Source organism: Gymnoscopelus braueri (genome assembly GCF_963280865.1).
Source record: "Gymnoscopelus braueri genome assembly, chromosome: 23".
Lineage (NCBI taxonomy): Eukaryota > Metazoa > Chordata > Actinopteri > Myctophiformes > Myctophidae > Gymnoscopelus > Gymnoscopelus braueri.
In genome coordinates, this window is record NC_137625.1 from 16,253,063 (window position 1) to 16,325,151 (window position 72,089).

General features: G+C 43.3%; 2 protein-coding genes across 3 annotated transcripts in view; one reads left to right on the top strand and one right to left on the bottom strand.

Moving 5' to 3' along the window:
- The first annotated feature begins 18,860 nt into the window (after window positions 1–18,860).
- hgfa (hepatocyte growth factor a) lies at window positions 18,861–55,278 on the top strand. Of its 2 annotated transcripts, none has more exons than XM_080420745.1 (18): window positions 18,861–19,078; window positions 25,311–25,470; window positions 27,694–27,806; window positions 28,624–28,738; window positions 34,571–34,713; window positions 35,604–35,724; window positions 36,064–36,182; window positions 39,236–39,401; window positions 40,024–40,157; window positions 40,945–41,038; window positions 42,687–42,826; window positions 44,788–44,835; window positions 45,076–45,184; window positions 45,959–46,033; window positions 48,315–48,452; window positions 49,239–49,345; window positions 49,674–49,807; window positions 50,078–55,278. In XM_080420745.1, the coding sequence occupies exons 1-18, from the start codon at window positions 19,015–19,017 to the stop codon at window positions 50,240–50,242; spliced, it is 2,145 nt and encodes a 714-aa protein (XP_080276871.1). In that variant the 5' UTR covers window positions 18,861–19,014; the 3' UTR covers window positions 50,243–55,278. The 2 variants fall into 2 exon arrangements, with proteins under 2 accessions (XP_080276871.1, XP_080276872.1); XM_080420746.1 differs by having other exon boundaries at window positions 27,694–27,800.
- Window positions 55,279–61,423: 6,145 nt separating this feature from the next.
- pax4 (paired box 4) overlaps window positions 61,424–72,089 on the bottom strand; it is a gene marked incomplete at both ends in the record, with an annotated part of 11,163 nt that continues 497 nt past the window's right edge. The window contains 7 exons of the mRNA XM_080421119.1: window positions 61,424–61,674; window positions 63,635–63,698; window positions 63,782–63,864; window positions 65,659–65,796; window positions 66,456–66,546; window positions 66,650–66,865; window positions 68,444–68,574. Coding sequence (XP_080277245.1) covers window positions 61,424–61,674; window positions 63,635–63,698; window positions 63,782–63,864; window positions 65,659–65,796; window positions 66,456–66,546; window positions 66,650–66,865; window positions 68,444–68,574 — 974 coding nt within the window. The remainder of the gene's footprint in view (window positions 61,675–63,634; window positions 63,699–63,781; window positions 63,865–65,658; window positions 65,797–66,455; window positions 66,547–66,649; window positions 66,866–68,443; window positions 68,575–72,089) is intronic.

Genomic DNA, 72,089 nt, shown 5'->3' on the forward strand with positions numbered 1-72,089 from the left:
GGAAAGGAAAATAACTTACCACTGGGGACCACCTGGAACTGGGTAAACCCACTGGTTTAACACAAGAGATGCAGGTTAGTGAACTTTGTAATTGCTACAGATTGGAACTCGTCATTCACCTGGAAGGGGGACGTGACAGCTCTGGCCCCAATACTGTGACCCACCTGTGGAGGTATCTTTGGCCCAGGTCCCAAGAGGACCCACCAAATATTTAGTGCCATGAAAACCATCCAAAAGGTGAGATACAGAACATTTCTCCATGTATATTCTTAATCAATATAGCATTCCCCTTTTAACCATTAAAACCCTATATACTTAATTGACCCCAGAGTCTACAGAGTCTGTAGAGTCCCCCAGGGGTCTGTTTTACCAAAATCAGTTCGCTGAAAGTAGCCGATCTACAAGCTCACACCACATTGCGACGTGACATTGTGACACATTGGGAATTTGTTAGCTATTAATTGCAATAAGATTTTACATACAGTTTACAAACCTACTTGTAACCATGCATGCTAATTAGATTTAATTCCATTTACAAATACATTAGTAACCCTACATTCTAAACATAACTGGTGGTATAAATGGTAGGCCCCGTATTTGTGAAGGCAAATACAGGCAAACAGTATTTAACATCAAAACTTTGTGTGACGGTCATTGTCACATGACTCACTAGACCATTTGTGCCTAATTTGGTGGAAAACTAATCACGTGGCTGCAACAGTGACATTTTGTAGCATTTGTGGTGCCCACTATGGGTGGAAGTGAAATCGCTTTAGGCTCTGCGCTGTTCAGAGGCCCCTCAATGTGTGATTCAAATTTGGGGTGTAGAACGGACACTGCTTTCGTGATTTTATGGGCATGGGTGACCGAGCTGCACGCACGCACACACACGCACACACACACACACACACACACACACACACACACACACACACACACACACACACACACACACAGCAGTAGTGGCTCAGAGCCTCTGCCTGATGAGCAAAAGCCTAATATAATAATAATCTCCTGCCACCGGCGGAGATAAAACAGTGTTTTGTTATGCCCTGCAAACCTGCAGTTTGAAAACCCCCGGACACGGAGCCTCGTTCCCAGCCTTACTCATCTGCGAAGAGAAAAGCCTGGTCATGACCTAAAGCAGAGAGTGTTTATAGGGGCGAGACTTTCATCGTCGTATTTCCCCCCGAAACTATATATTTTCGACCAATCACAACACTCGTTTCGTTGTTGTCATTTCCTTGGGTGGTACTTCCGCCAAATTCCGGTATCCGTTTAGACACTCAACCGGCTAGGTCTTGCCCATCGTGCTGGACACCTCACCTCTGAAAGTCTAATAGCGCTGATCACAGCACCACGTCACGTGAAACTTGGTAACAAATTTATTTTGTGAACATTTCTTTTGTTTACATTTTGTGGTTATAAATGTAACCAAATGGACCCTTACAGGTCTGTAACTCGAGTGTACAAATGGAACCAGTGTACAAATGGAGCCCATGTATCCCTTACGGGTCCATTTGTTCCATAAGGCATGCCGACCTGTGGATTATTGAAATGGAAAAAAACGTTTGGGAACCACCGCATAGTGGATGAGGGTGATAATATGGTGTCTGCATTCTAACTACCACACACGAAACCTGTTAGTGGTCACACAGAATCCCCTTTGACTGCTAGCCCCCACCCCCCACCCCCCCCCCCCCCAAACCCCAACAAAAAAGACAAAGTTTTGTTTTTGCACAGATGTACAGCTTACTAATGACACAGTAGACACATGCTTGATGTGAAGAAAGAACAACTTAGTCGCCGGCGGTGGAGTCAAAACCGACGCTGTAGAACCTCAGCCGACAACAAAGACGGGAGGATCAGACCGCCGCGGCTTTGATGGGGTTTGGGCCTCTTTCAACAACTCGTGTCTTTTCTGCTCCTCGGTCGGTGTAAAATTTAACGGTCGTTACCGTCTCCTTTTGTGTTTGTCGGAGAACCCACCCTTACCCCGCCACCGTCTCCGTCTCTCCAGCGACCCCAACTTAAGGTTTCTCTACCCACTAATTTATATGCCTCACAAAAGACATACCTCCTCGCTTATTCACAAGAATCGCGACCCCCGATCGTAACTGCGGTGGCTGGCCGTCTTGTCATCGGTGGCGGAAGAAGATTTATTGCTTAAGTAAAAGTAGTAATACCACAATGTTGAAATACTCTGTGACAAGTAAAAGTCCTGTCTTTACAGTATATATTATGTAAATGTCTAAACCTTAAAAAAAAAATTGCAGATCTACAAGCTCACAACGTTTACACACTGTGAGCTTGTAGATCTGCACTTTTTGAATAACTGAATAATAAAACAAGGCTTTAGTGGTTAATGTATGTTTTGTAATACTAATCTAAATCTGCACGGTAACTAGAAATTCAAGTTTTCAAATCATTGTAGTGGAGTAAAGTAAACCTCTTCTTGTGATATTCAGATGGTTCCATTGGCGGGGAAGGCTGGGACTGATATTATTTAGCATCCATGGGTCTGTTTTTACTGTGCCTCTCTCATTTATACAGGCCGTGCCCCGAGGGTCAACGGAATGTATTAGAGATTAGATTAGTGCGGCGGGGAGATTACAGTAAAAGTATGATGTTGATGCATCGTGTATACAGAAGCTGTAAGCGGCTCCAGTCTGCGCTTGAGTTTTAAACACACATGGGGGACATCATATCTAAGCCATGGGAGCTGCCACTGATTATCGTGCAATTGATGGTGAAGTAGGAACATGGACTGGAACATCCGGACCTGTGCTTATCACGCATCTCAGCTTGACGTGCTGATATGCAACATGGAATCGGTTTCGTGTCATGGATCATCATAACTGAGATGATCGTGAGGAGGCCTGGCAGTGATGCTGGCTCTCTGTCTCAGCTCTTAGTTGCATAAACGTAGTGTATGTAGTCTTGGACTGATCTCCACTACATTCTTAGTCAACTGATAGTCGTAAGAAGTTTTTGACTTATCAGTGAGTTGATTTGTCGACGAATGGCGTAAGATAATGTTTGCTGCATACAATCAATGAAGCACAGCCCTCGTCACTGGACAATTTGAAGCTCCTTTTGTGCTGAAGGTGCTCTTTGGTAAGGAACCTAAAAGGTCAACAAAAGAAAGAAATCCAAGTCATTCTTCTGGATGAAAAGTTGAAAAATACTTAATTTCATAAAACAATGCATTGCATAATATAAAACTGGATTACAAGCCAGCACAACAGCCTTCTTCAGAGTGTGAGTCGCAGTCTTGTTCCATTAGGCAGGTGTAACGCATTGAGAACTCCCTGCTACAGTCCATAATCCTTCCCTGTCTTTGCACGACCAGCGATTCGCCCATCGTGACAACCTGGAATGTGTTATGATGCATGCCAGTGGCATAGCAGGCTCTACCTTCCCTTCTCTTTCTCTCTCGCTCGCTCTCTCTCTCTCTCTCTCTCTCTCTCTCTTTCTCTCTCTCTCTCTCTCTCTCTCTCTCTCTCTCTCTCTCTTTTGAATTCCAGAGTCCACCTGCTGCACCATGCAGCTCTGAACCACTTAAAGCTCAGTTGGGCGCTCGCTGACTTTGTGACTCATCGGCGACTGCCTTTGTTGTAATTGCTGCAGTCTGGTAGCACTGGCTTTTTTACGCTCCTTTCATGTTTCGACTACGGTGAAAGTGAAGCTAAATGGGGGCCCTGTCTGTATTGGGGGGGTGGGGGGGGCGGACAGAGAATTCCTGGTGCAGATGTGGACAAGCCCTTTCCCTCACCGGGCCACACAGTGACCAAAAGGACCAAAAGGCTTGATGTGGCTTCCGTCAGGGAGACACGAGTCACCCTTGCACGACTGGTGGTCTATCGCGCTGGTTCTCAAAGTGGGGTTCCGGCCAGGGACCCCCAGGTGGTGCTTGAGGGGGTTCCAGGGGGTCCCTGGCAAAATAGGGAACAGTTTAAATTTAAACACTTAAGCACTATTGTATTTTTCGGCTCAACAAGCTCCCGGTGTCTCACAATGTGACGCGCTGTGAGCTTATGGATCGGCCATTTCCGAAAAATGCTGATAAATTCTGACAAATCTTCTCTCATAGGGGTCCCTGGCAGCTTTTCAAATGGAGGCTCGTGGCCAAATAGATATCAATTTGGGGGTCCTTGACTTGAGAAATGATTTGAGAACCACTGTTCTTGACTTAATTGGACATGATGTAACTGCACTTTTGAAATGCACAGCAGCACTTTATTATACTGTGTTGGTAACTTTTTAAAGGATTGCACCATGGCACTTTATACTGTATACAGATGAATTGCATGTCATATATTGGGTTTTTTAAATGTTTGTCTTTAGTGGTTTTCAAACTTTTTCATGCCAAGGACCCCTAAATTGATATACATTTGGCCCGCGGACCTCCATCTGAAAATGTTTTGTGCCAGGGACCCCATAGAGAAGTGTGTGCAAAACTTCTTTCTACAAAATTCTTCAAATAATTTCAAGATTTTTCGAAAACAAATAGCAGATTTCAAAAAATAGCAGATGTACAAGCTCGTTAGCCTGGGACCAGACCAATCTGCCAGTGCAAAAAGAAAATTGCCCTCTGCGATTTGGGTCTGGCACCGTTCCGTGGTTAATCCATTTCCTGCTCCCAAAGTCTGGGGTGACCAACCAGGGCCCAGTATTCAAATATGGGAGACTGTAATTGGTAGTTGGTTGTAGGTCTAACCAATTGCATCCAGAGCCATTGTTTTGATCCCGCCCCTTGGGGAAAAAAAACGTCCTCATAGAAGCACCAGACTCATATCCAGGCAGTGATACAGTCTGGCTACGCGAGGCTACAAGCTCGTATATCTGATATTTTTGAATAGCCAACACAATATGGAAAAAGGGGTGAAAGTGTATGAACACCTTTTGCTGGGGACCGCCTGGAACCCCCTCAAGGACCACTGGTTGAGAACCACTGGTCTATGTTGTGGTTTCGATTTTGTCTGTTTATGACATTATTTAGATGGTTTGTTGTTTTATGTTGCACTAGAAGTGGCTGAGGGGGAACAGTGTTTCATATTCTTTATGTACGTACGTAGTACACAGGGAAGTTGACAAATAAAGCGATTCTGATTCTATCAACAACTCCCTTTCACTGGAGATGTTGGGCGGTAATTAGCAAGACCTTTACCCTAGGCAAAGGACAGGAGGAAAGGTGGGGTAGAATAAATAGTAAGGATAACAACAGAAGCTCAACGGGAGTAGGTCAGCGTGGTTTGTACAGTGACCTCCAGGAAGTGACCATTCCTCTGAGTAAATATGCTTTGTTGACACACCGTTGATGTAGCGTGAATCACAGAATGAAAATAACATCCAGTGATTTTAAATCCTGATGATGAAGGCTATTTCATTTTATGTTATTGTTAACGACAAGTTCTGAAGTGTATTACACACATAGAGCATAGAGAATATATCGTTGCTGTCGGTGCAGAAACCTCTTATCGCCATATTCTAACTTTTTGTGTTTCTTGGTAAATTAACGCCCTACTTGATCATACTACAGCGTCACACAAAAGCTCTGCAAGCTCGCAGATCTGCTGCTTTTGCTGTTTTTGAATATGAATCCTGAAAAGTGAACAGTTTTGGACGTATGACGTTTCCACCCGACAGAGACGATAACCAGTACTGGACGCGAACGGCCTTTTGGCGTGTAGTTGAAGCGCAAGGGGGCGGGTGGGGAGAGAGTCAGTGCACTGAAGTCAGGGCACAGACTACTGTGTTGTTGTTGATGAACGGATGCACGCTTATGAGAAACAACAAAAATAAAACCTGGCAAAACAGTTGCGTGCATTAGCGCAAGATGAGGATAAAGGAAACATTCAGTCTAAATGTCCAGTTTGCTAATTCACAACTACTGTACCAGATAATCACCAAGAGAGTAAAAAAAGAAAAAACGTTTCAGTCATTCAGTCCGACTTCACTGTAGCCTATAGTAGCCTTTTCATAAATTATATTTGTATTAGGCTGTCCTGAAAGTTTATAATATTTAGAGAAATTTAAAGTTTCAAATACAAAAGTAGTGGTAGTAGTTGCGAATTACTGGACATTTAGACTGAATGTTTCCTTTATCCTCATCTTGCGCTAATGCACGCAACTGTTTTGGCAGGTTTTATTTTTGTTGTTTCTCATAAGCGTGCAGCCGTTGTCCATCAACAACACAGTAGTCTGTGCCTTGACTTCAGTGCGCTGACTCTCTCCCCACCCGCCCCCGCCGCCGCCTTGCGCTTCAACTCGCGCCAAAAGGCCGTTCGCGTACTGGACATGACCAGAAGATATGAGACATGGAAAAGAAAAGAATGAGTGGGAATGCATCGGACGTCAGTCTATCTGATAAAGTGGTTGATGGTCATGGAAGTGGATCAGTATGTGCCTACGCAGACGATAGTGATTCAACACATGTACTCGGTCAAGCAGGTCAGTCCTATAATCACATAATCATGACACTGACTGACTGACTGTCAGTTTGACTGTCTGTCTGTCTGTCTGTCTGACTGACTGACTGACTGACCTCATTAACTGACAGACAGACAGACAGTACACAGTAGAGTCTTACAAGCAGTGACTAACAAGGTAAGCAGTGAGTTATATAACACAGACAGACAGACAGACAGACACCGTCTACACACAAACAAACATCTTTAAAATTGTAAACGTGTGAGTTAAAGTAATTATTCCTCTGCTGGAAGCTGCAGGTGTGTGAGAGACGGCTGTCCAGTCAGCATGTTTTGTGTATGTGTGCGTGTGTGTGTGTGTGTGTGTGTGTGTGTGTGTGTGTGCGTGTGCGTGATGAAGGTGGAAGCGTGTGTGATGAAGAATTGGGCTCTGGCACACACAGGAAGCTGATAAAGACCCTTAGACACGACAGGCCCTGTTTACCATGTCTGCCTGGGTGTGTGTGTGTGTGTGTGTGTACACACACTTTATCTACCCTCTGATCACTCTGCTGAGTCATTTACACCCCCCGGCCCCCAACCCCCCCAACACTGGCACGCATCAGTCCAGACCACTCACTCACTCACCCACCCACCCACACACACACACACACACCGGCAGCAGACGCATGCATACACGCATGCAAGGAAAAGTAGAAAATAAAAACACTTGCAAACAGACAAACAGAACACCCCAAAGTGTTGGCATGGTTTAAAAGACTTCTGCACACCCTGCTCTTTGTGTGTGTGTGTGTGTGTGTGTGTGTGTGTGTGTGTGTGTGTGTGTGTGTGTGTGTGTGTGTGTGTGTGTGTGTGTGTGTGTGTGTGTGTGTGTGTGTGTGTGTGTGTGTGTGTGTGTGTGTGTGTGTGTGTGGCATTGGCACAATTTGATTTTAAGCAACAAGCAATTTTAAGGAATGATTACTGGGAGTGGGTGTGTGTGTGTGTGAGGGCGTGTGTGCGTGAAAGCAGGAGAAGAGAAAGAAAGCGTGTGAAGAATGCATTTGACCAGTGAGTCGGTGTGTGTTCAGAGGGCAATATAGAACTACAAAGCTGTTAGACGGCGTGCGTGCATGCATGCCTGCGTACGTGTGTATGTATGTGTGTGTGCGTATGTGTGTGTGCGTGCTGGAATGTGTGTTGCAGCCCAGGCGTGTGTCTGGGGCATGTGTTGAAGGGAGGTCAAACCCCGGTCCGGGTAATTTGCCACAGATGAAACCCGACTCCGCTCCAGATGAAACCCGAACTCCATTCCAGGGGACTGGTGCGACCAAACGCTCCGAAGCTGCAGGAAATCCATTAGCACCTGGTGGGACTCCCCCCTCTGTAGTGTACGCTTTCTCTCTCTGTCTCTCTCTCTCTCTTTCTCTCTCTCCCCCCCTCTCTCTCTCTCTCGCCTCCCTCTGTCTCTCCATCGCACTCTCCTCCATCTCACCTCTCCCTGCCCCACCCATTAATAAAGCCACACAAGACCACCGCACTCCCGCTGTGCCACTAAAGCCTGGGGATTATCGTGTGTGTGTGTGTGTGTGTGTGTGAGTGTGAGTGTGTGCGTATGTGTGTGTGCGTATGTGTGTGTGTGTGTGTGTGTGTGTGTGTGTGTGTGTGTGTGTGTGTGTGAAGTGTGACTAATTTATCTGGACCTGGCTGTCTCCACACATGGACCGGGTTAGCGGAGTATGAGGTGCCAGACTCAACCCACCATGCAGAACACAGTAGGCGAAACGGTCACTCCTCCCTAAGCGCTGACCCTGGATCAGCTCCCATTAACCGCTGTAATGGCTGAGATGAGGTTAGTGTCTGGGTCACCTGGGCTCAGGTTTGTCGTGACGTGAAAGTGCTTCCATTTTACAACCCCCCAAAAAATGTTTTATTTATACAATATGTGAGCAACAAAATATATCGTCCACCTCTCTGCGTTCATACAACCAATCCTTTTTTGGGGTTTCAAATTCAAAAGTAGCTCAAAACTCAATGCGTTTTGAGCTTGCAGATCGGCTATTGTTGCTACTTTTGTGTGACACTGTAGTATGACATATGGAGATGAGAGGTTTCTCCTCGACAGCAACGACATAGCACCTCATTGTTTTATTTTTTAATAACCTGGCCTAAATTGGTCTTACGTAATGATGTGGGTTTTAAGCAGTGTTTTGTGGATAGAAGGTAGGCTGTGTAAACCCCATTTAAGGGCTGTTGTCGTTTTGTACAAGAGGCCCTCCATGATTGTTAGTTTATGGACATAATGCCTTGGTCCCTCTTTGCAGAAATCGACGCCGTTAAAATGAATACTATACATCATACAGATCTTAACCACTTAAACTATACTTTGTTGACTGGGGTCCCCCACGGGTCTATACTTGGTCCCCTCCTTTTTTCTCCTCTACAACAAATCTCTTCGCCAAAAAGATCAGATTTACACACTCACAGTGCTTTGCTTGTAGAGCTGGTATTTTCGTCCAAATGTTCACCTGTTATTACATGCCCAGAATAGGGACCCTAGGGTTCATGTGGTTGATACTGTACTTTGATGACTGTGCAGTATATTGGAGCACAGTTGGTTTTCTCGTTGTTTATGATGACTTTGGGCATGTTCTGAGGGCTGTTCTGGTCTGTAAAGCCCTTAAGAGTCAACTGAAGGATACTGATTAAACACTGTTTACCATAATAAATTTTCATGAACAAATGGGCCTTTCATTATGAGATGTCGGTCGTTACTTGAGACTTAAGAGCCTTCTAGAGTTAATTATTAGTTCCATAAGCATCTTGCGATTGTTTCCTTCGTGGTACGGGTCGTGGAGGAGAGTAGAAAAGCAGACGCATGGTGAGTTTGGGACCTGGCATCTCATTTGAACCAGTGGTGCGCGGCCCCGCTGGAGGTGGAAATATTTGAGAACCTGGCCGATCTTATAGTGCTTGAGCGGTTCTTCCTGGCTGTGTGGCTCCGTACATCAATGAGCTCAAAGTGAAGACTCATGCGGCAGAGGCTTCAGTTCTAACCAGTGAGTATACGTCTTAAGAGCACAAAAGTGCTTTTGGAGATGCGTGTGCTCGCCAGCAGTGTTGGCTCGACCTCGTCTTCCAGCATAAATGCTGCTGCCAGATCCCAGTGCGATCTCTCTCTCTCTCTCTCTCTCTCTCCACCCCGCTGCACGCCACATCAATTTGGTTGTTGTTTAGTTCTCACCTTTCAACACGCACAACATTATTCTACACTCACACTCCTACTGACACTCATGGCCATAACTTTTGTTATGTAGCTCATTTTCTTATTTTGTTAATTCATTATTGGATTATTCCCTGGCTTCACACGTCCCCCATCCTTTGTTTCATCCTAAAGGGCAGCAGGGGTTATAACAATATTAATAACAGCAAATGTGAACTATATTACTTTTACAACTCGAATAAAGTGTTCATGGCTTACAGGATATTTATGGCACTCCCGGAAATGAATGCACTATTGAAATCATTTGGCAGGTATATGCATTGGGCCTTTTTGATACAGAGCTGCTGCCAAGACACTTTTTACTACGGAGAACAAATAATGGATTTACAGCATTGGAAGATAAGCTTTTTCTGTGAACTGCCCCCTGAAGGAATACAACAATGCTCCAGGTTGGCTTCTTGGAGAAGTAATGGCTTGGAGTTCTGTGCATGGAACTGTCGTTAGATATTCTTTATCTACTGCCTGTGCAGGTGATCTGGAGTGACGGAGCGTATCTCTCAGATGAGCCAACTCTCCTTGCTTGACGTTTCAAAGTGCAGTCGTGCGGTGGTGCTTTCAAAACCATCGCTTTTGGGGCATATTAAAGACTGTGGAGAAGGGGGGGGGACACTTTTCGTGATCCAATACCGTGACTCCAACCGTCAACGTTGTCAAAAAACCAGACAAACCCAAATAGCCCCAAATCTTGAATTAGCACGTGTTTATTTGACCTTAGCCAATTAGCATCTCACCACACTTTACAGCACTCTCTATCCACATCCTCCCTCTGTTTTCCCTCCGAAACTTGATTATCTAAGTCAACTGTGCCTGTCAAGCTATTGGGCGGTCACTAGCGCGCTAGCCTGTTTGCTAGCTCGTGTCCAAGGTCCGACCTAATTGGATTTATGTGCGGGAATGTTTTCCAAAGCCACACTTGTGAAATACCTCCACATCTGCTGACCATTAGCAGTGGACATAACACACAACAGAGAGGAAAGCCCCTGACGCCTTGATTCATTGGACTGCAGCTCCGCTTTTATTGCAGCAGAGGAAAGACTCTCAGTGAGCAAAGCCTTATCTCCCTCTCTCCGTCTTTTCTCAATGTCTTTCATCCATTCTTCTCTTTAATGAGTAGTTCCTCCTTTTTCGTCATGGCTCTGATTCTTTTCTGTCCCTTTTGTTCTCTCTGCTATCTTTGTCCAACTCAATCTGCGTCCCATCATGGTCTGAACTTCATCTCTCTTTTCAATCTCTCGTTTCAACCCATGTCTTCACTCGCTCTGGAGTGTTTTCTTAGGTTGACCCTGCGTGTTTAATTTTCCACCGTACCTGCCCCGTTCTTCCTCCAAACCTTCCCAGTCTTTGTAGCTTCTTCTTCTTCTTCTCCTCTTGTGGGTCCAGTTCTCCGCTGGTCGTTTATCTACGTCAGGAAGTCTCTCTCATGTCTCTCCTCAAGATGAGGACGTCTCGTTGTTTCATCCCTCGGTGGGCACAGACAGAATCTAGCAAGGGGGTCCGACAACCTCCTGACCCCTCATCTGTCATCTGCAAGGGGAAAGGCACCCTCCTAATTGGGGGGGGAAGCGTCGAGGGGTTGGGGGGGGGGGTGTGGAAGTTGTTATTCTAGCATCACGGGGGGTCAGAGGTGAAAAGGGGGAGATCACATTGGTGATTAGCCGCCTTCATTTGCAGGAATCGAGTGAATGAGTGAGTATGTGTGTGTGTGGGGGGGGGGGGGTCAGTGTTGTTAATGATGATACCCCTCATGCACGTGTGAAGATGTGAGTGTGAGCATGTTCGTGTGTGCATTTGCACCTGTGTGTGTGTGTGTGTGTGTGTGTGTGTGTGTGTGTGTGTGTGTGTGTGTGTGTGTGTGTGTGTGTGTGTGTGTGTGTGTGTGTGCGTGTGCTTGCGTGTGTGCCTGCGTGCGCGCGCGTGTGTGTGTGTGTGTGTGGATGCAAACATCTGCTCATTTATTTTCCTAACATTCATTGTTATGTCACATTAACTTTCAAAACTCAGCAAGTTGCCTTCATAGAAAAATATAAGTCTAAAAGTAAAATGATTAAAGGGTCAGTGTTGGACGTGTATGTGCTGTGATGTGACAACTGACAAGTCATGTACAGTACTGTACAGTACCACCTGTTGCACAAACCAGTTATGAAATATTGCATGAACTATGAGATATGTATTGCACATAATTTGCACTGCGTTATCAGCCTCCCAGGCATTGATGGGGTTATTTATTTTGCGATGCATCGATCAGCACGTTCATGTTCTGGTACCCAGCATTGGCCAGGTTATTGCATGGATGAAATAGGCTCCCTCTCTCCCTCTCCCTCTCCCTCCATCTCCCCGTCTCCTTCCCTCTCCCTCTCTCACTCTGTCCCTCTCTCCCTCTTTCTCTCTCTCACTTGCTCATCAAGTTTTTTTTCCAAAACCTTTTTATTTCTTCAATACGTAATACCATGGAACTGTTTAGTCGTACATAGTACTGCCGCAGCGCTGTCGTGTTGACTTTGAAACACACTCTTCTTTCAGGGGGGCTGTTCAGTTAAAGGTTGGTGGTGACTACACTGGGTACAGGGACATTTAAATCTGAGGTTGGCGGGGTTTCGAGAATTAGGATTTTTTAAATTTTTACTTTTAGCTGTATGTGGAGGGGTGCTCTTGATAGCGATATGGAGGAATCACACATACCGACAAGTGGAAATGCTGGATCTCTTCTTCCCTCTAGTGCCACTACTAAGACAAATGCTGACTGATCGCTGATCAAGCTCGGATCTCATGTCACACACAATAGAAACTGTTGCCTCATAACGCTGACGTAGCATGGCCATGTTTGAAATCCAGACCTACACTGATGTCAGGCATGTCCATTATGGTCATGTCCAGACCACAGACAGACAAGACAACTTGAACTTTGTGTAATTCAAGAAAGATTGTATATACTATACTGTAGAGTAGCCCGGTGCTTCTCTGGAACGATGTAAATCGCGAACGATGGGAATGTGTGCCCCACCCGGTTATGCAATACCCTGTTGTTAGAGTACCCAGTGCAGTACCCGTTACCACAGTTAAAAACAGGCACCGGCCTGCTCTGGAATGATGCAAGTCGGGAACGATGCAAGCTGGGAATGCATGCCCCACCTGTTTATGCAATATCCGTTGCACTTGTACTTGTTGTAATTGTTGGCCGCACCCCTTCTCAGAGCACCCAGTGTGGTACCCACTAATGACAGATCGACTGAATATGGAGTTGTGACCAGAAACTGCTGACGTTAGATGACGTACTTGGTCATATGCGAATAGAGTTGCATTCTGCCTACTGTATGTTGGCAAAGCGGCAAAGCTCAGCTAAGCAGGCCGGGTTGACCAGTCAGGGAAGCCAGTGCCTAAACCCCCCCCAAACACACAGACATTTGGTGCGTCCTCTGCAAGTTTTTTGGTTCATGGTGCAATCGAAATACCACTCGGCACTGAACACTTCGAGTCATCTATTGGACAAACATGCTACATTTGAGGTCAATCGGTTGGACAGTGTCTGAGTTATGCCCAGGATAGAGAGACACACACACACACACACACACACACACACACACACACACACACACACACACACACACACACACACACACACACACACACACACACACCTTCCCAGAACAAAGCACAGAAACGCAGGTACACCTTCATTGGTCAAAAGCCAGTGAGGGCGGATCTTGGGGGCTAAGAAAAGTTAGCCCCAATGGTGAGTAAATCAAGCAGGCGTGTCATGTCAGCTGTCAATCACTCAACTCAATGAAAGCCAATGGAAGCTGATTTGGGCTAAAAGAAATCAGCCCATTTTGACATATTTAGTGTTTTTCTTGTAACTATTTGATGCTGTTGCTGCTCTAGGTTCCACCAGCATGTAAAATAATCTATTCTAAAACATTGTAATAACATTTAATAACATTTTAATAATTAAAAAAAAAAAAAAAAAAAACATTTTTTTTCAATAATATAGGGGGGGCTTAGCCCCACTAGTCCATTGATACCAGCCGCCCCTGGGCGCATGAGTATCAGAATAACAATTAAGACCAGAAGTCTCCTTCCACGCAGGCCATCTTTTCAGTTCACATAGATGAACAACAGACGTTTAGAGAACAACTGACCACTGAATACATTAGAAATAAAACAACATGATTGTTTTCAAGAACTATACTAAATAATTCATATTTTTAAGTGTGTTTACCATACGTTTAACAGTAAACAGCCCTGGTATCAATGTAGCCACACAAGCACTGCAGTATGCATAACAGACACAACAACAGCATTTAATGTAGGACATGTTCAAAACATTTAGACCTGTTTTTATTCCTGGTTTTATTCCTTCCATTAATTCGCCCTTTTCCTTCTTGTCTCTGAAAACCAGTTTTCAACCTGGCCCACAGATCAGCTATTTTCGCCACTCAACTCGGTCATTGCGACAGATTGCTTAATGGATTTTGTCATAGTTGGACAAAAATCAAACTCTAACTATGGTGAAGATGCCAGTCTGTGTTATGTAACTGGACTTGCTAGTCCAAGTGTCCGGTAGGTCAGTCGGTAAAGCACTGACCTGTTGTTTTACATTCTTTTGCCTAATAAAATTTTCAATCAATCAAAAAAGCAATCCATCTCGGAGGGGTTTAGCACACTGCGAAATGGGGATAAACTCCCACGCTCTGGCTGATACCGAAAATAAGCCTCTCCGACCTACTTACTTACTACTTACTTACATGGTCCAAATGGATAAAATAACAATTTATTAATGGAGAAAAAAGTCCCAGATTGCAGCTTTAAAGCTCACTCACTCTTCCGCCTCACTCAAAATATAAACGTGTACGTGTCTGTTACATACATGTAATGTAAAACACAGGTTTATGTGCTGCTGTTAGCGTGTGCACTATCTGCATGTAATATAACTCAGACAGGGCACAAGTTAGATGAACACTCAGGACTTTACTGTGCAGCCCATAGTGGAGAGAGGAAGGCATCCGGTGGGCGCTGACAGAGTTTAGCCTTGGGAGTCCAGGGTTTGACAGTCTTGGCTTCCTCCCTCGCTCCCTCCCTTCCTTTTCCCTCTGATGCCTGCTCCTGAACACTGCCCATCCCTCTGGCTCTCTCTCCTCTCTCCCCCCTGACCCACCTCCTGTCTGCTGCTGTGAACGCTGGACCTCACTGCCCCCCCCCCCCCACCCACCTCCTCTCTGGTTCTGAATGCTGGCTTTCTCCTCCCGACCCAATAACAAAAAGTACTCAAATGTTTTACTTAAGTAAAAGTATCAACACTGCAATGTAGAAGTACTCTGTTACAAGTAAAAGTCCGGAATTCAAAATGTACTTAAAGTACCAAAAGTAAAAGTACTAAAATGTTTGAAAATTGCAGATCTACAAGCTCAGAATGATCTACAAGCGATGCAACGCGCTGTGAGCTTGTAGATCAGCTATTTTCAAATAGCCGAGGTATAAAATAGGTCTCTGGTTCTGAATACTGGCTTTCTCCCCCTCGACCGCCTCTTCTCTGCGGCTGAACACCCCCCCCCCCCCCCCCCCCCCACACACACACACACACACACACACACACACACACACACACACACACACACACACACACACCCCTCCTCTCTGGTGCTGAACACTGCCCATCCCTCTGGCTGTGTGCCCCCGACTCACCTCCTCTGGTTCTCCTGTCCACACCTCTTTTGATCTGTACAGTATATGCCTGTGTGTGTGTGTGTGTGTGTGTGTGTGTGTGTGTGTGTGTGTGTGTGTGTGTGTGTGTGTGTGTGTGTGTGTGTGTGTGTGTGTGTGTGTGTGTGTGTGTGTGTGTGTGTGTGTGTGTGTGTGTGTGTGTGTGTGTCTGCGTGCGCGTGCGTTTGTATGCATGTTGTGACATTCGCATTCTAATCCAGTCCCAGAGTCATTCCCTATTTGTACGGTATAGCACTGAGCAGACAGTTCTTCCTAATGAGGCTCAGGTCCTTCAGCGTGTGCAACAGGCTGCTGCAGATGTTCTACCAGTCTGCAGTAGCCAGTGTCCTCTTCTTTGCCATGGTCTGTTGGAGGGGAGGTAACATCAACACCAAGGGACGCCAACACACTGTACAAACAGGTGAGGAATGCCAGCTCCATAGCTGGGAGTTAAACTGGACAGTCTGGGTGTGGTTGCGTTGTGCTTATTGTATGCTTATACTGCTGTTGCTTGCTCCTACAACACCTGAATTTCCCCATGGGGATCAAAGGTTTATCTTATGTGTCATTTAGAAACCTCAGAGTTCATTATAAACCACACAGATTGTGCAGAGCAAAGGCAGCCACTGCACCCAGCTATTCAATCCTCTCATGACAAAACAACTTCTTAGTACTTGGATGACCTTTTAGTATTTGGAGCGCCAGTCCTCCCTTACGGTATGTTCTGCGCTTTGGGAAAACACACACAGTGGAACATAATGAGCAGCGACTGAGACAGAGCAGAGATTTGAACCCAGCGGGGAAGTTCTGCGCTGAACTTTCTTGATTTGAGACCTGAGATGATGAAGAATTAAATAGGTGGTATTTGATGAGACCGCAGTCTCTGGCTGCCAGGAGGGACTTTGGGAACCACGAATAGCCATGTGAAAATAAGAGAAATGAGCTCCCAATTGGTTTCGAATGTTTGATGATAAATTGTGAATTTGTGTTTTGTGAGAACACTAATTTGTTTACCAGCAGGCGCCTCAGTTTGATTAATTAGGTCAATAACATCTTAATACTATTTAATGAAAGTCATTCTTCAGCTGTGTATAACATGGTGCTGCTGCTATACAACTTTCTCATGCTCCTGTTAACAATCCTCTGTGAATGACATTTTGGAATTATCAAAGGTAGGCCTGGGATTAAACAGGGAGAGAGGATGTTGAAAATTAATACTCCCTTGGAAATTAATACTCCCTTTGGTCTCTTATGAAAGAGGAGAATGGCTGTGAACGGTGCATAATCAGCTGTCAAAACCCACTTACTTATCCAGCGCTCCTAAAGCACATGGGACAGGGCTAACAGCCTCGGTTCAAAACGCACCAACCTGCAAGAATTCGCTCCAAGACAAAGTATCTGACCTGCGCGTCTGGATTTCTGCTTTTTTACGCTGACATTGATTGACGTTGCGGGTGTGACACGCGCCCTGTATGGTGCCTGGTGCCGCCTGGGCCCCGAGCTGCGGTTTGCCCTTACACACACACACACACACACACGCTGGTTCTACACCTGCTGATGCTTTTTCAGAGCTCTTTCAAGCAAGCGCGCACAGACCAAAGCCAAAGGGAAGAATGAAGTGACCTGCACACGCGACTTAACGAGCGCAGGCCAGGCGTCTGGCGTTCACCTCGAGGCTTTTTTTCCCCCTTTCCCCCCCTGGAGGCCGCTCAGGCCGCCGCCCGTTAACGGCCAAAGTGTGGATTTCCTGTGAAATAACGATCGCACCCTCCTCCGCGGGGTTCGTGTCCAAAAAAGCTCAGGCACACTTTAGTTCAACAAAAGCCCGGCACACACGCTGGTACCTAAATGGGATTGCTTCCAGCTGCGCCTGAGCCCTCCTCTGTGGCCCCTGATCACACACTGACTGTTCCCAAACCAATCTCTCAACTATGCCACATAGGGCCTATTGGCATTTGCTATTATTGCCATTAATAATAGACCCGGTCTTGAGACCGTCGTTATTCCCCGAACTCTCTCCCGGTGGGATCTCACTTGACAAGCAGGGTAAACATTCCATCAGTCCTAGATCTGTGATAGATTTGTGTCCTTATTTGCCATTATGTGACCTGGAATGAGAACAAGATGCCCATGCCTGTCTCACCGCTGGCCCTCATACAGGGTGCCATGGCTTCATTTATGATTTATTAGATGTTATCACTGCACAATTTGACAGAAATTACATAGCTACAGTTTTTAGGCTAAATTATTCAAAAGGAGAAATTCATAATGTCTAAGTATGCAAGGTTTTCTGGCTGCTGATTGCTACATTAATGTTGATATGATGTTTTTGCATAGTGTTGTATATTTGACCCCAATGGAAACAAGCCATAGTGCTTTCTTCATGGGTTTAATCCTTTTAGCATCCTTTTGTATAGAACTGTACTTTCTGTTTTTTGCAAACTGTTAATAAAGTATTCAATCAATCAATCAATCAATCAATCAAAGGTGATCTATGTTTTTAAAAAAACTTGATTTTGTAATAGTTTTGAAATACTTTTCAATGTCAATTTGCATATCTGCCTTTTTTGATAATGTCTTTATCGGGGTTTCTTCTTGTCTTGTACCATTGCCTTTCGGCGCCTTGCGCATTCTGGCACCGGAGCTGCTCCTTTGGGGATGCAATCACCGCAGTTGCACGCAGTTCCCTCTGCTCGCACCGTGCAAATCATCCCATCTGCGTTTGCAGTCATGGGCCCGAGTCAGGCGAGGAGGGTGGAGGACTCGGAGGAAGAAAGGGAGGTTCTAAAAGTCATAATTCCCTCCATATCTTATCATCAGGACTCAGAGGACTGTAGGGCCGAATGACCGGGAGAAACACTTTCAGATCCGCTCTGCTCTGTGGTCACAGAAGAACCAGACACCCCAACATGTATCATCTGAGCGCCGTCTATCAGTCCATGTGTTGTGGAAGTGACACGCGTCCGGTCTGGCATCACCTCTGTTGTTTAGATCACTGGTTTCCCAAACTTTTTTATAGCTTGAGAGACCCAAAGAGAATGACCCACCCAAGCTATAGTGAAAATAGCAGATCTACAAGCTCTCAATGCATCCCCATGCGACGCGTTGTGAGCTTCATGTGGATCGGCTATTTTCACTACTTCTTAAACATCTGTTTTCTAATTTATGGAATGTTTTTGATTTATTTTTGATGTATTCATGAAATTCTTTTGAAAAAGAAACAGCAGTGTTTTTGGATTTAAAAAAATAAATAAATGTTTTTAAATAATAATTGAAAACAAAAATGTAGGAAACAGGGGATATATTTGCTTGTGTGGACCCATAAAAAACTTATCCGCGACCCACACATGGGTCCCGACCCGGTGTTTGGGAAACGGTGTGATAAAGAAGAGCACAGACTGGAGGAGAGGAAGGGGGTTGAACCAAGGACGTCTCCGGGTCTAATAGTGGAGGCAGGAGGACATCATCTCTCTCTCTCTTTGGTTGCTTCTCCTTTTGGACTTTATTCTCTAACCCACGGATCGGACAGTTGTTCATCATCATCATCACACACACACACACACACACACACACATACACGCACACACACGCACTCCCCGATCGGACGCTATTTGTTTGACCATCATGAGGACAAACGTGTGGATTTATAAAGTGTTGCTGTGTGTTGTGGTCTCCGCGGTGGACGCAGGTAAGACATGGAGGAGAGTTGGACTGGACCCGTGCGTAATGTGGAACGGCACGGCACGTTATTATTATAGGATAATGTTATTGTCAGTAATGGATAAGCAGCGTTGAGATCACGATCCCGAGGCTGCAGCACCGGATAAAGATGTTTATAATAACACTGTTTCCCAAACAGTGGGTCGGGACCCATCTTTGGGTCACGGACCAATTTGTATGGGTCGCGAGTAAATATCTTTACCTATCTTTTCTTTTTTCCTAAAAAAAAATACATATCATTTCAAAAGATAAGAAAATAGTTAAATGAAAAAAAATGTTTAGAAAAAAATGAAAAAAATCCGATAATAAAAAAAAAACGGGCAAACATCAAATTTCTCTTTTGGGTCTCGAGCTAAAAAGTTTTGGAACGACTGGTTTAATAAATGTATCAGAGTGAATTATGTGGAGACTGCGTTGCACGGAAACACAATTTTTCTCCCATGCTGTGCTCTAATTAACCTTAATCTGTTATTTAAATTTAAAATGTTGTCGCTTTTGATGGTAACAGCATAGGTGGGCACTATAGGGACATCTGGGCACCTCGATGTAAAATTGGCTATTTCGTCCAAAATGTTAAAAAAAAATGTAATATTTGAAAAATATGTCTTAAGTAAGTATGATGTGAACATGCTTAAACATTTGACAATTAATGTCTAATATTTCTACAATTAATACATATTGCTACAAAACCTGTATATCCAGTCATTGTGGGGCATCAACAAGAAGTTGAAGGATAAAATTAAGTCTGATAATGATGTACCTGCATGTTCACATCATGTATACTTTATATATATTATAACATTTTGGACAAAATAGCCAATTTTACATGCCCAGATGTCCCTAGTGCCCACCTATCCTGTATTCTACCATTCCAGCTGCGTAAAGTAGAATATGGGAAGGTGCACACACGCGCACGCACGCAGGCATGCACGCACACATGCACACGCACGCACGCACACGTGCTTCAGCAAGTGCCCCGCTGGGTTAAAAGACATCTGTTTGAAGTCCATCTGCTCATGTTACTGCTTTGTCATTAAAAGTTTATATAGGTCATTGTCATTTCGGTAATAGACACTTGTATATCTGTGGAACTAATGCCTGCTACTGGGGGGATGGATGTCGTCATGGGGATATCATTCTCCTCCTGCACTTTAAAACAGGGGTCTTCAACGTTTTTCACTACATACATATTGTATAAAACTGTGTTGCTGATTAAACTTTTTCATAGATTTCATATAGTTGGATTCATGCTAATGTGTATTTTCAGATAGTTAACCTTTTAAACCCTAAATATTTAGTCAACTTGACCGTTGGCTCTGTACGTTATCTGCTCTTTTTCCCTCTACACCAACTCTCAGGAAAATAGCAGATCTACAATCTCACAACGCCTCGCAGCACGAGGCGTTGTGAGCTTGTAGATCTGCTATCTTCGGCTCTAATGTTCCCTATCACACAAAGATTTGGCGGACCCCCTGTAGTAACTCTTGAGGACCCCCTAGGGGTCCCGGACCCCCTGTTGAAGACCCCTGCTTTAAAACATTAGTAATTCGAACAGCTTAAATTGGTCAGTTTGCACGGCGACAAGGCAACGGCCACAAGTGAAGTGGAGATGCTGTTATATATGCACGTCCCCGCGGCGGTATGATGTGAGAGCACGCGTTTTGGCAGGACAGGGGAACAGTTTAACATCTGGCGGGCTGAGCTGAGGGCCACATTTTTCGCTCGCAAAGCGCGCGTGTGCGCTCACTGGAGCACATGTAATGTCTTTGCAGAGTCCAGACAGAGGCGCACCTCGAACCTGCTGCTCTATTGCCACTTTGGGGATGGTTTTTTTTTCTCCTTCTTCTTATTCAGTAGTTCTCCTTCCTTCCACGCGTTCCATAGGAAGCCCACACACCTTAAAATCAACACTGGACCGATCACCTCGACCGTGCGTAGAGTGTAGAGAGCTACATTACATTTACAATAATATTCAAACCTAAGCGAAAATTCTTGTTGTGGAGATAGCGATACATAAGGAGTCAGACTGGAGGCAAGAGGAAGAGACTAAGTGAAATCTAATTGAGCGGCCTGGCGAGACATCAATGTTGGAACAACAGCGTGATGAGTGCCAGATGTGGTCCTAGTGCAGCCCAAACATTAATAATGCGTCCTCCCCAAAACCATTTTCAACCACGGGGAGCCCTCCAGCCGCTCCAGAACTTACAATCTCCTAAGTACACACACAACGTCTTGTGTCGGATCTTGGCACGAGAGTCTGTTGCTATAACTCACCAGCATGAGATTTTCTTCAGTGATTTATACACCCCCACTTGCCACCAATTACAGGGGGGGGGGGGGGGGGAGAAAAAACGATTGTAAGTGAACGCGTCGTGCACCTAAACTTTTGCAGGGGTCTTCAACAGGGGGTGCGGGACTCCGAGGGGTTCCTCAGAGATACTGCAGGTGGGCCACCAAATCTTTGTGTGATAGGGACTTTATTATTTTAATTTTTACTTTAACCACTTGAACCCTCACATCCCTATTCTGGGGGGAACATTAGCCAAATAGGGATGCCAGCCGATCTACAAGCTCACAATGCGTCTGCGGCGCGTTGTGAGCTTGTAGATGGGCTATTTTCGGCAAAGAGGTTTGGTGTAGAGGGAAAAAGAGCAGACCAAGTACAGAGCCAAAGGTCAAGTTTACTAAGTATTGAGGGTTTAAATCGTTAAACGTGTGGAAAACACACATTTAATATGAATCCAATACGTAGTGGGGGTCCCTGCTTCATCTCTTTCTAAGCTAAGGGGTCGTTGGCCTGAAAAAGACCCCTGACTTAAAGGATGTTTCTGTGCAAGATTTAGACCAGGCACAGATAGAAAGTACTTTTACAGTAGAGTTCCACTCCAGCGAAGGATGCACTCCACATTTTTCCCCCCCATGGCAAAGATTAATGCTTTGCATCACTGAGGTTGCAGTATTGAAATATGGATCGTCCCATTTTTGACCTGTAATGGATGTCATCCTTATGGGTTTATGTTGCTCTTTTGCAATGATAAAACTCTTCTTTTGATGTATTACTTCCAAAGAGGCAGGCTTCTCTCAACAAAGGCCTGTAAATCAAACGCCATAACTTTATTTTTGCGTGCTTGTGCAAACTTTCAAACATATTTTCCCACAAATAAAATAAGTCCCGTTGCTGGTGGCCATTGACAGACTATTCATAAAAGTTATTTTGAATAACAGTAGAGCAGAGACACGGAGTGATGAAACATCTTTTATTCCTGTGGAGCAGGATGCCAGATGGGGCTGCAACTTGTTACTTTCAGACACCCCCCCCCCCCTCCACCAGTCTTCCCATGTACTACTATCATCAAATGCCCACCGGCCCCTCTGCGATCATGACTATGAACAAATTGATGTAGGCACAGCATTCTGACCACCATTCTTGTCAGTTGTATAGTTTTAAGTGTGTGTGTGTGTGTGTGTGTGTGTGTGTGTGTGTGTGTGTGTGTGTGTGTGTGTGTGTGTGTGTGTGTGTGTGTGTGTGTGTGTGTGTGTGTGTGTGTGTGTGTGTGTGTGTGTGTGTGTGTGTGTGTGTGTGTGTGTGTGTGTGTGTGTGTGTGTGTTCAAAATGAAAAAAAAAGGCAACACAGATAAAATAGCAATACGCCACAACTAACACGACTCTAGAAAATGTAACATAACAGGAGACCAATAGCTACTATACTGAATATAAACTATTAAACGTGTTAATATAAACCGTTACTGGTCAAATATAAGATTTAGCCCTCACTAGTATCTAATATCCCCCTAATGTACATTAGCTTCCTATGGCAATATACATCTCCATCTCACAGTGCAACGCCCATCCAGCATTTCTGGTTCATTGGCATTGCGTTTAACCAGAACGTGCCTGATGGTGTGTTTTGAACTGTGGCTTGATGTGGGACAGCTGTCCACACCTCTCTGTTCTTCTGTACTGATGGTTTTCTATCCTACCAGCTCGTTAACTGCAGGCATCCCAGCTCTAACCATAAACATAAGTAGGTACGTAGATGCCGCATTGGCCACTGGATCCTATGTCAACTTAACCCCCATATTGGCAGGGGCAACTTGAGAATCAGTAGTTCTCACACTTTACAGATTTTTCAAAAATGTTTAAAAATAGCAGAAGTACAAGCTCACAGCACGGCACGAAGTGACACGCTGTGAGCTTGTATGTTGTGTGTGTGTGTGTGTGTGTGTGTGTGTGTGTGTGTGTGTGTGTGTGTGTGTGTGTGTGTGTGTGTGTGTGTGTGTGTGTGTGTGTGTGTGTGTGTGTGTGTGTGTGTGTGTGTGTGTGTGTGTGTGTGTGTGTATAGATTATTTCTCTGTTGTAACAATGCTTCTTGGCAATATATTTTATACCATTGGAAAGCCAGTTTATTTCCCTTTTATATGGTGCTCCATTTGTAAGGAACATGCATTTGTGGGATGTGCAGCGCAGCTGAGTATGTGGGTGGCAGCCATGCAGATTTACTATAGAGTCTTGTTGTGAGCTTCCTACCCCATGTGCCCCCAGGCACCCATGGCACCTGTGGGTACATGGGGTACCTGGGGGGCTACATGTCTCCCCATAGGATCCCAGAGGTCTGTTAGAGTGCGATCCTATGGGGAGACACAGAGCCCAGGAAGTCCTGGGCTGTTCCCCTCTTCCCTCTCTGTGAAAACCCTCCATAAAAACAATACAAAGGGTCTAGGGTGAACAGGTGTATGTGAAAGTGAATGCCTGTCCCTCAGAAAAGAATAGTGGACTGTGGAATGATTGGCCGAACTGTGTCACAATTCGGTCACAGACGTGACGTCCAGATGTGATGTTACTTGGTGCAGCAAATGTCACTAACGTGACATCCGGATTTATTTGGCCAAGCTTCACCTGAAAATCTAGTACTTGGAAATCTATTCGGAAAGCTATTTTTTGGTAAAAAAAGAAAAGGAAATTCTTAGAATTCTTTTGAAATCTTAAATAAAAAAAATACATTAAAAAATGCATAATGACATGCCCAAAATAGGGACGCCACGGTTAATTATGGTTGATTATTAGAGTTTGACAACAATCTGAGGTCTTTTAAGCAGCAGAAAAGGTTCCTCTGTAAAAGGCCATTAGGTCTAGGGGATAGATAGTGGAGCATTTGTTTTTATGTACGTTACTGTCTTTTATTTTGTATTGTAAAGTGTTTGTAAGTTATTCATTGTTGCTTGTGAGAAGACCACAATGGAAATAAGTCTTAGGACTGTGTTGTGTTTATCCTCGAACTGCTGTAACCTTGTGGTTTAATTGCATTTCAAATCCAATCCAATCAAATCTGACCAACAAACTCCAAACACCCCCCTCCTCTACCCACTAATTTCCTCTGTGACTCTGAAGGTGATGCCATGTGACTATGTCACCTGTTGTCACAGAAGTGAAGGAGGTGAGAGAGGTTCCTCGAAACATGAGCAGAACGTTTTGTTCATCGGAGGATACTCGTTCCTCATTCAGGTGCTCCAAGACACTTCCCACTGTAGGTGGAAGAGTAGTAAAAGACGATTTCATAATGTTACCAATGCTTGTGCATTGGTGTGCATGTGCATACCACTGGTTATTGGCTATCATGAATTCATTGCGACCACCCGCCATTCGATAACTTGTACAGATACCTGTTTGATGACACACAGTGTGTTTTCTGTTTGCCGAGTTGGTAGTGAGAAGAAAACAAATTGAATCATGTGGATCTTGGGATACATGACATCTATGACGTATCAGAAAAAACAAGAGGGTCTCAAAAAAAAAATCTATTAAGCTCTATTTTTTTTAAAGGGGAGACGTGAACATTTTTTTAAACGTTTGCCCATAATGATATCCCCCAAGTAGGGATGTCAGGTTGAAAGTGTTTAATGAACGTATGCTTGCAGACAAGAACACACGTGTCTAATTTGAAGTGAAATACGATCGCCATGGGCCACAAATGTGTGTGTGAGTGTGCGTGTGTGAGTTCGTGTGTGTGTGCGTGTGTGTGTGTGTGTGTGTGTGTGTGTGTGTGTGTGTGTGTGTGTAAGCGTGTGTTTATCTGTTTGTCCTGCCCCTTTTACACGAACCACTTGGTTACGAGTATGTATGTTTACGTTACTCATGATGTGAACAATGCATATTTCCCGTCAGACCATGTGTGACTCCTTCCTCCTCGTGTTCCCGGCAGGGCGCCTTGGGAGGACTCAGCAGACGTTACAGAAGTATGAGAAGACCGAGGGATACATGCTGCTTTGCACCGACTGTCCCCAAGCCACGCTGGTACGAAGCCGCTCGCTGGAGCACTGCGCCCGCAAGTGTAAGAAGGGCAAGAAGGCCTTCAACTGCAGGTGAGTTCCGGTGTCTCAAAGCAGCGATTCTAAAATTTTCATCAAATCCATTTGAACACTCTCAGAGTTACAGGCATGTAAGGGAACCCCCTCAAGGAGGCCTGGACCCAGGGTTGCCAGATCTGCTTATTATAATTTCCCCGCAAGATTTTATTTGAAAATAGCCGATCTACAAGCTCACAACGCGTCGCGACGCGTTGTGAGCTTGTAGATCTGCTATTTTCAAATAGCTGATGTATATGTTAAAGTGCTCATGTGGCCCATAGTCGCTTTTTTTTGTGCTGGTTTTCCTAGACCTGGTTGCTTGTTTCTCTCACAGAATCTGGCAACACTGCCTGGACCCCACTTTGAGAACCATTGTCTTATAGGTTGCGTTGTACTTGCATTTGATTCGACTGAAGGTTGCTCCTTAAATGGGGGTGAAACCGTTGGCTGGTTTTGTTAGTGTTTGTTTGTTTGTTTTCCAGTTCAGGTAACTACAGCAGATTAAAAACATGGCAGGCTGAATAAGGCTGAATTTACAGTACACGGTGAGGTAAACTGCAGCTAATCAGATTAATAACGGGTGTGTTAAATTCAGGCGAGTCAATATTATCTACGCCCTGAGTTTGGGAGGTCAGGGTTCCATTCCCCGGGCGGGTCATACCAAAGACTATAAAATTGGGACCCAGTGCCTTCCTGTTAGCTCTCAGCATCAAGGGTTGGATTGGGGGTAAGTCCCTGTGACATACTAGCTTCATGTCCAGGGGGTGTATCAAGCTGCCTCACGCTACAGAAATCCGTCCGTGGAATTGTGTTGCTGCGGAACCAGTTTGGGTCCAAGTTTGCTTCCTGCCGGCTTCTGTCATGGTGACATTCACAAACACTGCAACAGGAAACAAACTTGGACCCGTTTAGAATGTTTACACTGTCGAGTGTGAAAAGGTCTATATGACGGCGAATACTCACTGCTGTTATGGTGCTCAACACAATATTGTTGTCATCAATCGCCATGGTAACCAGTCGAACCACATGCCGAGCGATTCTTAAACGCAAGAGGTCTGTTTATTGGGTGTTGATGAAAACCTCAAGTGCTGCCTGAGTGTGAACGTTAAAATGGAATCCAAGCAGACTTGTCTCAGTGTAGACACGTACGTCCTTAAACATTTTCTGTTTTGTTCTCTCTCGGGTTTGGTTTCTCACCCTCTCATCTGTCTCTTTATTTTGTATTTCTTCTCAATTTCATATACACCATTGTCTGTGTGTAAACAGGACATAGACACTGAGGGTTGTCATATCCTCCTGAGAGCTGAGGACATTAAGTATATTACAATTTAGGGTTTCTTGTGATTGGATTGATCTTGTGAAGGTAAAAAATAAATCTCTTACAATTTAGAATTAAATTGACACACACGCACGCACACACACACACACACACACACACACACACACACACACACACACACACACACACACACACACACACACACACACACACACACACACACACAGTCACACAGTCACAGACACACGCACGCGCGCGCGCTCACACACACACACACACACACACACACACACACTGTACATCAGTTGACACACATGACATCATGTTGTATGTAACGTGAAATGCTAGGTAGCACCAGTTCACCCAAGCCAGCTATAGGGAGCAGCTCAGGTAGAGTGCAGGTCTAGTCTAGGAGTGTAGCTGGTCTAAGGGTGGCCCACAGGCGGGTAGAGGGGAGAATGAGGGGTGGGCGTGGAGGTAAGAGGGGGTCTAGGAGTGTAGCGGGCCTAGGGTGGCTCTTAGGCAGCTAGAGGGGAGTACGAGGGGTGGGGGTGGAGGTAAGATGGGGTCTAGTCTAGCAGTGTAACGGTCCTAGGATGGCCCTCAGTGGGTAGAGGCGAGTATGAGGGGTGGGTGTAGGTATGGAGGTCAGTGTGTAGTTTTCAGAAGAAACTGGAAGTGGTCCCGCCATAGGATCATTGGGAAGCCCAGGGTGTCCTCTGTCCTCTGATTACAACAGGATTTAATATTTTTACTCATAAGAGTAAAAAGATAGATGCAAGAAAACAATGTCCACTACACATAAATGATCGGCCGGCTCTCAGGAGGTTATAATTGCTAAGCGGGCATTCTTCCTTCACTCTTCCCTGCCGCTAATAGCAGAATACAGACCTATTTACATATTTTTGTCGTTTATCCTCTCGCTCCATCGCTCAACTACTTCCTGTCCCTCTCCACAGGGCCTTCTACTTTGAGAGGCACAACAGGAAATGCCACTTGCTTCCCTTCGACCGTCTCACCCCCGGAGCCGGGGCCCAGGCCAACGTGAACGTCACGCTGTATGAAAGTAAAGGTAAACTCCCGCCGCTTGTCAACTTGAAACTCTCTTCAAGGTGACATTATACACCGATGTTCTCTCTGGGCTGAAGAAAACATTTGAGCCTAGAATCGAGGTTCCGGCCGGAGAAGTGTTTGTTCGCTTCAGAGCGGTGATCATCATGGTGCCCTCGAGTTCTCTGCCTGGTTTAGAAGGTCTGTAGGATTCTCTGTTGACACAATAAAGCCAAACCCCCCCCCCCCCCCTCCGGTGTCGAGGGATGCACACACAAACATTCAGCGTACTGAGTGGACTGTAAACAACACATTCATTGTTTACAGTCAGAGCGCAGGGCCTGTTTAAGTCCGGGCCACGGAATCTAGCACTTCAGGATTTATTGCAGAATTTGCGGAAAGTCCCCTACGGTGACATTAAATGAACTTCAGGGAGTCGTCTGTTTTGGGAATAACAGTCAGGGCCGGGATGCTCTGAAATCTTTAGCGATAAAACGTGTTATTGACCATACATGGGGAGAAATGTATTCCAGGTAGTCAAATGACTATACAAATCCAACATAGACCAAACATGGACAAACATGTGTTTACAACCTGCCATGAAATGGGGTTTCTGGGACTGTGTGAACTTCAAAACGAGAGAGAAAGTGAGTGAACATGACAGACAGACAGACAGACAGACAGACTGACCTTTTTTGATCCTGTGGACAATTCAGTTGTGAGAACATCACCACACTTAAGGATGAAACAGATACGGTAACATTATTTAAAACAGGTCAACAGTGTAAAAGACAGTTAAAACATGATTTGATATGAAAATGCCTGTTTGCTTTTTACAGATTATATAAGGGAGTGCATCTCCGGCAACAAGGACACGTACAGAGGGAGGAGGTCTTGGACAAAATCCAACATCACCTGCCAGGCCTGGTCTGATACCAACATCAATGACCACACGTAAGGTCCCTTCCTTCCTTCCTTCCTTCCTTCCTTCCTTCCTTCCTTCCTTCCTTCCTTCCTTCCTTCCTTCCTTCCTTCCTTCCTTCCTCTCAACGCTATCATCGTTTTCTCCAGTTTTTTTCCACAATCTCTGTTCAACAGCCTCCAGCAGGTGATTTATTGACTTTCAGATCATCCCCAACTTAGCTCCAATTTCTCTCTCTCTCTCTCTCTCTCTCTCTCTCTCTCTCTCTCTCTCTCTCTCTCTCTCTCTCTCTCTCTCTCTCTCTCTCTCTCTCTCTCTCTCTCTCTCTCTCTCTCTCTCTCTCTCTCTCTCTCTCTCTCTCTCTCTCTCTCTCTCTCTCTCTCTCTCTCTGGATGTGGGTGGGTGGACACTTAATTCCTAGTTAATTCAGATTTATTTCAGGACATCTACGATAGAATGTCGCCCCTTCTCCCCCTCCCGCATGAGGTCATTATTTTCCACAGCACTGTGGGCCATCAGGTGTACACCAAAAGACAGGTTCAGCTCGCTAGCTAAACGAGGCACAACAAGGCCGGTGAATATCTGAAGAGGAAGATGGTCCCGTGCCAGTACCTCATTAGCCAGTGCTCATTAGTTTACTAGAAACTTTTAACTGCTTATGGGGGTTGTATAGGGGGCGGGGGTGGCATAAGGCCTGGGGGTAGACTGCACTGAAAGAGAGTGGGGGAAAAGGGGGGGGGGGGGGTAAGAAGAAGGCAAAAGGCAGAAAGATTTATAGACTGAAGTAATGTTCTGTCTGTTCTCCAGCTGAGCTCACAAAGCTACAGACAGACAAGAGGAAAATACAAGCTCCCTGACCCCCTGGAGAGAACACACAGCAGGGCCAACCCTGACCTGGCCTCTCCTCTCCTCTCCTCTCCTCTCCTCTCCTCTCCTCTCCTCTCCTCTCCTCTCCTCTCCTCTCCTCTCCTCCCCATCTATCTGTCCTCTCCTTCACTGTTAATCTCTCATCACACTCCTCCCACCCACATTTTCATCACAAGCTGCAATATTCATACACTCACCATCTTGAGTACATGCGTCATACAAACAGAAGCAAAACACGCATCAAATGCAGCAAGTCATCCTTTCGTGTTTGTTCATATGTATGGACGTCATGCATGTACGCATTGACATAATTACATGTGTATGTTAATCATGCACACACACACACACACACACACACACACACACACACACACACACATACAACAGACACACATACATACACAGAAACACCAGCCCTTTGCACAGCCAACTCATCATGACACGTGGTCTCGAGACCCCCACCCCCGACGACAAACATAATGTCCTGCAACATCCCCTTGGCCTGTCAGCGACTTCGACTTTAAACAGGGGGACTTGATTTAGGAGAGATTCAGTGCCACAGGGGGGCCTGGCCTCGCCTGAGACCAGCCCACTGCGTGAGGGTTACCACCTTCGTGAAGCACGGATCGTTTGAGTTGCACGCAACTATTATTTTTATGCTTGACTGATCACCGCAGAGCAGGCGCGCGTTCCCACGGGGTTCCCTCCTACAAACAGGACTTCCACCTGTTGTCTAAATTTAGAGGTTGGGCTGGGCCTCAGAGAAAAGGCTGTGTTATTATACCAACAATTAATTTCAGTCTGAAGTTACCTTTATGGGATGTTGTGTTTGGCCTCAATTGGGGGTGGTAGGTTTTCCCTTGGACTGCCATGTACAATGCTTTGATATATGTTGTAAATTTTCACTTGAGATATCTTTAGTTATTTCCATCCATATGTTTTATTTAGGCGATGCAGGTTTCTAGCGTAAAACAGTTGGCGCCCTCATAGCCAGGTGCGCGCCGTATAGCTATACGTTTTGTAGCATTTTCTTCCAGTCTAGATTTCATCTTTAATAATATCGGAAATCCAGCCAATGTGTTTAGCCAGTCCAGAAAGCAAAGCATGTGTGTGTACAGTGTCTGACGGCGCTCCGTGGGGAACAGGCTCTGGCAAGGAGATGAATAGCTGGCTAACATCTGTTAGCGCAACATCATTATGGCTAGCTTGCTCCCATGCTCTGGCTTCTCCTGGATTCTCACCAGATGCAGCTTTGTATAAAGACCATTTTTTGGCTCCTTCTAATTCCATTTATATGTGAAGGATATTTTATTGTAATACTCGATGTGAGTTAGTGAGTTACACATGAATGAATGGGAGTGTTTTGGCCAATTGCTCAGCGTAGATTGGAGGAAACAAGTGCATCATCCAGACCAACCCCTAAACCTGATTTAAATCATAACATGTTACGTGTTTGCTGTTCACCTTTCCCTGCAGTGTTATTATTTCATTGGGTATATTTCTTCTATATTGTATATATCTGCGGTTTGACTATTCATAATTACCCACACTTTGTGATAAATAGTTTATGCACACTTTGACTATCTATCTATCTATCTATCTATCTATCTATCTATCTATCTATCTATCTATCTATCTATCTATCTATCTATCTATCTATCTATCTATCTATCTATCTATCTATCTATCTGTCTATCTCTCTGTCTCTCTTTTATATCATATAAACTCTTAAAGATCAAATATGTATGTATTTCTGGGCCTAGTGTAGGATCTTCACAACGGCTTGGACACAAGGGAGGATTTTGGGGGTTTAGGTTTACAAAGAATGCTTGACTTTGCTTTAGCCCGATTCCCTCGCTTATTATTATTCTTCGGCTACAATGTTGCTCTCTGGTCTCCTTTGGTCTGAGAGAGATCCCTCAGATTTCCTCTGGTTTTGGCCCGAATGATGTTGTGCATTAGTGCAGGAGCCCCATGGAAGCCCCAGGGCACATGGGGAGAGACCAGAGCAGAAAAAAAGTTATTTGCTGGGGTAAAGTGCTCAGATGAGCTGCTGATGCGAGGGCGACTGGTTCTCCCCCTTTCTGTTAGATTTTTTGGGCCGCCTGTAAGCATTTGTTCTTTTCATTTTTTTATCTTCCGTCTGCCATGAGATATATCTTTGTCTCTCACTCCATCATTCTCTGTTTATATGCTTCACGCTTTTGCTCCCTTCATCTTTGTTCATCTTTCTATCAAAGTCAGTCAATTTCGTCTTGATTTCGCGTCTATTTTTTGGTTTCCTTTCGCTTTCTTTCTCCTTTACCCGCAATTCTGTTTCTTTTCCTCCACCTCCCCCCAACCCATCCATCCATCTTATCCCCCCCCCCCCCCCCCCCCCTCCTCCTCCTCCTCTCCTTGGGTGGGAAAGGGACTGTGGTGGGCTTGGATCAGGGGGGGTGTTGACGCGCCAGCTTTTCATCATCTGGGCTTTTGACAGAAGATGAATTTCACACACTGTCCATTTAATGTGGTCTGTTCCCTATTGTTCTGGCCCATATGTTCGGGCCGGGCCCGGGTTCTTTTTCCCTCTGAAAAGGTGTGTCCCATCGAGGACCGCTCACACACTGACAAACGGCAAAGAGGGGGGATTAGGTTAACCCATTCAGACCGGGAACGCTTCTGTGTCATTTTAAGTTTTCTTTGGCTATAAAAGAATACCAGATATACAAGCGAACAGAGTGCCACGCTATGAGCTATGAGCTATGAGCTATGAGCTATGAGCTATGAGCTTGTATTTTTAAATAATTATGGAAAATGTGTGCAAATCTTTGAATATATAATATTATTAAAGCAAACATTTTTAACTAAAATCTTTGCTTCTGGGGATTCTACAAATGTCTTCTAAATCCTAACAAAAAAAAACGTATGTTGCTATAATATCAGGGGTTCTCAAACTGTTTCATGTCAAGGACCACCCAAACCCCCCCGCCATTTCAAAATATGTTGTTCCAGGGACCCCCAGAAGCACAGATCGGAGTTAAAAATGTTCGCTATAAAACATATATATTCAAAGATTTGCACACATTTTCAAAGATTAAAACAATATATATATATATATATATATATAGCAGATATACAAGCTCATAGCGTGGCACGAGAGAAATCTTGAAATGATACACAGTACACAGTTGCGTTCCCGGTCTTATAGGGTTAAAAAAAAAGTGCAAAAGGTTTGCCAGCAAACGCGCTGCTCGGGCTGCAGCCAGTGATTCGTAGCGTTGCTCTATGCTATTGGAGCTTACTGTGCTGTGACTGGCTCTGCTCGTCAGACACATGACGCCTGATTTATACTTTGGTTGCGCGCCGGTGTCACGCGCCGAAAATAGACGATCTACAAGCTCACAGCGCATCGCAGCACCAGCGCCTTGTGAGCTTGTAGAGCGGCTATAATGTTTGGTGCGAGACCCGGCGCACTACCAAGTATAAATCAGACACATGAGGCTGCCGGGGAGGACTGCTGGGATAAAACTGTCTGTCCTTCCTCATAGAAAATACGACATAAATTTAGATGAATGACTGGTGCTGTCATCCCGTTATTGTTCTGAAGTTGTGATGGCCACTGTTAATGTTGAACGAAACAAAAGCTTCTTCTGCTCTGGATTATTGAGTCAATGTGCAGGCAGTGATGGAAGAAGTGGCGATACCACAATGTAAATGCCACCAAAGTAAAATTATGCATGAATGCCCTATAAGCGATTCTTTAATGTGTTCATCACTTAAATTTTGCAACTGTGTAAAGATGAGGCTGGTTTTAATTACTTTATTTGCTGCTGGGTAGCTTAACCTACAGTATACGTTGTAATTTATCAGTAAATGTTTTGTATTAATCCTATATTAAAAGGATTTAAAAAAGTGCTCATCTGAGCACTTTTTTTTCTGCTAACCATAAACGACCCCGATATGCCCATATAGGCATGTCACTATGACTTAGACATAACCATAAACAAACCCGATACGCCCATATATAGGCATGTCACTATGACTCAGACATAACCATAAACAAGCTCGATATGCCCATATATAGGCATGTCACTATGACTCAGACATAACCATAAACAAGCTCGATATGCCCATATATAGGCATATATGGAGATCCGGTTTTCCAGAGCCACAGATCCGACCGCTATGGTCATATATGGTCATGTGTAGCCTGACTATCAGCCTGAAGCTGCGTGGAGCTTCCCTAAACCAATCACAAGAGATCCACGGATCCGCCTACATCTGACGTCATCGCACGGCTTGTTTTAGCAGATATTCGCTGATTGGCTCGTCGTTAGACCTTCCCCCACCTCCGACTCTCATTGGACGGTACTTTTTGCATCGAAGATATCCTAGGCTCACATTTCAACACCAGACCAAGAGGCAGTCCACTCAGAGAGTGGGCGGGGTCTATGGTTTGGAACCAGGCTAGGTCATGTGCATATATGGGACCGACCAACTTCAAACTCGGCGCGAGTATTGGCAAGGACTCGAGGGAGTCCATACAGTATATATGGGCATGCCAATATACAGGGTGTGGGCATATGCTAATGACATCAGGGATCTCCACATTTAGGCACAAAAGGGACACAGACAGACGTGTACAACGGGTACTCTGACAAAGCCCCCGACACTGTGACTCAGACATTGGTTGGATCGTAGGTGTGAGGGGCGCTTAGCGGCCCGAACCTCGAGTAACCTAAATCTGCAAAGTAACTAGTAGTAACTAAAGCTGTCAAATAATTGTAGTGGAGTAAAAAGTACAATATTTGTTTCTGAGATGTAGTATAGTATTTAAAGTACACAAAAATGGAAATAGGTCAAAGTAATTGTACTTAAGTACAGTACTTGAGTAAATATACTTAGTTACTTAGCACTATTTCTGTCTCTTCATCTTTACATGTGCCATCTTCACACAGGTATAATTATTATTTTCTATGATTAGAATACATGATTTCACGTCTCCTTTCCTCTAGGTTCTATCCTCACATGTACCCGAGGCAAGACCTTCGAGAGAACCTCTGCCGTAACCCTAACAACGACCCTGGGGGTCCGTGGTGCTACACCACCGATCCCAACGTGCGAGCGGAGGAGTGTGGCATCCCGCAGTGCTCCCAACGTAAGGCAGTGGCTCTCAAACTTTGTCAAGGACCCCCAATACACGATATGTGTTTGGCCTCGGACCCCCATCTCAAAGTATTTCTTGCCAGGGAGAGGACCCCCAGAAGAGAAGATTTGTGTTAAAAAGATGTTCACGTATTCGATTTTTTAAATAAACAACAGATCTCCGCACTGTGAGCTTGTGGATCTGCTACTTTTCAAAAGCCAAAGTATAGAATATGGTTAAAGTTGTTAAAATGATTGTGATTAACTAATTATGCTGGGGACCCCTTGGAAAGACCCACGGTTCTTTAAAGAGCTATTCGTTGTAATGCTTCTATAAAGAACCCTTAACCACTTAAACCCTAAACACTTCATCAACCGGTGTCCCCCAGGGGTCTGTGCATGGCCCGCTCCTTTCAGAGAAAAAAATCTTAGAACCAAATGAGGAACTTTTCTCTCTATTCACTAAATAAAACGATTCTTTAGTAGGTGATGGTACTTTGTGGAAGCATATAGCCAACCCATTTAGACCTGTGGTAACCTATACGTCTACAGTATACCTTTACAGAGGCGTTTTTCAGACAACTGTTAGGATTTAGAAAGCGTTTTTAGAATCGGCCTCAGATCTAAATGTGTTAAAGAACCATTTAATAACCATCATTCATAATTCTGTGTGCACACTGTGATGGACACTCCACTGACATAGTGGAGTGACCTGCTCCCCTTTAGGTAAACTTTATTTGTTCAGTCAATAGACGTTTTTGTCAATGTGAATTACTGTTCGTCGTTTAGCCAACGGCGAAAAAGCTGCGACGAGATTTGAATCGTGTTCACAATGTTTGCAGTCAACTTTACCGGAGGCGTCGAAAACCAAGGAGGATTAATGTTTTGTTTTCACGTTGACAGAGGTGTGCATGGCGTGCAACGGTGAAAACTACAGGGGCAAAATGGACCGCACCACCAGCGGGCGAGAATGTCAGCGATGGGACTCGTCGAGGCCACACAGACACCAGTTCCAGCCCAAAAAGTAAGGAGCAAAAAAAAAAGCAAGTGTTGTCTGTAAACGTGTTATTTTTTTCCAGGTCCAGTTTGTAGAAACGAGCTGTGCTTTCCAGAGGTGACTGTCAAAACCGCTGACCGCACTCACAGACCCAAGTGCTTAAGCACTTAACACTAATACCCTGGAGAGGTAGACCTCACCAGTTGTTATGGTTTAGTTCCCTTCATTTGTCAAGACACAAGAATCTGTGACAACACCCTATTGTCTCGCGCTCTGTCTCATGTTATTCTGGCTCACTCTCTCCGTCTCTCTCTCTCTCTCTTACTCTCTCTCTCTCTCTCTCGCTCTCGCTCTCTCTCTCATTAGGTACAGAGATAAAGATTTGAAAGACAACTACTGTCGTAATCCAGATAATCGTCTCCGTCCCTGGTGTTTCACGATGGACCCCAACACGCCCTGGGAGTTCTGCAACATCAGTGTGTGTGGTAAGGCCAATCTCACCCAGAACACTGGTACTGCACTAGAAGTAGAGTTGGTAACACTTGTCTATAAGGCATAATAAACATTCTTACGATGTCATTATAATCTGCTTATAACACACACTATACATAGTATACTTATAGTTATAAGCGCTCACAAATACTCATCATGCTTTATAACAATATTCATAACACATAAAGCATGTTATAATAGTCAAGGCCAAGTATCATGATACATCATAATTGCTGGTCATTCACAGACTTTTGGCTATGATAGTGTGATAGTGTATTATAATTTTCATAGTTGTAATCACTGTTATAATGCATAATAGTGTGATTATAAGTCAGAGGTCATTGTGTGCTTTAAGCAAAGTGAAGGAAATATCATTAAATATATGCACTAACAGCAGAAAGTTTCTGCCTACTCCTCCAGGAATGTCATTACTTTACTTTAAGCACCCAATGAAAGAAATTGAACAAAATGTGGGAAATGTTTGAAAATCAAAATATAGGTAACAAAAAAAGGAATGGGCCACAAAAATGTGTCCGTGACCCACAAATGGGTCCCGAACCCAGTGTTTAGGAAACAGTGCGGTACTGTACTGTACTGTGCTTTGTAGGAAACCCACAACCGAGGAGCACACAGTCAAATCCAGAGTGTTCATTTAACTCTGACGTTGCCAAAGTGAACCGTCAACGGGAACATCTTGACACTTTCAGAGTCAAATGAACACTCTGCCCGGACCTCTCTGTGCATGCAGCAGACCTGGGTTGTCCAAAATGCCAACATATATGAATACACAGTCGCACCGCGGCCGCAAGTGCATGCACACACACGCAGCCCAAGCGTGCATAGCCCTAATCCTCATTAATGCACCACCACATCTTTCTCCATATGACGAATGGCCATGTCTAACGATGAAAACCGACTTACTCGACAAAAACCAACCCAAGCGGGAGTTGATGAGGAACACATTCTCGCTTCGTTTCTCCATATCGACCTCTCCATCGCAGCCTCCGGTGACACTGTGCTACATCCTTATAGCGTCAGATATCAACCCGTTGCGGGCCCCCAGAAGTGGGCACGCCGCTGTCTAGATCAGAGACTTTGGACCTACTGCTCCTGTGGCGAGGATGCCCGGTCTGAAGGATTGTGGTGGTCTGCGGAGGGGGACAGACTACGGCTTTTGAGTGTACTAGCCGGTGGTTTGAGGGCGGTAACAGAGGTTTCTTACATGGAGGCCTGTGGCAAGCCTCGTCGAGCCTCGTCAAAGGGGTCTCCCTCCCCCCCTGCGGAGGGCACACAAGCTTTTTGTTTACCCTCCTCCGTGTTTCATGTGGTGCCTGCATTCAGTCCCTCCACCTCGGCAAGAGGGGGGCAAATAGGTTGTTTGTAAAGGGGAGGGGCCGGCTTCACAGTGTTTTATTGAGACCACTCGTAGATGACAAGGGGCTGTGAAGTCGGGTCGGGTTGTAAGTTACGGAGGTTGCTACCGACAACACACAGCGGGCAAGACCCCGGCCGCTGTCTCAACTTGTTGTCGGGCAGACCGCTTGCTCTGGATGGTGTCAGGGATTCAACTGGGATTTGAATGAGTAGAAGTGTAGAGGAGAGAGAGAGAGAGAGAGAGAGAGAGAGAGAGAGAGAGAGAGAGAGGGAGAGAGAGAGGGAGGTAGAGAGGACATGCCATTAGAGAGTTTGCTCTTTTTCTTCAAAAGCATGTTGAAATATTTCCCAGTGTACTCATGCATGCAGGCTCTTTCTCTTAGCCACACACACACACACACACACACACACACACACATACACACACGCACGCACGTACAGAACATGTTATGATTTACAACGAGGGAGGGGGGAGCTGCATTTGTCCAGATGTGTGCATCCCTCAATGCCTGCCCCCACTAAGATAAAAACCATTGACCTGCGCGGCAGCGTGCACACAGATACTGGCATGCATTACATCAAGCCAAAACATCCCTCTGTTTCCATCAAACTCCTTCTTCTTTGTCTCAAAAACATTCCCCCTTCCTCCTCCGTTCCTCTCCCGTCTCATTTGTCAAAGGCTAAAGAAACAGAGAGAGAGACTCAGAGGGGAGAAGCTCGTTCCCCGTGCACTGCTGTTCCCGCGGTGCCCCGAAAGCACAACTCCATGTGAGCATGTTTGGAATAGTTTTCCGGTGGATAAAGGGGACTACTGGCAGAGCGGTTTGGCACGCAATGTGTTTGGTTTGGCTGCGGGACGCCGATCCATCCCCGTCACCAGGAATTGTGATGTGTGTGCGCAGAGTGCGAAAAGGCAATTTGGAGTTGATGAAGAACACATTCTTGTTTTCCACACATACGATACTCTTTTGCTGATGTGAACGCGATTGCCGTGCTAAATCAGTGTCGGTCTCTTGTGGTGTGTGTGTGTGTGTGTGTGTGTGTGTGAGCGCATACATGTGTACATATATTAGAGTTAGCCTTACAATTAGGAGGGCTAGGGTGTGTGTGTGTGTGTGTGTGTGTGTGTGTGTGTGTGTGTGTGTGTGTGTGTGTGTGCGTGTGCGTGTGCGCGTGTGTGTGTGTGTGTGTGTTACGCCGTGCAAGAATGCAGGGCACCGTTGTTATGGATAGGAAGAGCATCCTATCTCGTTTCACATGAGGAGGGGAGGAGTGCTACTGTTTTTGATCATCTGTCTCTAAGTTAAACATGACACATTCTTCTGGGGATTAATGTTTCCACCTCTCTCTCCCTCTCTCTCTCTCTCTCTCTCTCTCTCTCTCTCTCTCTCTCTCTCTCTACCTCTCTCTCTCCCTCTCTCTCTCTACCTCGTACATCCCTGGCTTGTGTCTTATGTACCATGTGGCCTTGGTGCAACTTTTTTGTAATGTGTTTCTCTCTGGGATTCTGCTTGTTCTTACATTGACTCATTTTCCTCTCTCTCTCTCTCTCTCTCTCTCTCTCTCTCTCTCTCTCTCTCTCTCTCTCTCTCTCTCTCTCTCTCTCTCTCTCTCTCTCTCTCTCTCTCTCTCTCTCTCTCTCTCTCTCTCTCTCCCCCTCTCTCTCTCTCAGACTCAAGCGAGGACACAGATGTCAACGTAACAACAGCCTGCGTCCAGGGAAAGGGGACGGATTACCGCGGTACAATGAATGTCACTCCGGAAGGTGTGACTTGTCAACGCTGGGACTCCCAGTTCCCTCACAACCACTCCCACTCCCCAGAGAACTACAAATGCAAGTGAGTGACACCGTTCACTTCTTCTTTCTCCCCCGGCGGAAGCCATTTGCGCACATCGTGCAATCTGTGTAATCGGTCGGGCATGTATGCATTTTTGTGTGTCCTCACGCTTGTGTGTGTACTACCACTGACTCAGGGCCAAATGTCCCCACAAGTATGGTAGAATTGACAGTTTGACGACAATTTTCCTGGTCCTCGCTAGAGGAATGGTCGTTTTATTGTTAAAACATATTTTTTTAGTTAAGCTTACACAATTGCAAAGGTTAGGTTTAGGGGTTGGGGTTGGTGTAATGCCAATTTATACTTAAATGCATGCCAGTGCCATCGGAAATAGCTGATCTACAAGCTCACAACGTGTTGCAGAATGACGCGTTGTGAATTCTAGATCTTCAATTTTCGGTGCGCGATGCCGACATGCAACTAAGTACAACTCAGTTTTTAGGTTATCATTGAAAAAAAAACGTATGTAATACCAAAGTCTGTGTGTGTGTGTGTGTGTGTGTGTGTGTGTGTGTGTGTGTGTGTGTGTGTGTGTGTGTGTGTGTGTGTGTGTGTGTGTGTGTGTGTGTGTGTGTGTGTGTGTGTGTGTGTGTGTGTGTGTGTGTGTGTGTGTGTCTCACAGGGATCTCAGAGGGAACTATTGTCGAAACCCCGACGGTGCGGAGTACCCATGGTGCTACACCACAGACCCGAATCAGAGGAGAGCAAACTGCACCCACATACCCAGATGTGACGCCGGGGTCCCACCAAAATCAGGTACCGTGTTAACTGCTCCGAAACATCTCTCAAACACACTGAGAAATGATTTAAGAAGGGCCATTGCCCTGTAAAAATTCTTTGCGGTTTCCATGTTATTTCTCGACAAATTTTACTTCAGCGCTGCTGATGTCATAGAAGACTTTGTCATGTTCTTGCACACAGTGGAAGCATTCCGTGCAAAAAGCTTTCAAGTGCACCTCTGGCAGAATAAATGGGATAATGTTATTGGTCCCATAGGGCTGGCCCACTTGGCAGCACGTTGCCCGGTGCATTCCATTTCATGAAGCAGCCTTCAGCCTTGGCAGAAATGTGCAGTCCCCCCCCGCCATGTTTCTCTGCTTTGCATTTCAAACGACCACACATGTCACAATGCAAAGAGTCCTTTGGTAACTATAGGCACTACTCTGGTTCTGCTTAACAGCAGACATACTGCGATTGAAATTTCCCCATCACTTTTCTATTATATTTGGGAACCACCAATTGCTGAGAGGCCCTCGACGTTAAATTGATCCAAACCACAAATAGAGGCCGGTTTCAAACTTGCTTATTTTATGACAGCATCAATGAGAATGACAGCCACGGCTCAAATAAATACACTCAGCTCAGATCTTTTTGACTGTGTGTAGTGTGCGCAGTGTGCACACATGCGAACGCGCACGCTCATTCATTCAGTTATGTGTGCAAGAAACTGTCAAACTCAATAACTTCTATTGGCAGTCATTGGGAATACTCAGCGAGGGGGGGGTCCGGATCATAAAATAACACGGTTCCTGTTCTCGCGCAGAATGTTATGAAGACACTGGCGTCAACTACCGCGGCGCGAAGTCCATAACGCGATCCGGAATTCCCTGCGGAGACTGGTCACATCACATAAACAGGTAAATAAGACGTCACAAACTACACAAACATCTGCCACCCTCCCCCCCATACACACACATGGAATAATGCTGCTGTAACGTGGCCAAAGATATGGAAACATTTACTAGACACCGACACTGTTTTCTGCTCAATGTGTGTTTATCGACAACTCTGCTCCCATTGCCTTGTGAAAATCCCTTTTCAATTGAATTAGGCTTAAGTAGTGAAAACAAACAGCAAGAGGAAATCAGGGGTTCCTCGGGGGTCAATACCAGGACCAATTATTATTTGTCTAGCTTGACGAAGGGAAACCCTGAGGTCCTCAAAAGATTGACCCACCCTGAAGGAAAAGGTTGCCCAACGCCAGGGCCGGTTAACCCACACTCAAGTGCGACTGTTGGAATTGCTTAATTTACAGGAATTTTAAAAGCCAAAATGGCACAGACAGATGGACATGTTCCAGAGCCGACCCCTGACCCCAGGAAGTGCTTTCCGAGCATAGTAGATCAAAGCCAATCAGCTCCCTCATGTGGACCGCAGCCAGTGAGTCTGCTCTGTTCAAGGTCAGGGGGTCGGCTTAGGAAAAACTGCTGAAAGCTACGGCTTGTTTAACATTCTCCTGGGAAGTGAAATTATCTTCACCCTTTGACAAATTGCTGCCCCTTGCTTTGCTTTTTTTATGTTTTGTTGTCTCCCGTATCTTTGTCTCTGTGCCACTCGTGTTAAAAGTTATAAAGCTGTATCCCGTCTTGTATGAGAGAGGTCCTATGTCCCTTTTAACGACTTACACCCCAGTTGACCGGCATTTGTCAGTGGGCTTGCGTAACTGAGATCTGCTTTTCTTTAATTCTCTTAAAACCAAGCAAAAAGAAAGACATAGAAAGACATTCGGAACCAAATTAGCATTCCTACAGATGGCAGGCACAAAACGTAATGGTTCCATGGAGAATGTGGCTCCTGTTGGTCTGAGCCCTGGTGAATGCCGGTGCATACTTTCATACTCCCCAGAGCACTCTTCACTAAACTCTGCGTTTCCTTCTACACAGCCTCTGTGCACTGAAGGTAGAGGATTCATGGCCCTATATGAGAGATGCAGTCAGACTTTCCAAGCATAGCTCATTACATTATATCTGTATATCTCTCTTTATCTAACTCTGTCTCTCTGTATCTCTGTGTCTCTCTCTCTCTCTCTCTCTCTCTCTCTCTCTCTCTCTCTCTCTCTCTCTCTCTCTCTCTCTCTCTCTCTCTCTCTCTCTCTCTCTCTCTCTCTCTCTCTCTCTCTCTCTCTCTCTCTCTCTCTCTCTCTTCTCTCTGTACATACCGTATGTATAGATATAGACAGACTGACTGACTGACTGATATTTCGTTAGGTAGATCGATAGGTAGATTGTTTGATCGAAGGTTATGTTTGTTCTTACAAGAACTTACAAGTGTGTGTGTGTGTGTGTGTGTGTGTGTGTGTGTGTGTGTGTGTGTGTGTGTGCGTGTGCGTGTGCGTGTGTGTGTGTGCGTGCGTGCGTGTGTGTGTGTGTGTGTGTGTGTGCATGTGTGTGTGTGTGTGTGTGTAAGTGTACTAATCTCATAGAACTCTGGCCCCCGTGTTGGTCCCGACACCACGCTGTGAGAGAACAGATGGATTATGAGAACGTGTATTTATGTGTCTTTCAGTGAGGATTCTCACTCTGCGGTGTCCCATGTAGGGCTGGAGAAGAACTACTGTCGAAACCCCGACCGGGACAAACACGGCCCGTGGTGTTACACCAATCCAGACAGCCGCTTGGCTTGGGACTACTGCAGGCTGAAGCACTGTGAGTGAGCTGACCTAACCCTGTCCATGTTGGGTGTGTGTGTCTGTCAGCGCACTTGTCATCAGCATAATACCCACACAGACCAGTAGTGTACCATGCACATGTCAGGGAATACTAGCTAGCCATTCCCTTTAGCTGAGAGAGAGAGATGAAGCAGGGACCCTCACTACATATTATATGAAATGGTGTTGCAGATTAAACTTTTTCATAGATGTCATACATACTGTAGATCAATAGATGTGTTTGACATATCATTAGTGTTGTGTAAATTCATGTTTTTTGTTGACTTTATCTTTTCTATTAATATGTTGGATTCATGTTAATGTGTATTTTCAGACATTTAACCACTTAAACCCTCAATACTTAGTAAACTTGACCGTTAGCTCAGTACTTGGTCTGCTCTCTTTTTTTCCCTATACACCAAACCTTTGCCGAAAATAGCAGATCTTCAAGCCCACAACGCCTCGCAGCGCGAGGCGTTGTGAGCTTGTAGATCTGCTATTTCCGGCTAATGTTCCGCTCAGAATAGGGATGCTAGGGTTCATGCTAAGTGGTTAATGTAGCGGACCCCCTGTAGTAACTCTGAGGACCCCCTGTTGAAGACCCCTGATCTAAGTAGTGATGGATTGTGGTGGAAGAAGTACTTAACCCCTTGAAACCTAGCGTCCCTATATTCTGGGCTTGTAGATTGGCTATTTTTGGCCATGGGATTTGGTGTAGAGGGAAAAAAAGGAGCGTACTAAGTATAGAGCCCTGAGGGACCCCGGTCAACTAAGTATATACTGTAGGGTTTAAGTAGTTAAGTAAAAGTAGCAATACCGCAAAGTAGAATTGATACAACTTCCAATTAAGCAGAATAGTTAGTAGTAATAGTAATTATTAATGCATTCATTACTTAAGGTAAAGGTGTGGCTGATTTTAATTACTTTATCTTCTGCTGGGTATATTAACCTATAATAATATAATTAAAATGTATTTATCACTTAATGTTGTATGTTTTGTATTAATAATCTAAACCTTCAAAGTAACTAGTTACTAAAGCTGTCATCAGCTGTAAATGCATTGGAGTAAAAAAGTACAATATTTGCCACTGAGATGTAGTTGAGTAGAAGTACAAAAATGTAAGTAAAGTGAAAGTACCTCAAAAACTGTATCGAAGTATAGTACTTGAGTAAATTTACTTAGTTACTTCCCACCACTGCATGTCACAGCGTCCCCGCCATGGGGTTGTAACTGGTGTCTGTATGCACACGTTGTGTAGAGTCAAGTTGCTACCAATTTCTTTCAGCAGACGCTCAGAAAGATGAGTGATGTATGTATCCGCGTGTTGTACTACGACGTTGCCATGGCTTCAGTCAATCATGCGATGACTGGTTCTGCTTATGGCGTCCTTCGCTGACCGTGACCGCCATCTCAGCGCACCGAGAGACACGACTGACAGGAAAAATGCTGAGCGCTCGCTGACATTTTTCTATATGCAGCTTTGCCCGGTGGCTTATGTAATGTGTTAGTCGTGGTTTTGTCCGATTGGCTCAGAGTGCACCACGCTCTAACGCCAAACAGATGCCGGCCTCATCCGCCCGCCTTTTATTTGAGTATCCATACAGTGAAGATGATTGTTTGTTGTTGACCCAACATTTTCTTTTTCTGGTTTCAATCGGGCCCGCGTCGGAGAGGTTCTTTCGAGTGGCTGTGCAATAATTCCCCCATAATGCGAAACATGTCCTCCGTAAAGTTCTTGGGGTTTCGAAGCAAATTTTATTTGCTGTGGTCCACCGACCAATATAGCCTCCAACAACGATGCAGATGCGAGATATGTTCTAAGGGGATGGAATGGTGTCGTTTTCAATTGAGGTTGCAGGCTTTGTATGTCAATGTTTTGTCTGTCAAGTAAACGATGTCCTGTCACTGCTGGGTCTGGTCTTAATGTTGAGCCTTGCTTTTACTTTATTTTTTATCAGGTGAATCGTTGGACAGTGGCTCCACAACAGTGGCTCCACAACCAAGGAGTAAGTGTCCTCTTATCACGTCCCTCATCAACCTTCATCAACCTGACCTTAATCAACCATATCTCCCATCTTTGTTTCGGCCATAATCGGATCTTTTTCCTCACATGACATGCCTGTTCTCATTTACGTGGCCAAACTTGAATGTTTTCATTTTGAACTAGGCTTTTTTTCTTTAGAATATTATAAACATGCACTTGCACGATATCTGACCCGCGATGCACGATGTCTACTCCTTTGTAGCTCCGACCACGACCAAGATCTCGTGCTTTGTGCACATAAACACCAGAATCGTCGGCGGGCATGAAGTCCACGGCACAGATGGCAGCTGGGTCGTCAGCATCCAGAGAGAGTAAGATGTTTTACGCTTTCATGTGTGTCAGCGTTGAGACGGATTCATTCGCCGTTGCACGGTGGCGTCAGATTCAGATTGACTTGCGTAGCGGTCGATACCGAGTACTGATCTGATACCGGTGTGTATCTAGGACAGAGGTTCTCAAAGTGGGGTCCAGGGACCATCTGGGTTCCTTGAGGGGGTTCCAAATGGGCCCTTACAGGTCTGTAACTCTGAGAGTGCACAAATGGAACCGAATGGACCCTTACGGGTCCATTCGGTTCCATTTGTGCACTCTCAGAGTTATGAGGGGTCCTTGAAATTGAATGGTTTGAGAACCAGTGATCTAGGAATAAAAGAAAATCCATTAATAATTGTTAATGTACAGCTACAAGTTAGTAAAATTATACAGTAAGAGTATGAAACAGTCATACAACCTCAACTGAAGCAATAAAAAATATGACTGTAAATGAAACATGTGATTAATTACGTGGTATTGGTGTGACATAGACTGGTATACTCGCCGAAACCGATACCATGCATTTTAGGCAGTATCGGCAGCTTTTCCGATACTGGCATTGGTATCGGAACAACTCAACATAATACCTACAAAATACCTAAAAGACCTACAAACTCTGTCCGTCGGCTATTTTCGGCACGTGACGCCATCGCGCAACGGAGCATGATTTTAGCCATTAGCGGTTTGCTCAAACAAATGGAGCATGCTTGGAGTTGATGCATGATGACACACACACCGATGTGATGAATTGAATGTACAATATTTCTTCCCAGGAATGCTCATTTGTGTGGTGGCTCATTGATCAGAGAGAATTGGGTGTTGACAGATCAACAGTGCTTCACCTCCTGGTAATTCATTCATTCATTCATTCATTCATTCATGCATTCAATGATTTATTCAACCTCTCACTCATTCGCCCACTTGATGCTGCGTTCAAGACAACTCAGAACTTGTTAGTGTCACACATCAGACATTTCTGTCCTCTAGCACAGTGGTTTTCAACCCTTTTCATATCACGGTCCATTATTTATTCGGCATTCGAGCCACGGACCACCGTTTGATGAGATTTAGACTTTCAGACCCAAAACGTAGAAAATGTCTTCTACATTCTCTAATTGTGTGTACTTCTTGTAAATTAAGTAATGCAGATGTTTAACAAACAACAAACTCTTGAGAGCGTAAAGTGAAACCAAATGGACCCGTAAGGCTTTGGCTTCATTTCACCCTCTCAAGAATTAAAGATCTACCTAATAAGGGTCAATTTGGTTACCAACTCCCCATCATTTAGCTGGGGACCACCTGGAACCCCCTCAAGGACCACTGGTGGTCCCCGGACCACTGGTTGAGAACGTAGACACATATTGCACGATTACAAATCATGTGTAGAAAAGTAAACGACACCTTTTATCATTACATTCCTATCACTAACCGTGAAGGATGGCGTGCTTCAGCCATGTGTTTGCTGCTATGGGGCAAGTCACAGCTCTGAAACGATGAGCAAATGTCGTTTTAGAAACCGGTTGTGGAATTTTGTTGAACTCAGCATCCCTCACCTTGTCCCGTTGTCATTCACCTATACCATTTACCCTGTCCCCGTGTTTCCTCTACTTAGTAAAGTGTTTCACAAACATGGGGTAAATGGCGTCGTGGACACAGGCTTAATATAAGTGATTAATTAATAATGTATTTTTGTACGTTTGGGTTCTGGAGAGACACCACATTTCTGTTAGGATCTTGAGCTGAAAAGGTTTAGGAACCCCAGTTCTATTGCTGTTTTCTGGTCCCTTTGTTGATGTTGTTATAAGTGCAGAATATATCCTGTTTATTGTAGTAGCGGGTGAGAGATAGATGGAATACCTCACTTGGAAGCCTCCAGATCTCAAACATTTCTGTAGCAGTGAACGTTTCATAATATACTGTGTATTTCTAGATCTGCAAAAAGGACATTGAATGAAGACTTCTCTGAAGTTATCAGTTGTGTTTAAACACTATGATCATATGTGTCTCTCAAAGTGCTAGCTGTATCAGTGTTGTTGGGTTCAGCTGTGCTGAAAGTCTGGTGAAAGGAGTATTGTACGGTTTGAAAATAAACCAACAGCCAGTTCTGATGCTTTACAGGGACAAAGTTCCTCTGTACAATGTTGAGACGTAAGGCTTTTGACTTCTGGCGCTACAAGGCAGTTGTAGTAAAGAGCGAGCGTGTATAGTTCGGATATTTATGTATTTTGGAAAACTTGAAACTGACATTTTGACAGTAATGACATGCCCAAAATAGGGACCTTGAAAGAGGTTGAACTGGCACAGTAATCGTGAGATGAATTTGAATTGAAATTCTATTTATTTGTATGTATATAAAATATCTATATTTGGCGCCCCCTGGCAGAACCTGTGTTCTCTAGGACAGAAAACACAAGTGGTTGAAGGCAGTTTTTGGCAGAAATTGGACTTTCTCCCACAGGCCTAGTGGTGTGCAGCCGTCCTCTTGTATGCCTTTGTGCAGGACTTGCATGAAATTACTTATTTACACGGTGGGCCTTGGAATGTTGTGTTTGCCCATAGGTTTGCCAAAAGGAATGATTGTTCCACTGAACTAAACACACCACATGTAATGTTTAATTCTGTTGGATATGAAATTCACAACAACATATCTCTGAAATGCCTGAGCTTGATGCCAAAAAGTATGTTTCCTGTGAACATGTTTGGCTAATTCAAAGCCGATGAGTCTTATTGTTCGGGGGTAAATCAGATTTAATGCCATTTGTCATTTTAACCGGTTTGCACTTATGTACTATGAACATGCAATAAATAAAGGGTCCGTCAATTCCACACCTATGGTATATCGTCTCTGTCGGGTGGAAACCTCATATGTCCAAAACTGTTACTTTTCAGGGTTCAAATAAAAAAAGCATCAAAGGTAGCAGATCCACAAGTTCGAAACGCGTCGCTTCGCGCCGCGTTTCGAGCCGCGTTTCGAGCTTGTGGATCTGCTACCTTTGATGCTTTTGCGTGACGCTGTACGACGATCAAGCACAAAAGACACACAAAGTTAGAATATGGAGATGGGAGGTTTCCCGCCCGACAGCAACGATACAATACCATAAAAATGAAGATTTCTCTTTTGCTGGGCAGCGTTCCAGATCTGAAGGATTACAGCGTGCAGGTGGGCCTCCGTCACCTCAACGAGTCCTCGCTCCACCCAAGGCTACTCATCTCCCGTCTCATCTGCGGTCCAGAGGGATCCAATCTGGTTCTGCTTAAGCTGGCAACGTAAGTAAACTGCCTTCCTCTGATATTTATGGTTGCATAATTGCAGCGCTGAGCGTGATTATATCGGAGCTCAAATCGAATCAATCTGATATTGTTTGCGAGAGTCTCGAGCTGGTTTTAGGGACGTGCGCTCTAAAAACCGCCCCTATTCCGGGGGTGGACATTCGGATGAATGTAGCAGATCTACAGGCTCGGTTGTGAGCTTGTAGCTCAGCTATTTTTGCCTTGCCCCAAGAGATTTTCTGTAGAGGGGGGAAAAAAGGAGCGGAACAACTATAGAGCCCAGGGGGGACCCCAGTCAACAAAGTATATAGGGTTTAATTGGTTAAGACAAGAGATTTCCCTCATGATTCCTTTAAGACCTCAGAAATCCCGGCTAAAATGCTTTTGGTGTGTGCTTACCGAGAACGATGCTAGTGTGATTATCACGGTATAGAAGCGGAACTGTTTTAGATTAACCACTTAAACCCTATATGGTGGACCGGAGAGTCCCTCAGGCCTCTATTCTAGTGTGTTTTCAGTGTTCTGATATTGTGGGGAAAGCTTTCGCTGAAAATAGCAGATCGACAAGCTCACAACGGGTCGCAATGCGTTGTGAGCTTGTCGATCTGCTATTTTCAGTGAAAGCTTTCCTTACAATACGGATGCTGGGGTTCAAGTGGTTCAGAAAGCTTTCAATGTCCACTAATTTCAACATCTATCCTGATTATTTTTTGTAGATACTATTAAATCCATTCATTCATTAATTCTGTCCTGTTTCGCTGTTTTACGCCTGCATTACCACAGGCCTGCCCCAGTGTCTGAAGGTGCTTCCAACATCCACCTGCCAGTAAAAGAGTGCAGCATCACTGAAGGAACCAACTGCACCATGTACGGATGGGGGGAGACCAAAAGTATGGCCTTTTCTTAACCCTTATGCTATGTCACATTAGCCTGACACTCAGCCTGAATTTTCACCACACCCTGAATGCGAGGCTAGCGATTTCAGGCGCGTGCGTGCGTGCGTGTGTGTGATCTCTAATCTCACAAACTGCTGAACCGATCACAGAAGTACCCATGTTTTATATACATATATATATTTTAAAACATTTAACTATAATTTTACAATGGAAGTCATTGGAGCTCTGATTGGGCTGAAACCTTGTCCAAATTATACTGTGCCAGTTCAGACAACGCTGGAATACCTTCTCACTTAATGTTTTTTTTCTCTTGGGTTTTTAGATACAGGACACGACGAGTCTCTGAAGGCAGTAACGATGCCCATGGTCAATAACGACATATGTTCCCGACTCAAAGGGGCTGCGGGGGACAGCAGAGTATGTGCCGGTGGCAAGAGGGGCGAAGGAGTGTGCGACGTAAGACATCTATACTCCTCCGCTCTCAAGAGGGCATGCGACACGAACGTACACATAAGTGCATAGGAATTATGCCAGATCATTTGCAGATGTTGGCATTTTTTTTATTTCTGTAATATGTAAATTTTCGCTCATTTTAGTGACAGCCAAAAAGTTGGTAGATGTTTTTAATTAGGGCCTTGGCAGCGAAACAGACATTTTCAGTACAAAGTCGTGCTTATGGTACAAAAGCCCTGTGATGTATATGTGTGGTTTACTGTCTCCTTCCAGAAAGACAACGGTGGGCCGCTGGTTTGCCAGGAGCATGAGCGGAAAGTCATCATCGGTGTCAGCATCCAAAGGACCAAATGTGCTTCGTCGCAGCCTGCGCTCTTCGTCAATGTGGCGTTCTACTCTCAGTGGATTTACAAAGTCTTCCGACTCTACCCCAGTTAAGGGAGGTGTTACTGGTGTGATGGTGTGAAAACTAACTCCACACAGGACTGTCTGAACCCCCGTAGCCGTGCAAGAGGACGGGGTGGACCCATGCCAGAAAATTCCTAGATCTGTCCAACCTCGATGCATAAGAAGGCCACTGGGAGATATAAGTGTAAGGAAACTGACTTTTTGGAATATGGCCTTTCTGGGATTTAGCAGCATGAACATATCACCTGACAGAGACGATAGGAATTAGGGGCTGGAGGAACGTAGCGTGAGGACACGCTATATGATTGGGTCAACAGAATGTCACAAAGTTTCACTGTCTATGCAAACGAAAGAAATTCAGGATATTGATATAATTTTTTCAACATAGGTCTTAGGCACATGGACAATTCATACCTTATTTTGGCCAAACAGTATACAGAAACTCTGAAGCCATGCAACAACAAAAAAAGACAGTGTGGTACCTGTGACAATAACCCTGTCTCCTGGAAATACTTGAATATGGACAGAGCCACAAGAGACAGTGTTCTGTGGCTGAAAGACGTGACTGTGGCTCGTGTCGTTTGTATGATGATCTACGTGTCACGTCGTCTGTTAAATCTTTACCTCCCACAAGACTTTTTGTGGATACAAAGAGATTTGATTAGAGTCCCAAGGTAATGTAGTTTGTTTAGTTAATAAACAAACTACATTACGGCATTTGGAGTAACGTCTTTTTTTTTTACGTTCAACATACAATATAGGAATTTTGAGTAAAGATGAGAAATTTAGCCTACTCCAGATAACCCGACAGGGCTACCATTGCTGGCCTATTAGCTAACTGCTGCAGTGATGGTAAACATGAAGTGATTCAGCTAGCAGTACTGTAGCTGAACTTATTTTCCCAAGTTAGCTGTACCCGTTACTTTCCCCTCTGTGTTACTAAAGCCTAATTTATACTTAGTTGGGTGCCGGATGTCACGCACCGAAAATAGTGGATCTACAAGCTCACAACGTGTTGCAGTGCGGTACGTTGTGAAGTTGTATATTGGCTATTTTTACCCCAAGTATAAATTGGGTGGGGGGTTGTGTAACTGTACCAGAGCTTATGCTAACAGTTTTAGCATGAGAAGAGCCATGTCAAATATGACATGGTGGTTTGGTCTCCACTTTGGAGGGAACTATAGCCCCTGGCGGGCTGCGTGTGTGGTCAGTAAGACATGTTTTAGGTTTCGTGCTAAGCAACTCTTGTACATAACAGCAGAATTTATCGAGTATGTTTCTGGCACGCTTGTAATATTGTATAGGTCTTATAGATCTGGAATATTTTTGGCTGACTTAGAAACCACCTAGAGGTTACTGTTGCCTCTGGTCATGTTTTGATATTTAAACGATTTGTAGTTTGTAAGTAGTAGCGATATTTATTTTTTGTTAACTTTGAGGGGCGTTTCCTCTGTTTTTTCTTTTTTTTTCCTTCGTTTTTTCTTCATGTGACCTCGATTGCACTGTCATTTCAACACAACCTCCAGTATTCAATCACGCCAGGCAGCTTTAACTGACTTACTGACAGTGGTTCTCAAACATTTTCATATCAAGGAACCCCAAATGGATATGTATTTAGCCACAGACCCCCATTTGAACCGGGGGGCCTGAACCCCCTCAAGGATCCATTTTGAGAACCACTGGTATTGACACTCAAATGTCACATTTAGCTCGAAGGTGTGTTTACATGCACATTAATATGCCAATCACGGTTATTGAAATGATCATGTACAACAAGGCAAACATTTTAAGTGGGTAAAGCCCCCAACCCCAATTAAGACAGACCAATAAAATAAACCCCAATTACGACAGCTGTGTTAATAGCCACGAATGCGACAAATGTCACTGTTGCTGTGACTTTACACCAAATTAGGTACACATAATATCTGGAGGCATGTGACAATGAGTGTCAAACAGCTTTTTGATATTCCATACTGTTTGCCTGTAATTGGCTTCCAAAAACATTGGGAGTGGCCTAACTCTTACAAAGAAACCAGAGCGAGCCTTATATTAGAGAGTTCCGCCACTGAGGGGGCAGAAACAGCGTTGGTCACGTGGTTCATGTAAACTGGAAATAGTTACAAACACCCATAGACTCCAATGCATTCCGTAAACTTCCGGTTTAGGGCTTTGTCACTATTCACCAATAGAAGGCTATGTAGAAGACCTGGCCCGAAGAAATGGACGGCGGTGACTTAACTCTCCTTGAATGGCTCTGAAAGAAACCCTCCATAATGATCGCAACATCAATTCAACCTCAAATTGGAATCGCATGTTGAGGTTCCTCTATAGAGCGCACCTCCGAAATCGCTTTTACTTCTGCCCACAGGGGTGCCAGAAATGTGCAAAGTTGAACCGTATGTCGTAGAAATGCTATTTACCCCCACAGCTTCCTCGGGTCCTGCACCTCACAAATTAGGCTACACAACCATGGGTAGGCCTGGCGGAGATTTGCGCTCAGTGGAGCACCCCTTTCTAGTTTGGGCACGTGTACGCTTTGTTAGATTTCTTGTTTGAATAGCCCACAAAGCGACTAGACTATTATTATTAGTTGTTCACCCCTACCCCCGGCAAACGTGATGTTTACAAGCAGAACAGGCAGAGAGACGTTCCGACAGCCAAGTGATTAAAATACCTTGACCACTGAGTCACTGGTTCGATTTGCTGTGTGTCATTCTCTAACTTTCTCTCTATTCCTAGACCGATGCAAACCTGGAGTGCACGTTTGGAGCTTACTCAGTGCAGGAAATTACTATACAAACATCCAAAAAAATAAGCCCTTGCTAATACTAAATCATTGACAGACATACACAGTAAAACCCTCAGTATTATAACTGAGCGTGTAAAATGAGGAGGATTTTACTCTTCATAATTCAAGACCTCATTCTCACTCCCATCCATTTATTTAATATTAGTATCGCACCGCCAGACGGTCAGAGATCTCTGCCTGCTGAGTTTGCACGGTGGAGAAAACCAGCACTAACAAAACCTACGACCACTATTTTGAAAACCCATCCTGATACGGTCCCAATATGAAGTCTTTGCATTGGTTCTACAATGCTGCTATTAATTATTTTATTGTTTCCACCCAGTTTTAGACCCTTCGTTGAGTTTAGACGTCACCAGGTCACCAGACGTCTCAGTAGGCAGAGATCTCTGATCATCTGGCCACGCAATAACTAGGGTTGGGATCTGGAAGTGGAGGAATCGGAGGAACCGGATCCAACATTGAGGAACCGGAATCGGTTCCATCACTGGGGCATCACTGGGGCATCACTGGGGCATCACTGAGGCTGCCATAGCTGAGTGGTTAGTGAGCCCGCCTAGGGAGCCAGAGGCCCTGGTTGCCCCAGGTACGATTCCAGGCCACGCCAGCATATGTGTCGATGAAATGAAATTTGTCCCTGAGCAAGACTCTTAACCCCTAATTGCTCACAGGCCCTCATTGGAAACAAGCCCGCAAGGACTATCATGAACGTCCTGTTAAAAGGAATTATCCTTATCCTTACATTTGGAAGCGTTTTTTATCACACTGTCAGAACCAGTGCTTTCCTGCTTGCTTGGTTCTGAAAGTCCGTACACACCAGTCAATTCAACCTAAAATATATGTTTCCGAATGACTTTTTGTGTCATGAGTGTGTCATGAGTGCATCCACACAGACACACGGATGTTACCCGGTGATGAAAATGACACAATTGTTATTCGGAATTAGGTAGATTTTTCACTGCAAAAATAAAGGCATCAACCTGTATGAATGCGACATCGACTATATGAACAGTCTCGATGTGAAATGCTTGCTGGACATTTTTGTATCATTTCTTCGTCACGTGTGTAAAGACCTTAAAGGTTTAATGACATTCACTTTTACACCACATTCAAAGTCTTTGTCCTGGTCCTTCAAAAGTGTACAAAAAGTTTTAAGTGAAAATTCCATTCCAGTGATCCATGGCAGGTGTTTTTCTCTCACATTTCTAAAGCCTTTTCAACTGCAATGAAAAAAGAAATCTTTGCCTGCGGGTGTCGCTGGTGAGGGATTTTGCCTGTCAATCATCGCCTCTGCTCCGCCCCCCCCCAAAGGAAAGGATAGGGGAGGGGAGGGGCGAGGAGGAGAGTGGGCGGGATTAATCGACTGTGACCTCACTGTCGAAGGGCCAAGCTCAGATTACTTTTCAGCCTAATTATTCAGAAAACCCCAGACCACAGAAAATCCACTGAATGTTCTAAGTTCAGGTTTTTTGGGTGTAATTGAGGTCATAAAACCCCAAATAAAACATTGAAAATAAAAAAAGTGAAAATGAATGTCATGATACCTTTAAGACTACTCTCTGCCAAATAGTAACACTGTTACAAGTCGCACTGTGTAACATTCGTTTCAGGAGTCTTCGTGGCGACACTTCTCATAGCTCCGTTTTGTCTATTCCAATTTCCGGTACATTTCCTACATCACTGTGTGTGTCTGGGGCAGACACGCAAATAAAAAATATTGTTTCGAAAAGTTGCCAACAAAAACATTTATGTGGAATGGTTGTTTGCGAAATATATATACCATCAAAAATACTTGTTTAATTGACAAACGTTACGCTGTATGACTTCGTAGAAATGATGCGTAAGTAAACAAACATTGGTACAAGTCTTTAAAAGTGGTGCACAAATCACTTCATAGGAATGTCAGAGTGTAAATCTGAAAGGACAAATCTCCTCTCAAAGGTTACACAGGAAGTGACCGTATAAAAAGGTGACGCGAGGCATTAACTTCCTGTGACATGGGTGGATCGGTCAGGAGTTCTGCGATCCGAAATGCCTCAGTTCAGTTCAACCATGTTCTCGTGGTTTATTTAATATCATGTCATGTAAATACTCTTATGTACATTTCAATTTGTGATTTTGTAAACTTTTTTTTTTCTTATATTCCTGTATACTGAAAACATTATAATAGCTGCTATTTTGTGTCGGTGGGTTGTTTATTATGTTTTTGTTTTTTTTGTAACCTTTATAATATTTACATTTTAATAAATTAATACATTTGAAATCATCTTCATCTCATTCTCTCTCGCTCTCTCTTTCTATTATGCACTTTCCTTCTGGATTCTCTCGCTGTTTCTCTGTGTGTCTCTGTCTGTATGTCTCTCACTCTCTCTCTTTCTCTCTCTTATATTCTACTACTGCATATATATTTAAATCTATGTGTTATCTTGTAAGCCTATGGATTTCAGTGCATCACATTATAGTGCATGAAATATAACTGGAATCCGCATAGGTTCTTCATTAAGACATGAAGTGTAGAAAGTAGGCTACTTTACAAAAAGAAAAAAAAAGAGGATCTTTGTATGATGAATTTGTAGCCAAAATAAGTAACCCGTTTTGCAATTGTCTGAGATGCATTTTGACCCAGATAAGGCTTTTATAGCTGCACTGCAATTGCTCAACATGAGATAAGATGTACTTCTACCATTACTTTAGTTCTCCAAATGTAAGATTAATTTGCGTGTCACATTATCGCATTAAGCCTGGCCGTGTTTACTTTGGGGCCTGACTTTTCGGTTAACCCCCCTGACAGACGGTTCTCACTAAACTCAGAGACTTCAGTCTCTAGATTAGAAAGCAGAAAATCATGGCTTCAGTCCTGTTGCCAAAGGTGCAGTGGTGGAAAAAGTACTCACTTAAGTAAAAGTATCAATGCTGCAATGTAGAAACACTCTGTTACAAGTAAAAGTCCGGTAATCAAAATTTACTTGAGTAAAAGTACAGAGGTATTGGCATCAAAATATACTTATAGTACCAAACGTAAAAGTACTCATTATGCTGAATGTCCCGTTTCACAAGTTATCATCTGTCTAAAACGTATACAAAATCTTTTGAAAATAGCAGATCTACAAGCTCACAACCGTGTCGCATCGTGACACATTGTGAGCTTGTAGATCGTCTATTTTCAAATGGCCAAAGTTTAAATAGGGCTGAAGTGGTTAATGCATGTTATGTAATAATAATCAAAATCTACGAAGTAACTAGTAACTAAAGTTTTCAAATAATTGTAGTGGAATAAGTACAATATTTGTCTCTGAGATGTAGTGGAGTAGAAGTATGAAGTATAGAAAATCGGATATACTCCAGTAAAGTAAAGGTACTGTACCTCAAAATTATACTTAAGTACAGTACTTGGGTACATGTAGCCTACTTTGTTACTTCACTGCAAAGGCAAACGTTTTCCAATGTTCGCGTAATATTCTGGCAGCAGTAGAGACTAGAATAGAATCTTCCCTGCTTGTCATGTGGAAATGTCATTTAACGTACTTTGCTACTCGGTGGCGGGTCCAACAAAATGGCCACCTTTCCGGTCGGGTCGTTGACCAAAGGCTTTGCTACTGACCTTCCATGGCCCGCGTCACAAAGGAGCTCAGAGACTTATGGCCTCGTCACTCTACTAAAGGGATATGAAATAACTCAATCCCTCTGTACTCTCGCTGTCGTTAAAATTCATTCCACGCAGTCCAGATATCAGGTCATGTTTGGGACTTTTTGAAGCGGCGGTTTTATAGATTTTCCTGTTGGATTGCGCTGTGGAAAGAAAAAAAGAAGAGGAAGAGATCTTGGGAAAGTGCCTTTAAAGGAATTGTGAGACTCATTCAGCACTTTAATAGAAAGCAAGACCAACATTGTAAAGACATAATATCCCACGATCCATTAGTAACCTATAGAGATATCTTCTTCATATCGAGTATATTAGACTGTGAGCTGGGCCTGGGACGTGGGACCCATAGAATGAATACATTTATCAGTGGTGGAAAAAAGTACTCACATTTCTTTGCTCAAGTAAAAGTAGAAATACTCTGTTGCGTAAAGGTCCGTAATAAAACATTTACTTAAGTAAAAATACAAATACAAAAAACATTGGTATCAAAATATACTTAAAGTACAAAAGTAGAAAGTACTCATCATGCAGAATGTCCCATTTCACAAGTTTTCAAATGTATAAAAAATCTTTTGAAAATAGCAGATCTACAAGCTCACAATTGTGAGCTTGTATATTGGCTATTTTCAAATGGCCAAAATGTATATAGGGCTGATAGGTTAATGTATGTTTTGTAATAATAATCCAAATCTACAAAGTAACTAGTAACTAGAAGTTTTCAAATAATTGTAGTGGAATAAAAGTATAATATTTGACTCTGAGAGGTAGTGGAGTAGAAGTAAAAGCACAAAAAAATGGAGATACTCCAGTAAAGTAAAAACACCTCAACATTAAGTACTGTACTTGAGTAAATGTAGTTACTTTACGCCACTGATATTTATTATAAAATAAGACAAAACCAAATGAAATGCTGCAAATGACTGGTTGTGGTGTGACACGGGTGTAGAGGTGTGAATATAGGATCATTTAGGGCGGGGGGGGGGGGGGGGAGGAGTTGCTGGAAGTATTGAAGTGGTGAACACATTGCAGTCAGTGCAGTGGTGTAAAGTAACAACGTGTAGCGACGCGTTGTGAGCTTGTAGATCTGCTATTTTCAAACATTTTAGTAATTTTACTTTTGGTACTTTAAGTACATTTTCATACCAATACTTTTGTACTTTTACTCAAGTACATTTTTGATTCCGGACTTTTACTTGTAACAGAGTACTTCTACATGTAGTATTGATACTTTCACTTAAGTGAAACATTTGAGTACTTTTTCCGCCACTTATTACAGTACATGAGTGGTTTTCAAAGTAGAGGCCAAATGTAACGCATAGTGAGCTTGTAGATTGGCTTTGGCCACACATGACAGACAGACAGACAGACAGACAGACAGACAGACAGACAGATAGATAGATAGATAGATAGATAGACATTTTTGTCCCACTTCATGGTGTTCCAGTTCCAATTTTGTTGCTCTGCTCAGTTTTTGTTTCATAACTTCTAATTTCACTTGTTTATCCTGTATGAGTTCTCTTCTATGAGGTCTATTTATACCATTTGGGATATTGTGGTTTGTTAGTTTTTTGCCCATAATGACATGCCCAAAATCTGGACGCCATTGGAGAATCTAGTGACCTACTATACCCTAGCTCATACAAGGAACAGTGAAGGACAAGGAGGTTGTAACTCCAGGCCTTTGGCGCCCTCTGCTGCCCAGAACGTCTCCCTTCAACTCCATTCCATTATGCTCAAATGACTGACATGTCCTCTCATCACACATGGTACCATCAGCAGTGGTGGAAAAAGTACTCAAATGTTTTACTTAAGTAAAATTATCAATACTGCAATGCAGAAGTACTCTGTTACAAGTAAGAGTCCGGAATTCAAAATTTACTTGAGTAAAAGTACAAAAGTATTGGCATCAAAATGTACTTAAAGTACCAAAATTAAAAGTACAAACATATTTGAAAATAGCAGATCTACAAGCTCACAACGCGTCGCGATGTGAGCCTAGGTATAAAATAGGGCTAAAGTGGTTCATGTATGTTTCATAATGTCATCATTTATATCTGAAAAGTAACTAGTAACTAAAGTTTTCAAATAATTGTAGTGGAGTAAAAGTACAGTATTGGAAATTGGAAAATACTCAAGTAAAGTACAAATACCTCAAAATGGTACTTAAGTACAGTACTTAAGTAAATGCACTTAGTTACTTTCCACCACTGACCATCAGACAGCTGTTTTTCAATCACATGTCCACATCTCATTTCAAAAGAACAAACCAAACAAGCTCAGAGAACGGATGTAATTGTAGTATGTCTACATGAGACATTTGTGTAGGCATTTCAAGTTTTATGATCGGGTGATTTATTTAAAGCGGCACAACGTAACTTTTCTTTGATGAATAAAATTTAATTTTGTCCAATCTGTATGGTAGAGTATGTTAATACAATATAACTCATAGAATCGAGGTGGTTGTATTTTGTCTCCCTGCTCTTCTATTGAGACATTTAGATAGTGTCAAAGGTCATGTCTCACCTAGACACAGGATCTGACACAAATTTTGACCTGATGGTCAACATTCAATTTATCCCCTGAGCAAGCAGGCTGGCTCAGTGGCTCCATAGACCATATTCACACGGCGGCCATATTGGAATTTAACATTGAAAGTGCCGCCACCCGGGGTGGCTACTTTCATTGACTTCATAGAAACATGGCCGCCGTGTGAATATGGTCTATTAGCTCAATGGTAAAAAAAAAAAAAAAAAAAAGGAAAGTTACATGCAGCTTTCAATCATCCAAATGAACCAACCAAGTGAAATTTGGAAAATGTATATTTTGTACTTTCTTTCCCCATTTGTAAATCAAAATATTGGTCTATTTTACTCCAATGTTTTAAAGAAACTCCAACATAAAAAAACCTATTACAGACCTGAAATATAATTATACTTTTTATTTCATCTGTTATAGTTATAGTTATTATTCCATAAATTGAATAAATAACCAACCCCTACTCAATTCCTTCCAGCTGCAAGGGATTGAGGGATTGATTGAGGTCGGTCCCCCCCAGTGGTGGAAAAGGTACTCACATTTCTTACTTAAGTAAAAGTATCAATACTGCAATGTGGAAGTACTCCATTACAAGTAAAAGGCCTGTGTTCAAAATGTTACTTGAGTAAAAGTACAAACGTATTGGTATCAATATGTACTTAAAGTACCAAAAGAAATGTACTAAAATGTTTGATCTACAAGCTCAGAACGCGTCGCGATTGTGAGCTTGTAGATCGGCTATTTTCAAAGAGCCTAGGTATAACATATAGGGCTAAAGTGGTTAATGTATGTTTTATAAGGTAATCATTTATATCTGAAAAGTAACTAGTAACTAAAGTTTTTAAACAATTGTAGTGGAGTAAAAGTACAATATTTGCCTTTGAGATGTAGTGGAGTACAAGTAAAAGTATAGACAATTGGAAATACTCCGGTAAAGTCAAAGTACCTCAAAATTGTACTTAAGTACAGTACTTGAGTAAATGTACTTAGTTACTTTACACCACTGGTCCCCCCCCCCCCCAACAACAACAACAACAACAACAACAACAACAACAACAACAACATCAACAACAACAACAACTCTATTAGTTGACTTCATGGTTATGGTACACATGTGGGATTTGTAGGATAACAGATGTATGGTGTGTTGGGCTGGATTGACAAGTTTGGAGACAGAATAAAAGGCATATTTGTTTAGTCGAATTAGATACGGGTTTCTTTTAGAAATGGTTTGGAAAGTGAGTTCTTATGGTTTTGGGCAACATGTTTTAAATCTTATTCATGAAATCGTATTGTTTTATTGTGTGTGTGTGTGTGTGTGTGTGTGTGTGTGTGTGTGTGTGTGTGTGTGTGTGTGTGTGTGTGTGTGTGTGTGTGTGTGTGTGTGTGTGTGTGTGTGTGTGTGTGTGCCCCCGGTTGGAACCAATGATCTAGAAAATGAAAACATGTCTCCACTGCTATTTTTTTGGGTGGTGGTTCTTTTGTATCACTCATTGGGCCTTCAACCACTTGTTCAACCCTGAAACCCTAGTAGTTCATTGGTTCTCAACATGTGGGTCGGGACCCCCAAATTTTACCTTTAAAAAAAAGAAAATAAATGAAATAATAATAATAATGCATTTTATTGATAATGCACTTTACATTCTTGCGAATCTCAAAGTGCTAAAAATGAAAAAAGACCATTACTGCATCAAAAGTAATCAACAAACTATACTATAAAAACTGCTCAAACATTGTCCAAATTGTCATGTAATATTAGAAAGAAAATAGCTGATCTACAAGCTGTGAGGCGTTGTGAGATTGTAAATCGTCTATTTTCACATTTATCTGTGGAACCGAGTCAAACTAAATGTAATGCCTCAACTCCTAAAATTCCAAGTGCTTGTCAGGGTGGGGGGTCCCCAGTTCATATATGACTATTTTGGGGGGTTCCCCAGTACAAATATGATTATTTTGGGGGGGTCCCCAATTCAAATATGATTATTTTAGTGGGTCACAGCCTAAAAAGGTTGAGAACGACTGCTCTAGTTTACCAGGGTCCCCCAGGGCTCTATACTTGGTCCGCTCCTATTTCCCTTCCACATCAAATCTCTTTGGGAAAAAAAATAGACGCGTTGTGGGTTCGTAGAGGACGTATATTGCAGATTATGTGGTTAAACCTTCAGCGGAAAAAGAAATCTGTCAGTCAACTCATTCCGTCTGGGTCCAATTGATGCAAGAAATGTGTTTACATCTTCTGTCCGGTTACGGATGGGAATTCATACGGCAGTTGTTCTGTCCTCAGAAACCTCTGGTCCGTCTGATAGAATCCAGCTCCCTGCTGGCTCCAGTATTGAGTCAAGGGCCCGTCTGCTCTCACCGCCGGGTTGACCGGCAAGGAGAATGTCGTCCTGGCGTCCGTGCGATGCTGAAACAATGGGGAGGTGAATCTCTCTGCCTGGGGGGTCACCAGCGGCGGGGTCTTCTGTGCGATGGCCGCTTGAGGCGATGGGAAGTTTGGAAACATGTTGTTGTTGTTGTTGTTGTTGTTGTTGTTGTTGTACAATGGTTGGTGGAAGGACGAGGTTGGTCTCGGGAACGGGAAGGACATCAGGGCTTCAGGACCGCCTGCACATTTACAAGAGACTAAATAGGCTATAACGTGTTTTATAGGTAGAGTTTTGTGGGGTTTTAACTAGACTCTCGTAGCCAGACAACTATTCCACAATCTCAGAATGCTACTCTCAAAAACCGAGGCAGGAAGCTGTCATCCGTTTGTCATTTCCGTTCACGAAAATATATTTTAAAATATCTTTGTACTTTATTTTAGAATTTCCATTTCTAATAAGCAGCAAGCTATATGCTTTGATTATTTTGATTTATATTGGGAGACATCTGCGCGACTGTAAAAACGAAACGGAAGCAGGGAGGTGGCGTCACATCCACTTTCCCCTTGATCATTTTCAGAGCTTCTGTTACTCCAGACTGTATGACCGGAAGCATTTGAAAATTGTGGGAGTTAACAGTCTGGCCACGAGAGACTAGGTTTTAACCACTCTCAACCTGGGTCCCTATTTTAAGCATGCCATTATAGGCAAAGATATTCCAAACAAGAATTATATTTATTTAAAAAATGTTCACAATCATTCAAAATACATTTAACCAAAATTCAGAATCTTCAAAAATAGTGAATGTAGTGTCATAATGCGTTGTGAGCTTGTATATCGGCAATTTTCGCTATTCGTCATACGACAAAATATATATAGTGGTTATGTTATTATAACTATTTTAAACAACCTCACCTCTTTCCACTGAAGGACGGTAACCATGTTGTAACTTCTCAGTCGATGTGCTGTGAGGCTGAAATGATCCTGAAGTGTCGCAATATGATCCAATCTCCTTCCAGTCAACCTAAACATATGAGACGGTGTGTAAGAGTCTCTGGAATTTGTATCTCATAGCGTTGGCTGTAGCGGTTATCTCATACATATTTCATCAAAACATTCTATCTTGCATAGCACAAAAACTACCCCGACTGCACCTGTTGAGTTGTACAATTTCGTGCCACGACGGGATTCGTTGGGAAAAAGTGTTTTTCCTTTTGAAGGCCAGCAGCTGTGAAGGAAAAGAAAAGTTTATTCTCATGTATTTGTCATTCAACTGGATTATCACACTAGCCCACAGCAATGTGCAGCAGCCAGGGATTATAATAGATGCTGTTTGTTTGTTACAGTAATATTCTCTAAAGCCAGACAACTCTTCCACAGTATTCAAATGCTAGAGAGAATCTGTACTTCTGCCTCCTGAAAGTGTCATCTGTTTGTCGTTTCCATTCATGAAAATATATTCTAAAATATCTTTGAAATATATTTTTGAATTTCCATGCAGCAAGCTAAGCTTCAACTAATTTGTTTTACATTACGACTTATTTAAGTGACTGGAGGCGGGACATCCGCTTTATTTTCTGTGGATTTTCAGCGCTCCTGATGCACAGACTGTTTTGCGGAAGTCTCGAGAGACTGGTTTGTTAGTCAGACAACTTGAAGAGAACATGGGCAGATATCCATGATACCTGAAGGGAACGATCAGTAGTCTGACCCCAAAGAGTTGATGACCTTTTGGCTCGAAAATTTTCAAGTTCAAGGTCACAATCGAGGTCAATGTGTGACAGTTGAACAGCTTAATTTTCATGAAACTGTGGGATTGAGCACACACATTTAACATCTGTATTTGCGTTCACATTTTAACAAGAAATTCTTGAACACAAGCAATAGTAGATGCATAGGCTTGGGAATCTCAAAAAGTATTTCAGGATGCAGATCACGGATACAGGAAGCATCGCCTCCTCCATATACTGTATGGCGACTGCCAATTATCAGAGGCACTGAACAAAATGTAGCCCACACACACACACACACACACACACACACACACACACACACACACACACAATACGTACTCTGTATATTATCCCTCTGTTTGACTTCCCTCCTCCACTTTGCTCGTCGGTTTGAAAACCAGACCTTTGGCAAGACAGATATTAATTAGCAAGAGCAGAAATATTATTCGGTTATGAATAGTTTGATAGACATTATTACCAGTTTACCTTGATGGTTTCCTCCGGAAGTTTGATCTCTGATGACAGTTTTTCTCTGGTGTACACATCTGCATAATGACTCTGGAAGAATTCTGGAGTGGGACGTGGAAGCATAAAATGAATTGTTATGGATTCACTGCTAATAGGCCCCAGTGGTGTAAAGTAATTAAGTACATTTACTTAAGTACTGTACTTAAGTACAATTTTGAGTTTTCTTTTTTTTGTATTTCCAATTTTCAGTTTTTTCACTCCACTACATCTCAGAGGCAAATATTGTACTTTTACTCCACTACAATTATTTGAAAACTTTAGTTACTATAGTTACTTTGTAGATTTTTACTATTATTACAAAACATATATTAACCACTATATACATTTCGGCCATTTGAAAATAGCCGATCTACAAGCTCACATTGTGAGCTTGTAGATCTGCTATTCTCAAAAGATTTACATTTGAAAATTGTGAAACGGGACATTCTGTACGATGAGTACTTTCTACTTTTGGTACTTTAAAGGGATATTTCTCTTTAAAAAAAAACGTTTGGTCATTTTATCGTCTGCTCAGGCCTTTGTGAGCCCCCCAGACAGTTTTTAGGTTGCTCGATTCAGTATTTAGATATTTGATATTCATTTTATCAGACACGCCCCCTTCCTATACAAACCCATTGTAACTTCAAACTCCATTTTAACCATGTTAGATTCATCGAAAACACCTGTCCTTAGTCCTGGTGACTCATACTTCCCTCCTAATACGTGAGGGGGCCGTGTTTTTCCGATTAATTTTTTCATTTATTTTATAAAATTCTTTTATTGTATTTTATTTTTTTCATTTTCCCAAAAAAATATGAAAAATAAATGAAAAAAGTAATTGAAAAAACACGGCCCCCTCGCGTATTAGGTGAGCGCTATGAGTCACCAGAACCAAGGACGGGTGTTTTTGATGAATCTAACATGGTTAAAGTGGAGTTTGAAGTTACAATGGGTTTGCATAGGAAGGGGGCGTGTCTGATAAAATGAATATCAAATATCTAAATACTGAATCGAGCAACTTAAAAACTGTCTTAAAGGCCTGAGTAGACGATAAAATGACAAAAAGTTTTTTTGAAAGTGAAATATCCCTTTAAGTGATACCAATACTTGTGTACTTTTACTCAAGTACATTTTTAATTCCGGACTCTTACTTGTAACAGAGTATTTCTATATTGCAGTATTGATACTTTTACGAGATCAAAGGTCTAATTATTATTTAAAGTGTTTTTTTTTTCTTAAATGGATGCCCTATTGTATGACATACCAGCTACGACATTCTCACAACGATGTGACGCGTTGTGAGCTTGTAGATCTGCAATTTGTACTACTTTTAAATATATTTTTTTAAAGATGATGTACTTTTTTTTCCTTTACTGGATCTATTAGAAAAACAGGTTCTTTCTTTTCCATTCTGTGAAAAGTAACGCTTAGTTTGGGACATACAAGGTGTTCACCCGGCAGCGCACAATGTGAGTTTTATTGAGTTGTAGATAAGTGGTGCTCAACCTTTTTCATGTTAAGGACCCCCAAAATGATATGTATTTGGCCGCGGACCCCCATCTCAAATATTTTGATCCAGGGACCCCCAGAAGCAAAGATTTGATTTACAAATGTCCGCTTAAAAAATATATATATATTCAAAGATTTGCAAAAATGTTCAAAATGTTTCAAAAATAGCAGATCTACAAGCTTTGTAGATCTGCTATTTTTGAATAGCCAAAGTAGAAAAGGCTAAAGTGGTTAAAAGTATTGTGACGCTATATTAACACATTTTGTTGGGGACCCCCTCACAAGGACCCCTGGGGGTCCCCGGACCCCACTTTGAGAACCAATGTTGTGGACGCTTTCAAAATGACCTTGCTCTAAGGCTCTGCTTTGCTCTGGGGTGAAGGAGGTTCGGTTCCGAGAGTCCTGAGGCTGCTGGTCTTCTGGGCTGCATGGCCTCTCCACTGGCTCTCTGTTAACCACCTCTGCTTGAATCACGGAGGGAAAGCCTGCACAGAGAGGAAAAGTCAGATATAATAGCTAATGTTGTAACCTATAATAGGCATATGTAACGATTTATCGTAAATCGATTCAAATCGATTCAGAGAAAACACAGTATTGTAAAAAAAAAAAAGAGAGAGAGAGAGATAGAGAGAGAGAGAGAGAGAGAGAGAGAGAGAGAGAGAGAGAGAGAGAGCGAAATACTGGATTTGTGTAAGAGAAATCATTTTAAAAAGAGATTTTTCGGTCATTTGTCCGGAAAATAATTTTGTGGGAAATAAAATCGTATTGTGAACCTAGTATCTAGCCTGGTAAACCCTCCCTCCGGAAATCTCATTTCCACACTCCAGGAATCAAATAGAAATGAGATTTCCGGAGGGAGGGTTTACCAGGCTACCTAGTATCGTGATTCGAATCGTATCGTGAGTCGAGTGAATTATTATACATTATAGACCACTGTTTCTACTGTAAATAACCTCAGTGTTCATTTAACAAATGTAATGTAACCAAATTACCATTACGGGTCAATTTGGTCCATTTGTACACTGTTGAAGTTACAGACCCATGTCATTTGGCTGGGAACCCCCTGGTTTTGTACTTTTGTATGCTTTCTGCAGGAGCCGTTCAGAACGTTTTGGACCGATGTTCTCTCATGAGACGTGATTACCTGGGAAGACAGCGCTGAGAGCGTCGACTTCCATGCACATTGGCCCATAGTCGAACTGGAGCTTTCTCAAAATCCGATTTACAGAAGACACCTTGAAGGAAACAAAGGGGAATAACATGTCAGATGCCAGCATTCCATAAGAGAAAGAGTGTGAAACAGTTTTACGAGCAGAAAGTTTATAAAATCTCACTCACGCTAGGAATTCTGGAGGTCGTGCAGGCTCTCTCAGCCGCAAGCTTTTTCCGTATTTCCCAGGCGAAAATGGCCGGGTTCTCCCGCTTACACTGAATGATCCTGGAAATGACATCGGGAGTCAGAAGTCGAGGCCTGCTGCCTCCAGTGGCCTTGGGGTCCACCAGTCCAGTTTGGTTATATCTGCTGAGGATCTTGCTCACACAGCCATTGGACACCTAAAATAATAATCGCTTCAGTAATGTAATCAAAGGGATGCACAATATTGACATTAATGTCTTACCGTTCCATGTGCTGTTTACATTTCTGACTAATAAAGTATTCAATCAATCAAAAATGTAGTATTTTTATTTAACATGCATGCTTCCAACTTAAATAACATCACAATAGGCTTTTTCAGCATCACATTCAAACCATAAAATATCAGGTAAAACCGATATTTTATTTTGATATCGGTTCGATACAATATTGCATTACGATATTGACGACACCGATATACAATCAATGTATCGGTGCATCGCTACTGTGATCATAATCAATAGCTAATTTCAGTGAAAGCATCTGAGTATATGCTGTACTCAAAGAACGACTTCATCCATTTTCAACCTATCTTCGTATAATTGGTCCTCACTAATGCTCATGATAATATGGTACAATTTCTGTCAACTCGGGTCTGTGCAGTGGCATAATTTACATGGGGTTGCTGGGTTATGTAAACCCATATGCGGGATTTTACTGCAAGGGGGGCCCCCTGCTGGCGAGGATATATACATATTTTTTTTGTTCATTCATTTTGTTTTTAATATATAAAGATAGCCGCCCATACTATATATATACAAATTCATAGGCTATTATATGTACTTTTAGCCAAATTAACCGAATTAACCGATTTAAAGTAACAAAAGAAACGCTAAAATGCGTGCCGGGGCCCTTTTGAACTGAAAACCCATGTGTAATAAGGTTTGTGTACGCCATGGGTCTGTGTCTCAGTGGAGGGCTGTGGACAGTTCAGAAACCCGCCTACCAGTGATATCATAGTTAGGCAGGTTTGACAGGCAACATTTTTTATTCTTTATTATTTATTATTAATGTCTGTGAGAACAATGGCTTCCATTAGAGCATGCTAACTTATCTGAGACACAGACCGAGTTAGACAAAGATTGTACCATATTATAATGAACATTAGTGAGAACCAATTATAGGAAGATATTATTGAAAAAGGGTGAAGTCGTTCTTTATCCACTTTAAGCCCTGTTCTAACATTTTCAAAAGTATTTTGAACAATATATCTATCCTAAGAATAATTAATACTTTATACTTCTAGTCCACTATACATCTCGAGACAAATATTGTATTTTTTTTACTTGACTACCTTAGTAGTACTACGTTTTAGTTATTACTTTGCTTATTTAGATTATAAGCATGTATACGTCTGAACGGAAAGTATGATTTAAAAAAGCTTTTCCTCGAGTTCAAGAGTTTAATTAAATGGAAAAACGAAAGCCAGATTTATACTTAGTTGCACACTGGTGTTGCCCGCGGTTGTCCACTGTCTTCAAATAGCCGAAATATATACAGAGCTTAAGTGTTTAATGTATGTTTAGTAATAATAATCTGAATCTAAAAAGTAACTACTAACTAAAGTTTTCAAATAAAGGTAATGGAGTAAAAGTACAATATTTTCCTTTGAGATGTAGTAGAGTAGAAGTAAAAGTATAGAAAATTACAGTACTTGAGTAAATGTACTTAGTTACTTTACACCTCTGGTATCAAGGCTATAGCGTATATAGACCTACCTGAAGAATCCTGGATATCTCGCTGGGACGCAGTCCCTCTGAAGCCAGTTCAATCAGTTTTCTCCTCTTAGAAGCTGGCAACGGTCGACCGTTTAGAAATATGCCTCCTAGTTGGTTCACACTGCTACCACCTTACACAGAGAGAGACAACCATATGATAGAATTATATCATAGAAATATGCCTCCTAGTTGGTTCACACTGCTACCACCTTACACAGAGAGAGAGACAACCATATGATAGAATTATATCATAGAAATATGCCTCCTAGTTGGTTCACGCTGCTACCACCTTACACACAGAGAGAGAAACCCCTATGATAGAATATGCCTCCTAATTGGTTCACACTGCTAGCAGCTTACACACAGAAAGAGAAAAAAAAACATGTGATAGAAATACATGATAGAAATATGCCTCCTAGTTGGTTCACACTGCTACCACCAAAAACTGATAACCAGCAGTGGTGGAAAAAGTACAAACAATTTTTACTTTAGAAAAAGTATCAATGTCTCCGTCTACAAGTAAAAGTCCAGAATTAAAAATTTACTTGAGTAAAAGTACAAAAGTATTGGCATCAAAATATACTTGAAGTACTATGAAGGAGTGGGCACTAAGGAAGAGTGGGCACTATGGAAGAGTGGGCAGTGGGCACTAAGGAAGAGTGGGCACTACGAAGGAGTGGGCACTAGGGAAGAGTGGGCACTATGGAAGAGTGGGCAGTGGGCACTAAGGAAGAGTGGGCACTATGGAAGAGTGGGCACTATGGAAGAGTGGGCACTATGGAGGAGTGGGCACTAGGGAAGAGTGGGCACTATGGAAGAGTGGGCACTATGGAGGAGTGGGCACTAGGGAAGAGTGGGCACTAGGGAAGAGTGGGCACTATGGAAGAGTGGGCACTATGGAAGAGTGGGCAGTGGGCACTAGGGAAGAGTGGGCACTATGGAAGAGTGGGCAGTGGGCACTAGGGAAGAGTGGGCACTATGGAAGAGTGGGCAGTGGGCACTAAGGAAGAGTGGGCACTATGGAAGAGTGGGCACTATGGAGGAGTGGGCACTATGGAGGAGTGGGCACTATGGAGGAGTGGGCACTATGGAAGAGTGGGCACTATGGAGGAGTGGACAGTGGGCACTAGGGAAGAGTGGGCACTAAGGAAGAATGGGCACTAAGGAAGAGTGGGCACTAAGGAAGAGTGGGCACTATGGAAGAGTGGGCACTAAGGAAGAGTGGGCACTAAGGAAGAGGCACTAAGGAAGAGTGGGCACTAGGGAAGAGTGGGCACTATGGAAGAGTGGGCACTAGGGAAGAGTGGGCACTAAGGAAGAGTGGGCACTAGGGAAGAGTGGGCAGTGGGCACTATGGAAGAGTGGGCACTAAGGAAGAGTGGGCACTAAGGAAGAGTGGGCACTAGGGAAGAGTGGGCAGTGGGCACTATGGAAGAGTGGGCACTAAGGAAGAGTGGGAAGAGTGGGCACTATGGAAGAGTGGGCACTATGGAAGAGTGGGCACTAAGGAAGAGTGGGCACTATCGAAGAGTGGGCACTATGGAAGAGCGGGCACTATGGAAGAGTGGGCACTAAGGAAGAGTGGGCACTATGGAAGAGTGGGCACTAAGGAAGAGTGGGCACTAAGGAAGAGTGGGCACTAAGGAAGAGTGGGAACTAGGGAAGAGTGGGCACTAAGGAAGAGTGGGCACTAAGGAAGAGTGGGCACTAAGGAAGAGTGGGCACTATGGAAGAGTGGGCACTAAGGAAGAGTGGGCACTAAGGAAGAGTGGGCACTAAGGAAGAGTGGGCACCTCGATGCAAAATTTGACATTAAAAAAAAAGAAAATGGTCTTAAGTAATGTAGAACATGCTTGGACATTATGTCCATAATGTCCAATATTTCTACAACTCCTACAAATGGCTTCAAAACCCAGTATGATCAGCATAAACAATATGTTGGAATATAGATTTATGTCTGATAATGATGTAGGCCTACCGTGCATGTTCCAATCATGTATGTATAGCCTACTATACAATAATACTTCATATCATTTATTTATTTTTACGTAATGGAAAAATTTGCACATTTTACATTGAGGTGCCCACTCTTCCTTAGTGCCCACTCTTCTTGTATCCAAGTAGGCTATAGGCTACAAAGCCGACTCCGGTCAATAGGCTAGTTTATAAGTAGGCCACCGCCTGAGGGTTTAAGTGCATGTTAAAACAATCCATAGACAAATAAAACGACAAATAGGCCTATGTAGGCATAATTTAACTCATTCCAATCCAGGCCTAATTACGAAATAGCCTATTAACTATTATGATGGGATTCAAAGAAATGTGGGGACAGAACCTTTATTTGGCAGATCCAAGTTTGTTCCGCACATCTCCACTTGGTCATCAGTCAGTCTGTCTGTCTTGCAGGAATGAAAGTGATTCAATCAAAAAAAGATTCAATCAAAGTTCAATAAAAAAAAATATAGGCCTATATAGCCTAATTGAATTGAATCAGCAGATCAAGAAAGCTCTCCAGTCCACAGGAAAATGTCTGCTATAAGAAAGGTACAGGCTGACATCCACAGCTCTGTGCCAGGGCAGGGCGACCCCTCACGATTTGCTGACGAGATGAAAGTAAGTGTGAGTCTGAGATCGCAGGCACCTCTGACAAAACACATACACACACAGGAATCACGCACGACAGCACACACGTATATAGAGCTTTGAGGATGACGTAGCCAACCCCAAATGTCAATAATAAGCATCATCCACACAGGCTGCTTCATTGGCTGTATGTCAGATGTTGTGAGCGCAAATTGGCAGTGTATAATAAACAGCCGGTGGACACACTCATCATCAGTGGTGGAAAAAGTATAATGTAGAAATACTCTGTTACAAAGTCCGGAATTCAAAATATAGCCTACTTGAGTAAAAGTACAAAAGTATTGGTATGAAAATGTAGGCTACTTAACGTACCAAAAGTAGAAAGTTCCATTATGCAGAATGTCCCATTTCACAAAGTTTTAAAATGTATAAAAATAGCAGACCCAACATTGTGAGCTTGTAGATCGGCTATTTTCAAATGGCCAAAATGTAGGCTATATAGGGCTGAAGAAGTGGTTTTGTAATAATAATCAAAATCTACAAAGTAACTAGAAACTAAAGTTTTCAAATAATTGTAGTGGTGTAGAAGTACAATATTTGCCTATGAGTAAAAGTATAGGCCTAATGAAAATTGGAAAGAATACCTGTACTTAAGTACATGTAGGCCTACTTAGTTCCACTCATCACCATTGAGCTTGTAGATCTGATATTTTTGGCTAAAGTTCTCCTCGGAATAGGAATGCTATATGGTTCAAGTGGTTAATGCAAAAAATATCATCCTGTCACACAGATTTGTGTAGTAACTCAGAAGACCCCCTAGGGGTCCCGGACCCCCTGTTGAAGACCCCCTGGCCTATAATATCATTATTTAATTATTTTCATTCATTATAAATCCATGTCCTCTTGTGTTAAACGTGATCAACACAGGCATGTCACCCATTCTTTAGGTATAGCCTATGTGGTCACGTGACCTGAGCATCCTTTCACCATGGGTATAAGTGGCTCAGATTAAAACGATCGAGTCCCCCTTTCCATAAAGCAAACATTTGTAAATCTGCTCCAC

Excerpts from the sequence above, each read along its gene's own strand:
- hgfa (XM_080420745.1), top strand. The coding sequence starts at position 19,015 with ATGAGGACAAACGTGTGGATTTATAAAGTGTTGCTGTGTGTTGTGGTC. Across the intron at positions 25,471-27,693 it reads AAGAAGGCCTTCAACTGCAG|GGCCTTCTACTTTGAGAGGC; the intron begins GTGAGTTCCGGT and ends CCCTCTCCACAG. Across the intron at positions 49,346-49,673 it reads CGGATGGGGGGAGACCAAAA|ATACAGGACACGACGAGTCT; the intron begins GTATGGCCTTTT and ends TTGGGTTTTTAG.